This window comes from Aquarana catesbeiana, linkage group LG01, assembly GCF_042186555.1.
Source record: "Aquarana catesbeiana isolate 2022-GZ linkage group LG01, ASM4218655v1, whole genome shotgun sequence".
Lineage (NCBI taxonomy): Eukaryota > Metazoa > Chordata > Amphibia > Anura > Ranidae > Aquarana > Aquarana catesbeiana.
The window spans coordinates 775,726,865-775,798,953 of NC_133324.1; the positions used below are offsets into that span (position 1 = coordinate 775,726,865).

Below are 72,089 nucleotides of genomic sequence, written 5' to 3' on the forward strand. Positions count from 1 at the left end.
GCAACCAAAAATCCAGAAAAAACACATAATACAAATGTTATAAATTGAATTGCAGTTCCGTGAGTAAAATAAGTATTTGATCCCCAATCAAGTGAAGGGTTAATGTGTGGGTATGGCGCTGTCCTAATTCATAGAAATACTTGGTAAATCGTGTGTAGCCAAATCCCATATGTAAAGTCGCATATAAAGTGTAAACCAAAATTGCAAATAAAAAATTCAACGAAAATAAAACAGCAAAGTGACCCCCTTTGGAGTGTGTAGGTGTAACGTTGTCCTAGTGGAGAAAATGGAAACAATGGAAGAAATCGCATAAAGGACTGCTGCCTCCACAGATGTGATTTCCACCAAGGTGGAAAAAACAGAAGGTAAGTGAAGGGTCAGTGTGTGGGTGTGGTGCTGTCCTAATTCATAGAAATACTTGGTAAATCGTGTGTAGCAAAATCCCATATGTAAAGTCGCATATAAAGTATAGACCAAAATTGCAAATAAAAAAAAAAAAAAAAAAAAAACAAACAAAAAAAAAATTCAACGAAAATAAAACCAAACATAAAACAGCAAAGTGACCCCCTTTGGAGTGTGTAGGTGTAATGTTGTCCTAGTTTAAAAAATACTTTGTAAGTCGTGTGTAGCCAAATCCCACGTGTAGAGTCGCATATAAATTATAAACAAAATATGAACAAAATCGCATATAGCAAATTTAAAGGCTAGGTTGGCCCCCTTTGAATTGGGGGAGGGGGGAAAGGGGGACAGGGGATGAAATCAAAAATGACTTTAGCCAAAACTATTCCATCCGCATAAAAACCCCATATAGTGATTGATTTAAAAGTCTTTGACAAACATAACATTGCTGAATAATTACATAGGTTAAATCGTGACTAGTGCCCAGTGCAACTTAAGTGAAAAACTTGACATCTTTGTAAAACAAGGCAGGTATTTGTATTAATCTTGGTGACCAGGTGCTCGTGTCTTGTGATCATGCGGACACTCACCAGCTTCTTTAACCCCTGCGGGGGTAATGCGCAGTCACAGTGTATGCCACTGTGCGGCAATCCACAGGCTGTTTCTGGGTCACGGTGATGTTTTAGGCAGCTTCTTTAACCCCTGCGGGGGTAATGCGCAGTCAGTGTATGCCACTGTGCGGCAATCCACAGGCTGTTTCTGGGTCACGGTGACGTTTTAGGCATAAGAGAAAAAAGAGGAGATTCCATAGCGTAAAACCATAAAACACTCTTTATTGAACGCAGATGACAGAATGGTACTCACATTTAAGCAGTTTATAATAGGCAACCATGTGTCATCAAAACAGAAGAGCGTCAGATATAAGTTGGTGATCCTCTGGGAGATGATGCAAAAGCGTCAAAATAGGCCACGCCCTACGCGTTTCGTCATAGGGACGTCAACTGGAGCGTGCCCCCTTTGCGTCGCCTCCCCTCCTTTTATACTGTGCGATGTGCTGCATGCTTGCACACCGGAAACCTCCGGCGGCCATTTTCCCTTAGGTTTTTGCGCGGCCATCTTGCATGTGGCTATTGCAGACCGGAGCCATGTGTATAAACCTTTAGTGGAATATCCCTAGTGTTGTAAAAACAGGAAATAGAACAAAGGGAAATCCGTGGCCATTTTGTGAGAGATTTTGCAGACCGAAGCCCAATACCCCATACGAAGAAACTTCTCCGTTCGAGTGTGTGACACTCTGAGCCACAGATTTACTCTATCAAGATGGAAAATAAACCCGTAAAGAATCATCATAGGCAGAGGCAGTATTAATTATTCGCACAGTATAATTAAGTATACCTGACGAATTATACATAGAAATATAAAATTTAAAATACATATACATAGAAATGTTTAATATTTATTGCTCCAAAGTACTAAAAATAAATTGCATGTCACTATGTACATGCAATATTGTAAAATAAAAAAATAACTAAATATGAAAAAAATTAATAAAAAAATTAATACAATTTTTTAATAAAATAAAAATGATAAAAAGGGGATAAAATAAGAGGGGTGGCAAGGAGACCGAGGGAAGATGGTGTTTGTGTCATCATGGAGCCTAAAATTAATGTCATACGTCAGGAACCTTTTTTATTTTTCACGTCAAAAAAGATTAAGCTTACTAATAGTGGTAGTTTACTGGTAGTACTAATAGTTAGTGAGAAAACAATTTAGGTCGACATCTATATATTTATTCCTGCTGGTTGTAGTGTGTCTAGCTGGAAAATCCATCTAGTTTCGTTTTGCGACACTTTAATTTTCTTGTTGTCGCCCCTCCAGTGCCCTTTGATTTTGTCAATACCATAAAAAACAAGGCCTGAGGGGTCCCTTTTGTGGTGGTCTCTAAAGTGTCTGGATACACTGTGCGATTTTGTTCATATTTTGTTTATAATTTATATGCAACTTTACATGTGGGATTTGGCTACACACGACTTACAAAGTATTTTTTAAACTAGGACAACATTACACCTACACACTCCAAAGGGGATCCCCAATCAAAACACAACTTGGTGGAGAAACCCTTGTTGGCAAGCACAGAGGTAAGACGTTTCTTGTAGTTAGTGACCAGGTTTGCACACATCTCAGGAACTGATTTTGGTCCAGTCTTCTTTACAGATCTTCTCTAAATCCTTAAAGTGGAAGTCCATGCTAAAACGAAAATCCCTGAATCTATAGCCACCAACATTCTAACACTAACCTATTTAGCCCTGTAAAGAAAAAAAAATCAGTATACATACCTTTTCTGCAGGCGATCCGACCCGATCTCCAGCGATGGAAGCTCTGCTGAGTACAAGTCTGACAAGGGCTGTGAAATGAATGGGGAGGGACGTCGCCCATAGACTTACTATGGGGCTTCCGTTGTCGGACGTGTCCTCTGCACCCGCCTCCACAGCAAAGCCGTGGCTGATAGCTCAGCATGGGATCAGAGCTTCCAGCGCTGGAGATCAGGTCAGATCGTCTGCAGAAAAGGTATTTATACCCATTTTTTTTTATTATTACAGGGCTAGATAGGTTAGTGTTAGACTGTTGATGGCTATAGATGCAGGGATATTAGTGCGCCGATATTTACCTTGTAGTGCACTGATGATGTCATTGGCGCATGCGCTGTGAAGAAACGGACCTCCATGCTGTTTCTTCACTTGTATGTGCCGTGACTGACGGCTCCCACATGCATGTCCATGTGCATCTCCTGGCCAGTCACAGAGCTGAAGTCCACGGCCCCGGAAGGAAGAGGGCAGAAGATGGATGCTTCCACCAGCAGGGACAGCGCGGGTGTCGATTGCAGGTAAGTGCCACATAATGGGCTAGTATGCGATGCATACTAGTCCATTATGCTTTTACTTTGCAGGAAACGACAGAGGAAATAAAACCCATCAGGGTTTACTTCCTCTTTAAGTCCAAAATTGTGAAAATACTCACCACCTCTTTGCAAATGGAGAACAAATAGGAGCAGAACCACTGGACAAAAGTCCCTGGTTATCCCAACAGAGGTCTGCCAAGGACTGACGAGACTAGGATGCTTAATGCAAAAAAGAAAAACAAAGAAAAAAAGCAGAACTCTAGTAACCAAGAGTGATTACATCCTGCACTCTTGCAGCGATGACACGTGTCCTCCAAACCTCTGAGAACGCTGACTTATGCCCCGTGTTTAAATCCCCAGGTGGATGCAAACCTTCATGCCGAAGGTTTGTCAGTGGGTTTTGTGTGTTTGGCCTGCTAAGGTCTCTTGGATTAAAAGGAAGGATGGGCCTGTCCAGGTGCTTACAATCCTTGTAGATAAAGTTATTGTACAAAAGATGGAGGGGTGTGGAAACGCCTTAACAGACTGCTTAGGGTTAGTGATAACCAAGGCCTTTCCTCTATCTGGTACCTGTAGAAGGAGCAGGTGAATAATCCAAATTAGGTATGTTTGCATGAAGGCCATTTTCTTTAGCCTGTACAAAATGGCAGATCACCCTAGGTATCATCTTCTCTAAAACAGATTGGGGCATTATCAGACTGTTTTGATTATCGGGGCAAATGGGTATGGGGCCACTGCATTTAGGTTGCCCAAAACATTGCTGGAACTAATTGTGAAAGGGAAATTATGTAAAATCGCCCCCACAAGGCACTAAAGTATGTAACACCCAATCCCCCTGTAGAGTAGTTGTAAAACCAGAACTGGTAGAAGGCTAGGCCCCACAGTGTGTGAAGGACTATAAACCATTTTGGCAGCAGATTGCAACCACGAGGGGTGTGCTGTGTCTTTGAGGAGGTTTAGGCCAAGTAGTGTATGCAAAAATGTTAGCTGGATTATGAAAATGTTTAATGCTGGTCCACTGACACCAAGCACTATATACACTTCCTTATCTTAAGAACAAACCGGAAAAGAAAATACTGGTGCAGCTTGCTGTGCATGGAGCACACTCATTCCAAGGGATGAGTCTTCAGAGAATCAGGCAAATGAATGGCCATCGCTAAAGACCTGGGAAAGGGCACTGCAGTGAATTCTCAGCCTAGGACTACTAATATCACCTGAGTCCTGTACATACAAGAAGTTACAACAGAGCATGGGGAACATTTATTCAGAGTTAGGTTCGCTTTGTTTTGGAGGTTTGAGCTATCCCAAGATGCACTGGGAAACCAACAAACGAACCAGAAAGACATCATTGGGAGTCAATTCTGGTTCATGTGTATATATTCTGCACCAGTGTCTGGTGCAGACGTCACATCTGGTGTGGAGCAGCAGGAAGAAAAGCAGGGGCTGGGCAGGAGCGGAACAACTAGCAGACAGCACACATGGAGCGCAATGTGGGAATGCTATAGTGGAAGGTGACTGGGGACAAGCGAGATAGGACTGAGCAGTGGAGGATCAGCAGAGCTGGAGGACCAGAGCAGGGGAAACTAGCAGATGTCACACGAGGTGGGCAGTGACTGGATACAGAAAGGGCTGAGTGGCGGAAAATCAGCAGAGCTGGGGGACCAGGGCGGGAGAAGCTAGCAGATGTCACCCTTAGTGTGCAGCATGGGAGCAATATAGTGGGAGATGATCATGGACTGGAAAGAGAGAAGGATCAGCAGAGCTGTGGGATACTACTGAGTGGGGGATCAGCAGAGTTTGGGGTTACTACTGAGTGAGGGATCAGCAGAGCTGTAAGTAACTACTGTGTGAGGGATCGGTAGAGCTGGGGGTACTACTGAGTGGGGCATCAGAAGAGCTGGGGGTACTTCTGAGCCAGGGATCTGCTGAACAAGGGTACCAATGAGCTGGGAATCTGCTAAACGAGAGTACTAATGAGCTGGGGGTATTAGTGAATCGGTGTTCTACTAAGCCCCTTTAAAACAAATAGAAAAACAACACTGGGCATTTGCCAAGTTTCATTAAAGCTTCAAAAAAGTTCAATAAACAGATTAAAATAAAAAAAAGCATTACAGAAGCATAAAGAAACCCCATCAAAAAAGTACAGTGGGTATAAAAAGTCCACACACCCCTGTTAAAATGTTAGGTTTCTGTGATTTAAAAAAATGAGACCAAGATAAATCATTTCAGAACTTTTTTCACCTTTAACCACTTCAATACCAGGCACTTAGACACCTTCCCGCCCAGGACAATTGCGCGGTCATGCTACACTGTACCCAAACAAATTTTTTATCATTTTGTTCCCACAAATAGAGCTTTCTTTTGGTGGTATTTGATCACCTCTGCGGTTTTTATTTTTTGCGCAACAAATAAAAAAAGAACAAAAATTTCGAAAAAAAACAAGTTTTTCTTTGTTTCTGTTAACATTTTTTGTAAATAAGTAAGTTTTCTCCTTCAATGATGGGCACTGATGGGCACCGATGAGGTGGCACTGATGATGGGCACTGATAGGTGGCACTGATAGGTGGCACTGGTATGCGGCACTGATGGGCACTCATAGGTGGCACCGATGGGCACTCATAGGCGGCACTGATGGGCACTTGTAGGTGGCATTGATTGGTACATATGGGTGGCACTGATGGGTACTTATGGGTGGCACTGATGTGTGGCACTGATGGGCACTGATAGGTGGGCACTTATGGGCACAGATGGGCACTGACAGGTGGCACCAATGGGCAATGACAGGTGGCACCGATGGGCAATGACAGGTGGCACTGATAAAACATTGCTGGGCAGATCTGGGCATTGCTGGGCAGATCAGTGACATAATGGTGCCAATCAGTGCCCATTTGTGGGCACTGGTTGGCACAGATTGGGCACATGTGGATGGCCATGGGGTACATACCTGGCCATCCATGTTGCCCCTTCCCTGGTGGTCCAGTGTGGTGATCTGAGGGGGGGCTGCGCTGATAAACAATCAGCGCAGACCCCCCCTGCCAGGAGAGCCGCCGATCGGCTCTCCTCTACTCGCGTCTGTCAGACGTGAGTGAGGAAGAGCCGATCAACGGCTCTTCCCATTGACAGCGTGATAAGCCGTGATTGGACACGGCTGATCACGTGGTAAAGAGCCTCCGCCGGAGGCTCTTTACCAAGATCGGTGGAGCGGTGTGTCAGGCTGACACACCGCTCCACCGATCGCCGCGATGCGTGCCCCCGGGGGCGCGCTGCGGCATGTTATCCTGCTGGACGTCATATGACGTCCAGTCAGGATAACAGAACCACTTCCCGGACGTCAATCCGCTATAGGGCGGGCGGGAATTGGTTAACCACTTCAGCCCCGGAGGAATTTACCCCCTTCCTGACCAGAGCGTTTTTTGCGATTCGGCACTGCGTCGCTTTAACTAACGATTGCGCGGTCATGCAACGTTGTACCCAAACAAAATTGACGTCCTTTTTTCCCCACAAATAGAGCTTTCTTTTGGTGGTATTTGATAGCCTCTACGTTTTTTATTTTTTGCACTATAAACAAAAAAAAAAAGAGCAACAATTTTGAAAAAAAACACTATTTTGTACTTTTTGCTATAATAAATATCCCCATTTTTTTTTTTTTTTTTTTTTAAAAAGCTATTTTTTTTTTTTTTTGCAGTTTAGGCCGATATGTATTCTTCTACATATTTTTGGTCAAATAAATTGCAATAAGCGTATATTGATTGGTTTGCGCAAAAGTTATAGCGTCTACAAAATAGGGGATAGATTTATAGCATTTTTATTATTATTATTATTATTTTTTTTTTTTACTAGTAATGGCAGCGATCTGCGATTTTTATCGTGACTGCGACATTATGGCGGACACATCAGACAATTTTGACACATTTTTGGAACCATTGGTATTAATACAGCGATCAGTGCAATTAAAAATGCATTGATTACTGTAAAAATGACACTGGCAGTGAAGGGGTTAACACTAGGGGGCAGTGAAGGGGTTAACTGCATTCCCTGGGAGGTGATTCTAACTGAAGGGGGAGGGGACTAACTAGAGGAAGTGACAGATCGTGGTTCCTAGCTAATAGGAACACACGATCTGTCACTCCTCTCAGAACAGAACAGGGAAGTGTGTGTTTATACACACTCATCCCTGTTCTGTGTCTCCTGCTCACGATCGCTCGCGGCCGGCGGTCATCGCGACCGTTGGCCACGAGCATCGGCACCCCCGCTGTGCGCGCGCCTGCTATCCAGACCCTGTGAGCCAACGTATAGCTACATGGTTTCACGCAGGGCAGCCAACCTGCCACAGTATAACTGCGGCGGCTGGTCCGGACCGGTTAATGTGACCTATAAACTGTACAACAAACTGAAATCTTTTAGGTGGAGAGAAGTAAAAATAAAAAAATAAAAATAATATGGTTGCATAAGTGTATACACTTTGTTGAAGCACCTTTTGATTTTATTACAGCACTCATTTGGGTATGAATCTATCAGCATGGCACATCTTGACTTGGCAATATTTGCCCACTCTTTGCAAAAACCTTCCAAATCTGTCATATTGCGAGGGCATCTCCTGTGCACAGCCCTCTTCAGATCACCCCACAGATTTTAACCCCTTCCCGCCGACCGTACGCACATATGCGTACTCGTTTTTCCGGGGTTATACCGGGATGATGCCCGCAGCTGCAGGCATCATCCCGGTACCGTTGTTTTCAGCGGGCGATCGGCTACCCGAGTATAACAACCGATGCGGCTAAAAGCCGCTCGGCTGTTATACCGGAGGAGCGGGAGGGGACATCCCCCCCTCCCGCCGCTGTTACCGGGCCTCCCGTGCGATCGGGAGGCCCGGTGTCCATTCGGCTGCCTTCGGCGGCTGGGGGTGGGCTGGAACGAAGCTGTGAGCGGCTTCGTTCCAGCCTTCTTGTTGTAAACGCGGAAGCGACGTCATGACGTCACTTCCCGTTTACTCGGCTGCCAATGGCGCCGAATTTAAAAAAGTACACAGTATTCAGAATCGCCGTTTTCGGCGATCTGAATACTTTGAAGTGTAAAGGAGGGATGGGGGGTCTTTTAGACCCCCCATCCCTCCATAAAGAGTACCTGTCACCACCTATTACTGTCACAAGGGATGTTTACATTGCTTGTGACAGCAATAAAAGTAAAAAAAAAAAAAAAAAATTTTTAAACACAATTTATAAAAGTACAAAAATAAATAAAATAAATAAAAAAAAAAAAAAAATTTTTTAAAGTGCCCCTGTCCCCGCGAGCTCGCGCAGCGAAGAAAACGCATATGGAAGTCGCGCCCGCATATGTAAACGGTGTTCAAACCACACATGTGAGGTATCGCCGTGATCGTCAGAGCGAGAGCAATAATTCTAGCCCTAGACCTCCTCTGTAGCTCAAACCTGGTAACCATAAAAAATGTTTAAAGCGTCACCTATGGAAATTCATAGGTACCGTAGTTCGTCGCCATTCCACGAGTGCGTGCAATTATAAAGGGTGACATGTTTGGTATCTATTTACTCGGCGTAACATCATCTTTCACATTATACAAAAAAATTGGGGTAACTTTACTGTTTGGATTTTTTAAAATTCATGAAAGTGTCACTTTTCCAAAAATTTGCGTTTAAAACACTGCTGCACAAATACCGTGTGATAAAAAATATTGCAACAATCGCCATTTTATTCTCTAGATTCTCTTCTAAAAAAATATATATAATGTTTGGGGGTTCTAAGTAATTTTCTAGCAAAAAATACGGATTTTAACTTGTAAACACCAAATTTCAAAAATAGGCTTAGTCATGAAAGGGTTAAATCTGATTCAGGTCTGGACTTTGGCTGGGCCATTCCAAAACTTTAATCTTCTTCTAGTGAAGCCCAATCCTTTATTGATTTGGATGTATGCTTTGGGTCGTTGTCATGCTGAAAGAAGTTCCTCTTCATGTTCAGCTTTCTAGCAGAAGCCTGAATGTTTCGTGCCAGTATTGACTGGAACTGTTCATAATTCCCTCTATCTTGACTAAGGCCCCTGTTCCAACTGAAGAAAAACAGCCCCAAAGCATGATGCTGCCACCACCATGCTTCACAGTGGGTATGATGTTCTTTTGGTGATGTGCAGTGTTGTTTTTGTGTCAAACATATCTTTTGGAATTATGGCCAAAGAGTTCAACTTTGGTTTCATCAGACCATAACACATTTTCCCACATGCTTTTGGGAGACTTCAGATTTAGCCGGGCTTGGATGTTTTTCTTCGTAAGAAAAGGCTTCCATCTTGCCACTCTACCCCATAGCGCAGACATATGAAGAATACGGGAGAATGTTGTCACGTGTACCACACAGCCAGTACTTGCAAGATATTCCCGCAGCTCCTTTAATGTTGCTGTAGGCCTCTTGGCAGCCTTCCTGACCAGTTTTCTTCTCGTCTTTTCATCAATTTTGGAGGGACGTCCAGTTCTTTGTAATGTCACTGTTGTGCCATATTTTCTCCACTTGATGATGACTGTCTTCACTGTGTTCCATGGTATAGCTAATGCCTTGGAAATTATTTTGTACCCTTCTCCTGACTGATACCTTATAACAATGAGATGCCTCTGATGCTTTGGAAGCTCTCCGTGGACCATAGCTTTTTCTGTAGGATGCAACTAAGAAAATGTCAGGAAAGACCTACTAGAACAGCTGAACTTTATTTGGGGTTAATCAGAGTCACTTTAAATGATGGCAGGTGTGTACTGACCCCTATTTAACATGGGTTTGAATGTGACTTCTTAAGGCTCCATTCACACTAGCGCGTTTTTTGATGCATTTTGCATTTTGCAGAAATGCACGGGAATTTTTTAACATGGGTTCCTATGGAACATGTTCACATCAATGCCTTTTTGTTTCTCTGCATTTTTGGAAAGGGTCGGGGACTTTTTTTCATGCAAAAAGCAGCGTTTTGCATGTAATGGATTTCAATGGACAAGCATCAGAAACGCAAGTGCACCGTTTTTGCAGCGTTTTTGATGCGTTTTTGATGCGTTTTTGACGTTTTTTTTTTAAATTTTTTTTTAGACTGTAAAAAAAAACTGTAAAAAAAAAAAAACGCAAAACGCAAATCGCGGCAAAAACGCCGCAAAAACGCTGCTCAAAAACGTGGCAAGCATGAAAAAAAAACCTCCAAAAACGCCCAAAAGCAACATGCATAGGTGTGAATCGAGCCTAATTCTGAACACAGCTACATCCCCAGTTATAAGAGGGTGTGCAGACTTATGCAACCACATGATTTTAGTTTTTTATTTTTACTTCCCCCCTAAAAGATTTCAGTTTTTTTTCAATTGAGTTGTACAGTTTATAGGTCACATTAAAAGTGGAAAAGGTTCTGAAATGATTTATCTTTGTCTCTTTTTTTTTTTTTTTTTACATCACAGAAACCTGACATTTTAACAGGGGTGTGTAGACTTTTTATATCCACTGTATGTTAAGCCTGAAGGCACTTTAATGTGTGTTAAAATCTAAGCAAGTGTAAGCGAGCCCCCAAAAAGCATGTTGAATCGGTAGGAACTTTATTGTGTTAGTCAATCCAACTTCCAAGTGTATACCCTGTAGTCTGGAAAACACCAGTGTCCAATGGTTATTTCAGGCTAGCCCCATACATCCAGTACAGCAGGGTCTGTGTACAGCACTCTGTCAAGCTGAGGAAAGGCAAAACTGAATAACTGCATATTGAGACCAGCTCATGCAGCGAATTAGCAGGGATCTTGATTAACCGCTTGCCAATCGTATATTGTATATATACGGCGCCAAGGTGGCTCTGCTGCGCAGGATCATGTACCTCGCGCACCACTGGCGACCCACTCCTGCTGTGATTAGATGCTTCGGTACACAGACAGAACGTCGGATAGTACAGAAAGCATGGATTCTGTGTCTCTTCTAAACAGGGGCACGGATTCATGTCTTCCCCTAGTACAAGCACCTCCCCAACAGTAGTAAAGCACTGGTCAGGCACACATTTAACCCTCTGATAGCCCTTGATGTTAAACCCTTCCCAGCCAGTGTCATTAGTACAGTGACAGTACATATTTTTAGCACTGATCACTACTAGTTTCACTGGTCCCCAAAAATAAAAAAAAATATCCTATAGTTTGGTTTGCACAAAAGTTATAGTGTCTTCAATCAATATATGTTTATTAGGATTTTTTTTACCAAAAATATGTAGCAGAATACATGGCCTAAATTGATAAAGAAATTGGATTTTTTTTCAATTTTTTTTTTATTGGATATGTTTTATACAGTAGCAGAAAGTAAAAAATAATTTTTTTTTTTGTTTTTTTAAAATTGTTGTTTTTTTTTTTTTGTTTATAGCACAAAAAATAAAAACTGCAGAGGTAATCAAATACTACCAAATGAAAGCTCTCTTTGTGGGGGGAAAAAAAGGACATCAATTTTGTTCAGGTACAGCGCCGCCCGATGCAGCATCCCCCCTTTACATCCAGAGGTGCCCAGCAGAGTTCCCCCTTACATTAATATGTGCTCAGTAGAGTCCCCCCTTAACTTTCAAGTGGCAGAGCTAAAGCCAGGAGGCAGAGTAGGTCTGGACAGAGGAAGTCTGGTATCCATGTAAATGCTGGAGGTGGGGCAATCATGTCATTGGTTGCTAGGACACTGGCAGTCCTAGCAACAACCAGGGCTCAGGGAAGGGTGAAAATCTACATCGGGAACTAAGGGAGGGTCACAGCTATTATGATACACTGACTGGCATGTCCTCTGCCAGCTGAGATATTTTTATGGCCATTTGCAGCAGGCTGGACAAAATCTTGTTGCAGGCCAAGCTTAGAGACCCCTGTTCAAGATCCTCTCACTCCAGGAAACACTTAAGTGACAAACATACAGAGGCTTGCACAAACATAGAAGCAACTAAAATGCATAGGAGGAAGAGACTCAAATAAATGTTCCTCAAATGGAAAGGGATAAAGCAGCTGCCCTGGCAAAAGTTGAAAGCCTTTGAAAAAGCGATGGGCGAAAGTAACAATCAAGGTTTTTTCATCCCAGCAGAATTATCAGGTCTGGCAGAACACACCAGTGAGTATGTAGGGCGCAATGGGGTTGATTTACTAAACCTGGAAAGTGCTAAATCTGGTGCAGCTGTGCATGGTAGCCAATCAGCTTCTAACTTTAGCTTGTTCAATTAAGCTTTGACAATAAAACCTAGAAGCTGATTGGTTTCTATGCAGAGCTGCACCAGATTTTGTACTCTGTTTAGTAAATCAACCCCATTGTCTGCAATGCTGCAGAGCCTTTTTTTTATATTCTTCCTATTAGTAACACTGTTCTGAATCTCTAAGTTGCAAATGTCTGCACCACTTCAAATTCTCAGTGCAGAAACGAATCTACAAGGTAATAGATGTCACCTTCTACCATTAACAAGGTGACTTCCAGCAACGAGCTGTGGCCAGCAGAGGCCTTAGAGACTAAACAGAGTATTGGTAACTGTAAGAGCAAACACACAAGTCCATATATAACAGGAGATATAAAGGGCTGAGCAACTTAGTCCATAGGGGACAGGCTGGAAGTTCAAGGGTTAAGTGGTAACCGGTAATGTAATGGTTAAAGTAGGCTGGTAGGCTAGGCGCCTGCTGTCCTCAGAGAGCTGGCTCTGTGATGGATGAGAGAGGGGTAGAGAAGGAAGCGCCACCTGAGTGTAGTATTAACGAATGATGTTTAATAACACCAGGTAAAAACACACTTACAGGATAAAAACATATAAAAGGCTCATCTGTATAGGTATGTGGTCCTCGGTGTTCCCTCTGATCCTGTGGTGGTGACTCTGCAGGGATGCTGGGCTGCAGAAGGTGGAAGCTCCCCGACATGTTTCATCATAAAGATTTAACCCCATGATTAAATCTTTATGATGAAACATGTCGGGGTGTAGCTACACGGCGATCTCACACGAGTGCTAGAGGAGGGAGTGAAGGGGGACAGAGCGGAGCTCCAGTGAAGGAACGAGTGCTGCGGACGGAAGTATCTTGTGGCTGCTCTACTTTGTGTGGGATTCATTCTTGCTGTGTGTGATGCAGCCTGCCTTGTGCAAGCTCCTCCAGAGCTAGAACCTGGTCAGGAACCCTTAAGGGGATGTGATTTTGAAGGCAAGCTACATAAGTTTGGAAGTAAATGGATAACAGAGGATTGTATGGATTGTTCGTGTGATTCTCATGGCTACGTGGGTTGCTGTACTAATACTGAGAAACCACTTTGCTTTTTTGGAATCCATTTTGGTTTCGGTGGACACAGAGGGGACGTCCCGGCCCGGTAGAGGCTCTACCCTTGCCTCCAACACTTCATCACTTTGCCCAGGGTGGCATCAAGCTCCATTGATTCTATGCTTATGGCAGTAGAATCCAACCCCTCTGGTAAGCGTATTCCATCTATTCGCTAAAGTTGATGATATACAAGTTGACGGTTGGGAAGCAGACAGGATTGATACACAGATTATTTAATCTCACTGCGGACTGTTGTCCTACTTGGAGTATATATTTCCTCTTTTTTGGGACATTACATCTACATGCACTTTGAACTTTATTCACTATTAATACAAGTGTGTTTTAGCACTACAATTTATCTTATATTTGTTACCTTTTTGTCATATGGTTTGTAGCAGCTGGTTTTTGTTTTTTTTGGGTAGCGCATTAATCATTTCTTTTTTCACTAGAAAACTAGAGGACCTGATCTCCACTGCCAATCAGCAGTGGTGGGACAAGTTCTTCTTACAGTCATACATACGACATAAAATCTCCCCCAGAGTCCTGAAACAATGTGCCTTCCTCGACCCAGAGCTCCACACCGAATGGGCTCACGTATCCGAATTTTGTACAGCAAAATGGCTGGGCATCATCATCCAACAGAGAGACAGGAAATATATGATTCTCAAAGATAAAATCATCACACTTTGTAAAACCATTTGTGATACCATTCCCCATTTACCATTTACGTGGTTCAGCATGCTTAAGAGAAACACAATTAGAAATGAAGATAACACCATTGCTAGCTGACTTGGCAAATTTAGAAGGGACCTGTTTGATTATAACACTAATCAAGTATTCAGCTGGAAACACACCAAAAACCCCAATCAGGGCACACCTCCTGGGCCCCGCCCACTCATGTCCATCCGGCTACATGAGAACACCCCTGGACCTAGTTTGAAACCCCAACCCAGGCCCCCACCCCACCACATACCCAGACCCTGGTCAATGTCATGGAACCCTCCCCAGCCTCCTACCATCCCCAAATTATTTTCCCCCAAGCCGAAACGGTCCAGGAACAGAAAAAAATAAAAACCCCCATCACTCAGACAACAGCATCTTGCCCCAATGACAGTTCTATATCACCATCCTATCCCACCCAAGGAGTAGTTTCCACAGATGTTCCCGTGTCTACCCAGTTGCCCAATCCAGAACAGGACTCAGATCATGATTCACTTAGCAATCACCCTAACCACATCCAAGAGCAGCAACCCCCAGCTTGGTTGGATAACCTACCCCTTACCCAGTTGCACAAGGCCAAATCCCCTAAGACCGCAACCACTAGTAACACATTGGCCTCCACCTTGGATAATGATTTTTTATTATGTACCCCCCTCAGGTCCTCACCAAAAGAAAACACGAAAGAGAGGACGGAGGGGGGGACAAGGAAGGAAGGTCAGGAAAAATGCGGAAACTGTAAAAATCTACAACCTGTCACGCTCTGTACTCACCTCATATGACATATCCCTCCTTGGTAAGGGGCTCACCTTTGCCCCCACTATGCAACCCAATACCTTTACGCTATTCAAGGATCTCAACAAATTTATCAGAGACCTGACTGTTCAGAGATATTTCAACATCCAATCCTCCAAACAGGTGTCTGATTATACTTACCAGACACCTCACCCAACGGGCCATGACATACTTGATGAGACTGATCAACCTGCATATGCTCAACTCGAGGAACTATATGCCGAAAACTTTAACACCGACCTGGAATGGCTCACCCAACACTGCCCCACCTCTCCTCCAGTCAGGCATACCACACTATGCCCCAAATCCATTTTTAACCCCACCAACAACAAAGGCCCTTAATGACAAACCTTTTACCAGGTAGTATACTCGGACTTCATCAAAATGTGTAACACCAACCGTGAACACATCTACATCAAATCCAATCTCTCTCCTTTAGAACGCCAGGCTCTAGAACAGCTCACTCTCAACCAGTCGATTGTCATCAAACCCGCGGACAAAGGGGATAGTATAGTGATCCAAGAAAAGGATGATTATGTCCGTGAATCATGTAGACTGCTCTCTGACACCAACACTTGCTCCATCCTCTCCAGTGACCCCACATCCCAGTTCACCTTTGAAGTTGCAACACTGGTCAACCGAGCCCTGACAGAAAAAAATCATTTTCAAATCCGAAGCCTCTTTTATTACAAAAAATTTCTATAAAGTCCCCTACTTCTACCATCTACCCAAGATCCATAAAGATCTAACCAATCCCCCTGGCTGTCCAACAGTAGCCACTATGGACAGCGTCACTAGTGGCTTCTCCATCTACATTGACCAATTCCTTCAACCTCTAGCACAGAACCTCCCCTCCTACATACGTGATGGACCCCACCTACTTGATATGCTGAAGCCTTACACTTGGGAACAGAACTACTGGTGGCTCTCTCTTGATGTCTCATCACCAGAAGTGGGAGTCCGTGCTGTTGAACACTTCCTGGCCAATGATCCCCTCACCAAGCCCCGGCAAGCCAATTTCATTCTTGAGGCCTTAACCTTTTGCCTCAAACACAACTACTTCGAATCAGAAGGCACACACTACCTCCAGATCAATGGAACAGCCATGGGGGCTAACTTTGCCCCCAGCTATGCCAATCTCACCATGGGATATTGGGAACATATGTACCTCGCAGCTGACCATCCCCACACCGCCCAAGTGATATATTACAGTCAATACATCGACGATATAGTGATCATCTGGGATGGCACGTTTGATGACATCATGACCTTTGTACTATACTGCAACCATAACAGCTTGGGCCTATCCTTCACTCACGTTGCTGACCCTGACACTTTGGCCTTTCTAGACCTCGAGCTTTGCCATGACAACGAAACTATATATGCAAGAAACTTTACCAAACCTACTTCTGGTAATACATTTATACACTATGATAGCTGCCACGATCCGATATGGGTCAACAACATCCCCCACAGCCAATTCTGCCGCCTTCGAAGGAATTGTACCAGAGACTCAGACTATAACACCCATGGACAACTTCTGTCAAAAAAATTCCTAGACAAAGGATACCCCACCCCACTTATAGACGCGGCCTTCCATCATTACCGTAAGTCTATCCCCAGGCCCCAAACTACCACTGGTAAACAACCTACCCGCTTCATCACACAATTTCATGACAAATACAGGAAAATGGAGAAGATCCTGGCTTCACACTGGCCTATTCTGTTGGAAGACCCTCATCTCAGAACCACAGTCGATACCAAACCTAAAGTGGCATAAAGAAAATCAAATCCAGAAACATTAAGAGTAAAATTGCACCCAGTAGAATTAAGCCTACCCAACCCACCTCATCACCAGTCACCCTGATACCCCTCAGAGGGATGTATCAATGCAAAAAACCCCTCTGCTTAACCTGCCAGTTCATACAACACGGTCAGAAAACCTTCACTGTCAAAGGAAAAAACTATACCCTAAAAGAATTCTACAACTGTTCAACTGACTTTGTTATATACTGCCTCACCTGCCCCTGTGGCTTACTATATGTCGGCAGAACCATCAGAGCCCTAAGGGCATGTTTTGGGGAGCACTGGCGCTTTATCGAAAAAGGCTGTGACCACCGCAACGTCACTAAACACTTCCTGATTCACCACGACCGATCTACAGCTGGCCTCAGTGTGTGGGTCATTGAATCAATCCCGGCCGCTGAGCGGTAGAAACATCTTTGCCAGCAAGAAACTTACTGGATCTACTCTTTGGGCACTTTAGCACCTGGGGGGTTGAACGAGGATATCAAGGTGCACACACTACTTTAAGCCACCCCGTTTCCTCATGAGACCACCCCTACAGATGTAGCCTTGCTACAATATATATATCTTTAAGAACACTGCACAGATACGTGCTTCCCTGTTCCTTGTGTTTTCCCAATACGCATGCTTTATCCATGTCCACTTCTTATAACATAATTTTTTCACCATTTTTTTTCCTTTCTCTACCTATTTATTTTTATTTTGTATTTATTGTATATATTTCTATATCTATTATTATTTTTCTTCTTAATTCTATACATTTTTTTTATAATTAATTTTTTTTTAATTAATATTTTTATTCTCACTTTCATATTTATTTATTTTTATTTATTTATTTATTTTTATACTTATTATTTTTATTTTTACCGTTGCATTTTCTGGTCCTTTTGTATCATCACCATGGGAAATATTATTATGTTTCGCTTTTATACTTATATATATATATTTTTATACTTACCTCCATTTTTTGCCCCCATTGTTACTCCCATTTTTACTATTGTTAATATTATTGTCTCCATGTTTACTACCATGCACTTCTCCCCATTCATATATATGTTTCCATGCCACTCACTATTATATAACCTCTTTTTTTTCTCTGTGTATATTATGTTACCTTGTAGTTCCCCTCCCGCCCACAGTTGGCGCTGTGCTTTCTTTGACAGACGCTGGGACCTGTTGTCCCACAGCACTGCCATATAAAAGCACATTGCAGACACCTCCCTATTAGGCCTATTGAAGGAGCAGTGGCTGCGAGCGCGTAGCCTTCTCTCAACCTCCCTGCAAGCCCTCCTCCCTGGACGATCCCTCCTGGATACCGAACCCGGAAGCGGACGGACGACCTGTGACGTCACGCACACTCCACGTGCGCTCCACGTCAGCCCCTAGTCTCTTCCTGATGGCCACAGAAGGAGCTCCCGGCTGGTAATCCACCTTCTGCATCGCAGCATACCTGCTCGCCCTAGATGTTAAACCCTTCCTGCTCAGTGTCATTAGTACAGTGACAGTGCATATTATGACACTGATCACTGTAATAATGGCACTGGTGATGTCAGTGGCAGTTAGTTCCCCCCAGCATCAGTTAGTGTCAGATTTCCCGCTGCAATATCGCAGTCCTGTTTATAAGTCGCTGATCGCCGCCATGACTAGTATTAAAAAAAAATATACAATTCCAGTATATATCCCATAGTTTGTAGACACTGCAATTTTCATGCAAACCAATCAGAATATACTTATTGGGATACAATTTACTAAAGACATGTAGCAGAATACATTTTGGCCAAAATTTAATAAGAGATTTGATCTTTAAATTTTTTTTATGGGATATGTTTTATAGCAGAAAGTAAAAAATATATATATTTTTTTTTTCAAAATTGTCTTTTTTTTTTCTTTTATATGTTAAAAAATAAAACCCAGTGATGATCAAATACCACCAAAAGAAAGCTCTATTTGTGTGAAAAAAAAAGATATACATTTTGTTTGGCTACAGTATGTCATGACCGTGTAATTCTCAGTTGGTCATGAAGGGGGTAAAAATTCTGGAGCTGAAGTGGCTAAAGCTCTTGCAGCATCATTTCATCCCGGTGTACCTTACCTTTATATACCAGAGAAAGTACACTCCCAAGAGATTCCACAAGTTACTTGAGCACCAAAGAGTGAGAAATTTGATCTATCAGACCTCATCAGATTTACAGTACTGTGCAGAAGTCTTAAACTGGATACACACTATACAATTTTCTTTAGAATTTTTCCTTTAGATTTACCAAAACCATATAATATGAGGTCAAACCTAAACACTTTCATTTTGTATGCAATCAGGCAGGCCCTTTCACTACATGGTTGAAGGTAAAACTAAAGGAAATCGAACAAAAGTTGTATAGTGTGTATCCGGCTTTAGGCAGGTGTGAAAAGGTGCTAAAAATTAAGAATGCTTTGAGAAATAGGAGTGTTAATAGTTTATTTTTATCAATTAACAAAATGGAAAGTATATGAACAGGAGAGAAATCCAAATCAAATCAGTATTTGTTGTAATCACCCTTTGCTTTCAAAACAGCATCAAGTCGTCAAGCCTTCTAGGTACGCTTGCACACATTTTGAAGGAACTCAGCAGGTAGATTGTTCCAAACATCTTGAACTAACCACAGATCTTCTGTGGATGTCAGCTACCTCAAATTCTTCTCTCTTCAAGTACAGTGGCTTGCAAAAGTATTCACCCCCCTTGGCATTTTTACCTATTCTGTTACATTACAGCCTTTAGTTCAATGTTTTTTTAAACTGCATTATATGTGATGGATCAGAACACAATAGTCTAAGTTGGTGAAGTAGAAAAATATATACATAAAACTATTTTTCAGAAATAAAAAACTGATAATTAACATATGCGTATGTATTCACCCCCTTTGTTATGAAGCCCATAAAAAGCTCTGGTGCAACCAATTACCTTTAGAAGTCACATAATTAGTGAAATGATGTCCACCTGTGTGCAATCTAAGGCTTGGTTCACATGGGGGCGACTTGTCAGGCGACCTAGCCGCCTGACAAGTCGCCTCCCGTTCTGTACAATGGAACTGTTCTAATCGGAGCGACGCAAGTCGCTCCGACTTAGAAGAAAGGTTCCTGTACTACTTTGGGGGCGACTTGCATAGACTTCTATACAGAAGTCGTCTTGCAAGTCGCCCCGGCAGTCGTGTGCAGGTCGCCTCGGTGAGGCGACCTGCGAGTCGTGCCGCGTCTAGTGTGAACCGGCACTAAGTGTCACATAATCTGTCATTACATATACACACCTTTTTGAAAGGCCCCAAAGGCTGCAACACCTAAGCAAGAGGCACCACTAACCAAACACTGCCATGAGGACCAAGGAACTCTCCAAACAAGTAAGGGACAATGTTGTTGAGAAGTACAAGTCAGGGTTAGGTTATAAAAAAATATCCAATTTTTTGATGATCCCTAGGAGCACCATCAAATCTATCATAACCAAATGGAAAGAACATGGCACAACAGCAAACCTGCCAAGAGACGGCCGCACACCAAAACTCACGGACTGGGTAAGGAGGGTATTAATCAGAGAGGCAGCACAGAGACCTAAGGTAACTCTGGAGGAGCTGCAGAGTTCCACAGCAGAGACTAGAGTACCTGTACATAGGAAGACAATAAGCAGTACACTCCATAGAGTTGCGCTTTATGGCAGAGTGGCCAGAAGAAAGCCATTACTTTCAGCAAAAAACAAAATGGCACATTTTGAGTTTGTGAAAAGGCATGTGGGAGACTCCCAAAATGTTTGGAGGAAGGGGCTCTGAACTTTTTTTGTACTTTTTGGCCATCAAAGAAAACACTATGTCTGGCGCAAACCCAACGCATCACATCACCCAAAGAACACCATCCCCACAGTGAAACATGGTGGTGGCAGCATCATGCTGTGGGGATGTTTTTCAGCAGTCGGGACTGGGAAGCTGGTCTGAGTTGAGGGAAAGATGGATGATGCTAAATATAGGAATATTCTTGACAAAACTTGTACCACTCTGTGTGTGATTTGAGGCTAGGACAGAGGTTCACCTTCCAGCAGGACAATGACCCCAAACACACTGCTAAAGCAACACTTGAGTGGTTTAAGGGGAAACATGTAAATGTGTTGGAACGGCTTAATCAAAGCCCGGACCTCAATCCAATAGAAAATCTGTGGTCAGACTTAAAGATTGCTGTTCACAAGTTCACAACCATCCAACTCGAAGGTGCTGGAGCAGTTTTGCAAGGAGGAATGGGCAAAAATCCCAATGTTCAGATGTGGCAAGCTAATAGAGACTTATCCAAAGAGACTTGGAGCTGTGATATCCGCAAAGGGTGGCTCTACAAAGTATTGACATTAGGGGGGTGAATAGTTATGCACATTGACTTTTTCTGTTATTTTGTCCTATTTGTTGTTTGCTTCACAATAAAAAAAAAGAAACATCTTCAAAGTTGTGGGCATGTTCTGTAATTTAAATGATGCAAATCCTCAAACAATCCATGTTAATTCCAGGTTGTGGGGCAACAAAACAAGAAAAATGCCAAGGGGGGTGAATACTTTTGCAAGGCACTGTAAGTCTCTATGATGTTAAAAATAATAGCTCTGTGGCCAAACAATCACTTCCATGAATCCTTGTTCTTCTTTACATTGAAGATAGTTCTTACTGACATTGGCTATATGTTTGAGGGTTGTCCTGCTGCACAATAAATGTAGAACCAATCACACGCTTCCCTAATGGTACCTCATGATGGAAAAATATCTGTCTGTATTTCTCAGCATTGAGGACACCATTGATCCTGACTAAATCTCCAACTCCATTTGTAAAAATGCAGCTCCACACTTGCAAGGAACCTCTACCATGCTTCACTGTTCCCTGCAGACACTCATTATTGTACCGCTCTCCAGTCCTTCATAAACAAACTCCCTCCTGCTACAGCCAAATGTTTCACATTTTGACTCATCGATCCAGAGCACCTGCTGCCATTTTTCTGCACTCCATTTCCTATATTTTCAAGCACAGGACATAGAAACATGGCTAAGTGACTCAACTATGCATGAAAATGTAGCAACTTTTAACACTTCAATTTCTGAAAGCAACCACTTCAGCCCCAGAACAATTTGTTCCTTTTCTGACCAGGCCATTTTTTGCGATACACACTACGTCGCTTTAAATGACAATTGCAAGGTCGTGCGACGTTATACCCAAACAAAATTGATGTCCTTTTTCCCCCACAAATAGAGCTTTCTTTTGGTGGTATTTGATCACCTCTGCGGTTTTTATTTTTTGCTCTATAAACAAAAAAAGAGCGACAATTTAAAAAAAAAACACAATATTTTGTACTTTTTGCTTATATAAATATCCTCAAAAAAAATTAAAAAAAATAATTTCCTCATCAGTTTAGTCCGATATGTATTCTTCTACATATGTTTGGTAAAAAAATTGCAATAAGTGTATATTGATTGGTTTGCGCAAAAGTTATAGCATCTACAAAATAGGGGATAGATTTATGTCATTTCATTTTTTTTTTTTTTTAATCGATCTGCGATTTTTTTATTGGGACTGCGACATTGCGGCGGACAGATCAGACACTTTTTTGGGACCACTGATATTTATACAGCGATCAGAGCTAAAAATAGCCACTGATTACTGTATAAATGTCACTGGCAGGGAAGGGGTTTACACTAGGGAGCGATCAAGGGGATAACTGTGTTCCCTAGGTGTGTTTCTAACTGGGGGGATGGGACTGACTGGGGGAGGAGACATATCGTTCCTACTTAGTAGGAGCACACAATCTGTCTCTACTCCCCTGACAGAACCGGGATTTGCACACACACATCCTCGTTCTTGTTCTGTCAGGAGCGATCGCGGGTGCCCAGCATACATTGCGCCCACCGAGCAAGAGCCAATCGACAAGAAAATATTCTAGCCACTGGTATCACCCTTGCAGCAAAGGCGAAAAGACCGAGAAGGAATTGGATTTCCTTTAACAAAGCTTTACGCCTGGACAGGGAGGAAGTGATTATAAACTTCATACGGACCAATTTATTCATGGGTAGCCTGAACTCCATATTATAGGAATCAATAGTAATTCCAAGGAATTTAATAACTGTGGTTTGGAACACTGTCTTTTCCAGTGCTAGCGGGACCCCAATTGATTTGCAAATATCGAAGAAACAGGCTAATGTATCATAACATACTTGAATCCGGGGGGCCAACAAAAAGAAAATCATCTAAATAGTGTAGGAACCCACCCGATGATGTATTTTCAGAAAGAACCCATTGCTAAAAGGTGGAGAAAGCTTCAAAGTAGAAGCATGACAATGAAAAACCCATAGGCATACACCTCTCAAAGTAAAATGAATCATTTAACCGAAACCCCAAAGAATTGAAACCCATAGGGTGTACAGGAAGAAGGCGAAAAGCTGATTTTATGTCTGCTTTGGCTAAGAGAGCTGATTTACCAAAGCGTCTCAATAAAACCAAAGCCTCATCAAAAAATGTATAGGATACAGGTGCCTCAACATGTCTGACCTCGTCATTAAGGGACCTATCCGGGTGATAGGACAGATGATGAATTAGATGAAAAGCCCCCGGCTCCTTTTTTGGAACTAGACCTGAAGGGGGGGGGGGGGGGGGAAGGACCGGCTATCCTACCCTCCTCAATTTCTTTTTTAATCTTATCTTCCACAACACTAGGGTGAAGCAAAACTGAAAGAAAATTTTTAACAGGTGAGCAACCCTTACCGTTAAAGGAAGGAACCAGAAATCCCTCACTGAAACCTCTCCGCAACAGATCCGCCATCCTGGTGTTTGGATAGCGATCGAGCCATTGTAGTATTTTTGCTAGCATCACCAGCGTTCTAGCTTTTGATACCTGATTCCCGGTTTTGCAAGTGAAGTGATGAAGCAGAGGCTTTCTTAAAGCATTTAACAGCTGGGTGTATCCTGCTACAGTACGAACACTGGTGTTTGTATCTGCAGTTTGATAAGAACCGACACTGGCCTTCATTGAATGCAAAGCAAAAACCTTTGCGAAATTAATTTTGAATAAGGCTTGGCTTTTGTGGAATAAAGAGTCTTTGTGGTAACATCAGGTTCAACCACAGTCCCACATCTTTAACTCCCCAACGTAAAGAAGGGTGTACCGACAGCTTTTGCCTGAAATTTTCATCATATGTGTACCAAGCAGTACCACCACCACCAAAATGACGAAACGCCTCTGCTACGATATCCAAATGCTGGAACAAGCCTGAGCATTTTTCCAGAAACCGTTCACCCAAAACCACAGCATAAATACAGAAGGCTTGAAGCCAATTCTGAAAAGTTTTTGTTATGGCCCTTCTCCTATCTTCCTCAGTTCTTTCTTCCCCCTTTTTATCAGTTTTAACCAGAAATTCTTTAGATGCCGGCAATAAAGACAGCAAATTCATGAAACTATCCTTCCAAATGTTTTCTTTTACTTCGGGGGGGGGGGGGGGGGGGGGGGGGAGTGAAAACCGAGGGGGGGTAACTCACATGGGAGAGCCTCCTTAAGGCATGTTTCAGCCACCAAAGTGTCAGGAGCAATACCATTTGCAATAGGCAAGGGAACAGTTAATGGAATTGGAGAAGAGCTGACAGGCAAATAGGATGGCTTACAATCAGGTAAATTAATACCAACAGATGAAGGGTTAACTTCCCCTTGCCAAATTGACCCGACAATTAACATTTTTTGATTCATAACCCCTTGCTGGGGCAAAAAAGGACCTGTAAATTTCTGAGAGTCAAAATGTTTAAAAGAATTATCACAAGCACCAGAAAACTGTGCCCTTGAACTTTATTATGCAATACCTCAGAACTTTGAACATTTTTAACACCAGCTAAAATATTAGAAAGAGCGTTAACCACTAAACTTAATTCATTAATATTAGACATAGATCAATTCTCACCAGTATTCATACCATTAGAATGCCCACTAGAGGCTACTGCTAAAGCCTGCAGAGTGGCAGCCTGAGCCAGAGGGAGCACAGACATTGTTGCGCAAAGGAGAAATAGCATCCTTTCCTCTGCCTTTTTCTACCAGGCTGCCTGCCTGTACCAAGTAGGCTCGAAGCTCCTTCTGCCACATTTTCAGAGACGACTTGAATCTGTGCAGGAGGTATAGGGGGGCAGGACTCTTCTTCTAGGAACTGCCTCAGCCATTCTTCCCCACCTGAGCTCTTGGCTTTTTCTATGAGGCGACGCAGGAGGTCCTCCATGCTGCAAGTGTCTGTCTTCCGTAAACTGCAGTCCAGTCCTTCTGAGGAGGCAGCAGCGCGGGAGCAGCTGGCTTTTATGAGAGCAGGAAGCGCGGGCTGCAGGTGCTCGCCAAATTAGACCAATCCACCTCCTGTTGCCACACAGATTCTCTGCTGTATTTGCCAATAGCAACCTGCAAGAGAGGTGGAAAAGGGGGAAAGAAGTACCCAGCCCTTTGTGCCATCCCATGGGGGTCCCGCTGAAGGCTAGGGACTCTGTCATACAATTCTAGGCTCAAGATTTGTGGGACTGCGCTAGCTGTAGAAATTGCAGATTTTATACTACATGAGCTAGACATTCAGAGACATGGCACCAAATGCTACACAAACAACAAAGTTATTCCTGAGCTACATATACAGTAAGACAAAATGCTTCTACTACAGCTATGTCAGCAATTGAGTAAAACAGATTAGGAAATCCTCTAACCATGAGCATTAGCATTGTATTCCATCTAAAACTAATCCTGTACATCGTGCCACCAGGCAAGTGTCCACAGGTGTTTGGGTAAATTTCTGCCTCCTGTCTCCTAGAGACCCAGACCCTGACAGAAAACCAGATGAATCCTGAAGTCACTCCAAATCTACAAGTTGGATGCTTTATTCTGCTCAAAGAATGGACTGGCCCATAGTACTCATCATAAGAAGCATTCCTAGTGATGATGGCTAAGTACACAAAGTAGAGGAGAAGGTTGCAAGACAAGGTACTTTCATCAGACCATATCACTGAACTTGTTTTGCTCTTGCCCTTTAGCGACCAAACTTTGCTTTACCTACACTGGAAGAGATTTTTCTGACATCCCAAGACATAAACATGTCAAGGACATTCAGTCGAACTTATGAGTTGGACTATATACCACCCCCTATGCCAGGGGTGCCCAACACATGTGGCCCGCAGCTCCATCTGATGTGGCCTGCTACCTCCTGCTCTGGAATGGAAGGTCGGCAAGCACAGATCACGGTTTTCCGACCTGCCCTCCCCGAGCATCACTGTGAAGAACGGAGCCGGCGCTAGAGGAAGCAGAGCCGATGCTTCCTGTATAGCATCGGCTCCTGTCACAGGTGGAGTGATACCAAATGTACTCTGCCTGTGACAGGAGCGATACAGGAAGCATCGGCTCTGCTCTCTACTGCAGCCACATGCTTTCTCTAGTTCCGGCTCCTGTCACACTGATGCTCAGGGATGGTGGGTCGTAAACCAGCCAACAATACCCACCACCAGCAGTAGCAGCCCTGGAGGACAGCCAGCAGCAGCCACCATCCATACCCTCCTGGGGGACAGCAGCAGCCATCGATACCTGCAGAAATCCTGAGGAAGAAGTGAAAATTGAGGTCAGTTGAGGTGCAAGTAAACCGCAGTGCATCAGTGTGAAAGCAGCCCTAGGCCCCTTTCACAAGATCGGGGCCTCCTGTCTGTTTTTTGTTTTTTTTCAGATGGACCCAATCCAAGCCTCCATTCACCTCTATAGAGCAGCAGATGTAAACGGACTTGTGTGCATTTACACCCATCTATCTCCAATCCGATTCACTTAAAAAAACAGAAGAGGATCTGTCCCCTTTTGTCTGGGCGGATCGGCGGGCCCATAGGGTAGAGTGGGCTGTGTCCGTGTTTGCTGTTTGAGTGGACATGGACCTGTCATCCACCTGCTCCGCTCTTTAGGGCCCACGACCGGTTACCAAGTCGCTAAAGCGGCCCTCACTCCTCAAAAAGGTTGGGCAACCCTGCCCTATGCCTTTAACACACTGTCCTAAAGCGATTGTAAAGGTTTTTTTTTTAAATAAGGAACATGTCATACTTACCTCTGCTTTGCACCCAGCAGCCCCAATCTGCCTCCAGGGGTCCCCTGCCAGCGTTCCAGGAAGTGGGGACGGGTACCTGTCAACAAGCGGAACTTCCCCTTTTGGGTGGAGCTCTGCTTTAATGCAGAGAATGCGTTAAGGTAAAAAATTGTCATCTTTTACAACCACTTTAAGGTTAATTTTGCATTATTTGCCTGCTTTCTTTTTGCTTTCACATAATCTATAATTATTATAGTGGTATCTAATACCAGGCGTGCAGCATGCAGGAGTTATCTAGACAATGCAATTGGATTTATGTGTTTGTTATATTGTTTCCCCTAGCTTGTTTACGGTTTTGCTGCCACCCTTTGGTCACCGCTTATCTACACTCGGCTTTCTGTAATCCTTCCCCTTTTGTATAATGTAACCGCCTCCTAAGGCCTCTTGCACACAGTAATGATGTTTGAGCATCAGCATTTCTGAAGGTAATTTCAGGTGCTGTTTTGCACATACAATACATTCCTTGGCAAAATTAATCAACACTTATGCATATATGCACGTATTTGCACGCATTGGTGCAAAATACTGACCGGGAACGCAGATTCTTCTATTTTTACTCAAGAATGTGCAGCACTTGTTTACGCGCTTGTGTGTACCGATACATTGTAAACAATGGGCTGCATTTTAGATTAGTAAATAAAACCCGGTACTGAGCTTTTTCAAGCTGCAGTGTGCAAGAGGCCTTATTGTGAGCTCCTGAAAGATGCACATTGAGGCTCAGAAAAAATATTCATTTTAACCTTTAACCACTTGTCCTCCAAAAGATTTACCCCCCCCCCGAAAAGGCCATTTTTTTGCTTTTTGGTACTGCGTTACTTTAACTGACAATTATGTGGTCATGCAACGCTGTACACAAAACAAAATTTGTATAATTTTTTTCCCCACAGAGTTTTCTTTTGGTGGTATTTGATCACCACTGTTTTTTTTTTTTATTCTTGTGCTAAAAAAAACTGAAAACTTTAAAAAAAAACAATTTTTTTACTTTCTGCTATAAAACATATCCAATAAAAAGATTTAGAAAATCAAATTTCTTCATAGATTTAGGCAAAAATGTATTCTGCTACATGTTTTTGGTACAAAAAAATCCCAATAAGCGTATATTGGCTGGTTTATGCAAACATTATAGTGTCTACAAACTATGGTCTATATACTGGAATTTGTATTTTATTTATACCAGTAATGGTAGCTATCCGCAACTTATAGCAGGACTGCAATATTGTGACAGACAATCTGACACTTTGTGGGAACCAGTGACACTAATGCACTGATCAGTGCTAAAAATATGCATGGTCACTGTATTGACACTGACACGCAGAGCCCTCTGTGGGCACGCAGAAGCTCCAGGCACACAAAGGCTCCTCGCACTTCACTAGGACAAAGCGCCCAGTGTCCCCGCACTGCCTACCTCCTCCAGATCACACACAGCACTTTGACTCAGCGAACAACTCTTTGGAGAAATAGCTGCGGGATCGACTCACAGACTGGCAGGAAGGGTGCCCAATCACCTCCCTCAGCCTGGGAGTGAACAACCAATTGACTGGCACGGGAGAAGTAGGCGTTTGTTTGGCTGGGGGTCGCCTGTGTGCAGCCGCTTCGTTCCATTGGTGAAAAAGCTCAGGGATGAGGCTGGAGTGGCCGGTGATGAGCCGTAGCGCGTGACCATGTTCTGTGCTATGGTGATAGCAGGAGAGGTGTGTATGGGCAGAGGGGGACCAGCTACATGAGTGTCACTGCACCACTGCCGTACCACAGCAGAGGGGGGGGAAGGGGTTGTGAGCTGCAGAGGGGGGAACAGATGTGTGATGGAGAGGAAAGGGTGCCATGAGCTGCATGGAGGGGTGTGATGCAGGGTGAGGTGTGCTATGAGTTACATAGCGATGTATAATGTGCTGTAGCTCACTGATGTGATGTGGCCAGATGACAGAGGTGTGAGCCGAAGGCCAATACATATGTACTAAAAGTTTACAGTGTGATGGAGATGTGCGATGTGCTGCATGGTGATGAATGTTGGCACTTTTAAATAAATAAGTTTGTTTTATGTTGCAGTTTGGGCACTCGGGCTCAAAAAGGTTTGCCGTCACTGATCTAGGGCAATCAAAGTGTTAAATGTGAGCCTAAGACCCCATTCACACAGGGGCGAGGCGACCTGCAAACGACTGCCCGGGCGACTTGCAAAACGACTTCTGTATAGAAGTCTATGCAAGTCGCCCCAAGTCGCCCCCGAAGTCGTACAGGAACCTTTTTCTAAGTCGGAGCGAATTGCGTCGCTCCCCTTAGAACGGTTCCATAGCACAGAACGGGAGGCGACTTGTCAGGCGACTAGGTCGCCTGACAAGTCGTCCCTGTGTGAATGGGCTCTTAGGGTCGGTTCACACTAGGATGACTTGGGATCCGACTTGTAAGCCCTCAAGTCGCCCCAAGAAGAGATTTGCATTACAGTGAATGAGAGCGTCTTAATTGACACTACTGAAGTCGCTCCGACTTCAGAAAAGGTTCAGAAAAGGTTCCTGTACTACTTCGATCCGACTTCTAGGCGACCTGTAGCCATAGAAATCAATGGAAGTCGCCTCCAAGTCGGATCTCTATCTATAGTAAAGCGACTTCACAGGAAGTAGTAACAAAAAAGTCACCACTACACATGCTTCCCCCTCCCTCCCTCCTGAGCTCTGATTGGCCACAGGCAAATTCTGGGGGCCTGGGGGCGACTTGAAGTCGTGTTATAAGTCGCTCAAACTCGCGTTGCAAAGTTGTGTGGTAGTCGCGTTGCCCCTGTGTGAATCGAGGCTAACAGCCCTGATCCGACTTGGAGGCGACTTCCATTGATTTCTATGGGTACAGGTCGCCTAGAAGTCGGATCGAAGTAGTACAGGAACCTTTTCTGAAGTTGGAGCGACTTCAGTAGTGTCAATTAAGACGCTCTCATTCACTGTAATGCAAATCTCTTCTTGGGGCGACTTGAGGGCTTACAAGTCGGATCCCAAGTCATCCTAGTGTGAACCGACCCTTAGACCCCTTTCACACTGGGGCGGTTTGCAGGCGGTATTGCACTAAAAATACTGCCTGCAAACCGCCCCTAAACAGCCTCCGCTGTTTGTTCAGTGTGAAAGCCCGAGGGCTTTCACACTGAAGCGGTGCGCAGGCAGGGCGGTGAAAAAAGTCCTGCAAACCGCTTTTTTGGAGCGATGTATTCACCGCTCCTGCCCATTGAAATCAATGGGACAGCGCGGCTATACCGCGGCTATAGCCACGCTGTACGAGGGATTTTAACCCTTTTTCGGCCGCCGGCGGGGGTTAAAACCGCACCGCTAGCGGCCAAATACAACTACAACAACGACGGCACAGCAGCGCTAAAAATAGCGCTGTTGTACCGCCGACGCCCCCACCGCCCCAGTGTGAAAGGGGCCTTAGTGTGTTTACTGTGAAGTGCTTTTTACTAAGGGATGTAGCAGTTTTTATTCCCTGCTTTACAGAGAAACAAAAACTGCCACACCTCCACTGACAAGACAGAGCTACGCACTGTTTAGATAGGGCAGAGCTTTGTCCTGTCTTCCTCCTCGCCAATCAGCAGGTGCCGGCTGACATCCATTGGCTTGCACCCGCTGATTGGCTTGTGCTGTCTAATCTGCACAGACCATCCCCTACCTGGAAATGCAGACTCACGTGTATGTATATACATATGTATACACATACATACACACACACACACGTGATTCTGCACACAGCGGCCGCCCTGTAGCAGTAAATCTACAGGAGGCAGTCACTAAGTGGTTATGAAGCCTTTTACCTTAAGTAGAAGTCCACCATAACACTAAAATGCCTGCATCTACAGATATCCACAATCTAACACTAACCTATCTAGCCTTATAAAGAAGAAATTAGTATACATACCCTTTCTGCAGGCGATCCGACCCCATCCCACACTGAGCTGTCAGCTGCAGAAGACACATTTGACAATGGAAGCCCTGTAGTAAGTCTATGGGTGACATCACTTCCCATGAATTTCACAGCCGTTGTCCCGCTGTGTCCTCTGCTGGAAACCGGATGAATTTCAGAAAAGGTATGTATACTGATTTCTTCTTTACAGGGCTAGATAGGTTAGTGTTAGATCATGGGTGGCTGTAGATGAAGGGATTTTAGAGTTAGGCTGGACTTACACTTTAATGCATTTGTTGAATTTAAGGTAAAAAAAAATGGCATCCAAGGCACTGGAGCCAGAATAGCATAGGGTACATGCTCATCTAGTTGAAGGTCCAGAAATAATACCTTATTCCTGGCTCAGGAAAGCTCCCACCATTAAAGGATATCTAAAGCTTTGGTTTTTAAAAAAAAAAAAACAGTGGCCCCGATCCTCCTCTTCTGGGGGTCCCTCAGCGGCGCTCCTGGCTCTTCTACTTGAGTGCCTCATTGGAGAAGCACTCTTCCTCGGGGCACTCATGCGGGAGCGCACCCGTGTCCTGATGTTGCATCTATTGACAGACAGCAGGACTCAGCCCCGCCTCCTGCATCATTGGATTATATTGACAGCAGCGGGAGCCAATGGCTGCGCTGCTATCAATCTATCCAATCAGGACCCGAGACACCAGCTTGAGACACCCGTCGCTGGAAAGACCAGGTTCAGGCAAGTAAAAAGGGGGGCTCTAGGGCGCAGCTGCAGTTAGAGGAGGTTTTTCACCTTAATCCATATTAAGGTGAAAAACCGCAAGGGTTTACAACCCCTTTAAATGCAACTGGTCCAGTGCTACCATTGGACCCAGTTGCAGGCTCACCTTCTCGTGGCACCAAAGAATTATCCACAGGGTAGAAGAGAAAAGTCCCACTGTAAAATGAATGGGCACCGCTGCTGAAGTGCTTCACAGATGCATCTAACCCTTTCCTCAGCTGCTAGCGGAGGTAAAAAGCGCCTGAATAGCACCGATTTAATGCCAACACTGCCTGCAGCTCGGTGTGAGAGGGGTCTTACAGAAGTGTTGATATCCTGGGACCCTTCCTGCTGACCTCATTACAGTATACATTAGTGAGAGGTCAGCAGGAGCCAAGTTACCTATGGAGTTGGTTTACATACATGTAGGGGATGATATCTTGGGATCAGTGTGGTGGCCCCTGGCACTAGAGGCAAGTAGTCACAATCTTTTACAGGGATATCTTGCCTGAGCAATCTTCCTGGCTACTTGGTTGATTAAAAATGACATTGCAAAATGCTGTTCACATTTCAAAGCCTCTCTAGGCCATCATTTCTGCGATTTGCCAGCATTTAGGTTTGTGGCACCACTTAAAGTGGAATTCCACCCAAAAATGGAACTTCCACTTTTTGGATTCCTCCCCCCCTCCCGGTGTCACATTTGGCACCTTTCGGGGGGGGGGGGGGGGGGGGGGGAGCAGATACCTGTCTAATACAGGTATTTGCTCCCACTTCCTGGCATAGATCACCATGGCGATTGCAGTGACCTACACTCTCCTCCACCGTTGTATTTTGTGAGACACAGAACACAGCAGGGACCAGAGAGCATGCGCAGTAGGGAACCAGGAAGTGAAGCCGCACGGCTTCACTTCCTTATTCCCTTACCGAGGATGGCGGCGGTAGGCGCCGAGAGCCGACGGATGGATCGGCTGCAGACATCGCAGGCTCCCTGGACAGGTAAGTGTCCATGTATTAAAAGTCAGCATCTGCAGTATTTGTAGAAGCTGGCTTTTAATTTTTTTTTTTTTTCCAGCAAACCTCTGCTTTAACCACTTCTCTCCTACATGTAAAAATAATTTTTTTACTAGAAAATTACTCAGAACCCCCAAACATATGTTTTTTTAGCAGACACCCTGGGGAATAAAATGGCAGTCATTGCAACTTTTTATCTTGCACGGTATTTGCACAATAATTTTTCAAACTTTTTTTTTTTTTCAAAAAAAAAAAAAAAAAAAAAAAAAAAAAAACCAGCAACACACCCACACAAAACGGTTTCATGAATTAAAAGACAAAACAGAAAAGTTAGCCCAATTTTTTTTGTATAATGTGAAAGATGTTACGCCGAGTAAATAGTTAGCTCATGTCACGCTTTAAAATTGCACACACTCATGGAATGGCGCCAAACTTCGGTACTTAAAAATCTCCATAGGCGACGCTTTGAAAATGTTTACAGGTTACCAGTTTAGTTAGAGGAGGTCTAGTGCTAGAATTGTTGCACACACTCTAATGCACACGGCGATACCTCACGTGTGGCTTGAACTGCGTTTACATATGTGGGCGGGACTTACATGTGTCTTCGCTTCTGAACGCGAGCTACCGGGGACAGGGGCGTTTTACATTTTTTTAATCACTTTTATTCCTATTACAAGGAATGTAAGACATCCCTTGTAATAGGAATCTATCGCGAGATCCTCTTTATGGAGAGATGTGGGGTCAATAAGATCCCACATCTCTCCTCCAGGCTGGAGAGCATGAGATCGACAAAAAATAAATAAATAATTTTTCACCGATCTCATGTTGACAGTCGCTATCGCGGATTTGTTTACTTCCGGGAAACCGGGCATGACGTTATTCACGCCCGGGCCTCCGATGGTCATAGAGATGACTGGTGACCACTGGAAATCTATCGTCGTCATCAGACACCAGACGATTCTCTCTCTGTGCTCCCGATGGCACGGGAGAGCCTGGAGCAGCACCGGATGGTGGCGGGATGCCCCCCCCCCTCCACCTAAAAGAACGATCAATCGGCAGAACTGCCACTATGATCATTATCGTGCAAAGAATCACCGGCTGGAAAGAATGATATCTGAATGATGCCTGTAGCTGCAGGCATCATTCAGATATCCCCTCACAAAGTCAAGGAAATCATAAGGTATTGAAGCGGTTAAGCAGAAGCACCATACTATACGAGAATACTGGTTTACTGTTGAACTACAGCACTACCCCAAAACCTATTCCTGATAGGTGCCAGCTGTACCATGTACCTGTAGAAGATATCCTGTTCTTTGTATTGCTTCCTTAATGTGAAATCCCTGGTTTTCCTGCTAGTCCATCTTTCCCGTGGGGGGGAAACCACACACACACACACTGACCACAGCATGGTCTGTGCTGCAAACTCTGCTCTTCTCCAATGAAGAGACTTGTCCTAACACCACCGCTGCACAGCCATTCACCAGGAGGCTCAGTGTACTGCCACTTGTGCCCCCTCTAATGTAGCTGAGAACAGAGGAAAGAGGATCACAACTATTTAAAAAGGTTTTTGTTAGATTGCATACATTTTTGCCTCTCATTTCTACCTTAAACTGAATAGGTTTTACAAAGTGATCATTTACAATCACTTTAATAATTAAAGGAAACATACACCCACCCCAGAAGTAAGCAGCCATTCTTACACAGGTTTACATACCAGCTTCCAGGCAGCCAATTCACTAGCAGCATAATTGGATAAGTTCATCTGTGCCCTGCAAGCCAGCAATAGCTAACCCATCAATATTTTGTGAAAGATTCTTTTTAAATAACATGCTTGCCGAATTAAAAATCTGCTCATTCATGTCAAATTACATAAAACCAAACTCTTTAGAATGTTTATATATAATTTTATTACAAAAGAAAAAAAAAAGTTGCTAAAAAAGTTAGAAAAAAAAAAAAAAAAGTACAATGCACCAGGTCTACAGAACTCTAAAGTATACTGGGTCTTTGTTGCTAACATTGGGCTACCCTTAGAAACCATTAAATATGCAGAATCATCCCACATCAAAAGCTTTAACTCTAACAGCCCCCTCCAACTACTCCTTATATTAAAATATAGGTTCTCCCTAAAGAATCACATTACCTATACACAATTCTGTACAGTTTTTATAACCAAGCTAACAAAATGAGCTGCACTTGAGTTCACATTCTTAGCAAATAAAACAAACAATGGGCTTCAACACAATTTATACAGCAGACAAAGCATTCACTCATCATCGTCATCATCTTCCTCATCCTCGTCTTCCTCATCTTCTTCATCCTCCTCATCATCGTCATCTTCTGGTTCAACCTTCTTCTTTGAGCTTGCTGGCCTGCCAGGAATCTTCTTGCCAACATCACTGCTGCCCTTTGCCCGATATGCTGCAACATCCTGAAAAATAAACACACGCATAAGTTTCCACATGTAAAATTAACACTGCTCAGCACCTAGACACCAATTCCAAAAACAAGACTGAGTTATGGTACATTTATTTAACTGGCATCCCATAGCGTTGCAAGTTTTGCAACACCTTGGAACCCTTTACAGCCCAATATGATCCATGGCTACCTTAAAGAGTAGATTTTGTTTTGTATTAAAACAAAACACTTTTAAACCTAGCTACCCTGAGCAGCCCCGATAAACCTTGTGTCCCCCATCGGCTCTCCAGCACTATAGCAAGCATCCCCATAGAAAAAGCTGCTTTCTATGGGGACGCTCACCCAGGCTCATTTGCGAGCTGCCCTGTCTGCGTCCATTGACAGCCAGAGCAGCTTGTCCCTGCACAGAATTCAATTGTTAGCTGCTATCTGCACAATGCACATGCTAAATCAAGCTCAGGTAAGGTGTGTATTTAAAAGGTTAAAGTGGTGTTCCAACCACAAAAAAAAAAAGCCAACAGCTACACATACTGCAACTGCTGGCTTTTAATAGGACACTCACCTGTCCTGGAGTCCAGCGATGTCGGTGCTGCCACCATTGCGGTTAAGGGTACTCAATGTAGCATTACAGCTTCACACCGGGAACCTACTGCTCATGTGCATGGTCCTGCTCCTCTCCTACTGGCCCGACGACAGGGAGAGGAGGAGGGAGCCCCGTGGTGATGTCACAGGCCGTGGACAAGAATACCAAAAGTGGGTACAGGATGGCTGTCAAAGACAGGAATCTCAGCGCCCCCTCCCAAAAGGTGCCAATTGTTGGGGTTGTTAGAGTAAGTTTGCCTTACAGATTCTATAAAAGGTGAACTTAAGTGCAATGTGAATGCAATCTGTTTAAGGTCCCATACGTTATAAGTTTAAGCAGTAACTAGAACGTCTACAACCACTGGATTCAAACCTGCCTTAAAAAGCTCAAATCTGACAGCATCTGGAAAAGAATGCTAGCTCTTACACAGACCCCTTCATAAAGCAGGCACCAATTTGAATGCTTGCTTATACCACTATGCAGGTGAATCTGAAAACTGAAATACCTTCTCATATTTCTCCTTGAGTTTTGCTGCTTTCTGTTCAAATGGCTGCTTGTCTTTAGGCGTCTGTTCAGACCACAGCTCTCCTAGTTTCTTAGCGGTATCACCAATGGACAGACCAGGAGTGTCGTTCTTTATCTGGGGCCGATTTTCAGAACAGAACAGGAAGAAGGCAGATCTATAAAGAAAAAGAAAAATATGCATCAGAAAATAAAAAGGGGGAAAAAAAGGCAGCCGTCAATCAGATCTAAACATTTTCTTTATGTGCAAACTGAAAAGTTGTTAACACCTTTGTAAAGCAAAGTTTACATACACCTCAAACAACTTGCCCATCTTCAGGTGTTTACAATAACAGTGCTCAACTCTAAAGATTTTTTTTTTTGGCAAAAAAATAAAACAAAAATACTCACGGTGGTCGTTTTGGGGCATTTGGGTCCTTCTTTCTCTTTCCCCCCTTCTCCCCCTTGGGTGGGATGTAGGTTTTCATTTCCCTTTCATAGCGGACCTTGTCACCTTTGGCCAAGTCTTCAAACTTTCCTTTCTCCTTGGCAGACATGGTCTAAAAACCCACAAAAGTAAAAAAGTAAGAACCTTCCCAAATTTAAAAACACAAGAAAATCACATTCTGAATGTACATATATCTCCATACCCCAGAGAAATCTCACACTGGATACACGCTATACAATTTTCTTTGGATCCCTCCCACCCTTAGATGTACCAAAACCATAGAATATGAAGTCAAACCTAAACACAACAAGCCAGGCAGGCCCTTCAATACAATGATGTTGGGTAGTAGTATATAGTAAGTAGCACAGTGTTAGGTGTGTGATCAGATCCCCCCCGGTGTCCTCAGCTCACCTCCCCCCTCCCATACATTATACAATCCTGTGTAATACTCCGATGATGAATAAAGCGTCCCATCCCCCGGCTTACCTTCCACCTCTCGGAGCACTTCTTGGAGAACTCAGCGAAGTTGACGGAGGAGTCCGGGTGTTTCTTCTTGTGCTCCTCCCGGCATGTCTGCACGAAGTAGGCGTAGGAGGACATCTTGCCCCTGGGCTTGTTAGGATCTCCTTTCCCCATTGCTGATACCTGTGACGGGCGGAGGACAGACAATGACCATAAATAACACGAGCTAAAAACCCGGGAAGGCGGTGGGGCGGGGCCCGAGTTGGGGGAGGGATCGATGGGCGGGGCCCGCACAAGGAAGTTCTTGGCCTACAACGCTGCTTGGCTTCCCGCCCGAATCGCAAAATATCCTTCCGCCGCCCACACGACAGAAAGAGAGGGGAGGGGCGCGGTGCATGGCGGGTGATCTCCCCTGTATGAGGGGCTTTCCGGGCGGGAAAGGGTTACGGGAGTACGGCACAGAGCACGTGACCGGACTAATAACGGCCTATAGCTGTACACGCGCCAATCACCCCCCCGAGAGAGCAGGTCACCCCTAGGGAGCCCCCTACCCGCCAACTGCGTACCTCGCCGCCACAAGGCCCGGACGCTTCCACTAGAAAGCCGGACAAGATGAATTAGTGAGTAAAAAGTCCCAGCCATAGTCCGCCCACATAATACTAATAAAGGGGAAGAAAGTTCTGGAAGGGTAAAGTCCTGTGAGAGAGAATGAGGTAGAAAAGCGCGCCAACTAACCTGAGCTGTTCGAGTGATAAGAGGTGACCGATCCGCCTGTGTGTCCCGCACTAGAATGGTTTAACTAGCACGTAATACTGCCTCTTGTTTTCCACACTTCTCCCTCTCACAGCACCTTGATGAGCACTAGCGGAATACATGCCCCCAAACGCTCATTGGCTAGCACTCTCGTATCGGAAGCACGGGGGATACGCCCATCTCTCACTATTGGCCAGTTTTGTTTATTGCGTCGTGTGGAAGGCGGGGTCGAGAGGGCCAGCATGTTTGTATGATAGGACCGCCCACATCCCCTGTGCTGAGTGGGAGGGGGTAGAAACGGCCGAGAACTCCTCTAGTTAGAACCGGTTAAAGGGAGTCGGGGCGGTTCCCTCGCGTGGATTGGCTGGGCTTGGAGGTTTAAAAATTCGCGGGGGAGGCTGTGATTGGGCTGCGCTGAATTTGGCAGCGTTGATTAGCTGCAGTGCAGCCGAACCGCGCGATTTGAAAAATTCCGAGTGAGAGGAAACAAAGGCGAAGGAGCCGCCGCCTCGTGAGCGCACCGATCTTATCATTGTTGTGTCTGCGGGGAGCACACGCCGGGCCGGTCCGCCGCCTCCAACACCCGATATAGTCCTCTCATAGACACCGGTGATCGGCCAGTCCTCTATGGCGCCAATACGGAGCATCACATGGCCGCCTGTAACGTCTATGTGTGGGGCTATGGAACCTCTACTACAGCATTAGAAACACCTCTACTCTCTATATACTGCAGCATTAGAAGAACCGCTACTATACTACAGCATTAGAAGAACCTCTACTATACTACAGCATCAGACCCCCTGCTCTCTGTATACTACAGCATCAGACCCCCTGCTCTCTGTATACTACAGCATCAGACCCCCTGCTCTCTGTATACTACAGCATCAGACCCCCTGCTCTCTGTATACTACAGCATCAGACCCCCTGCTCTGTCTATATATTACAGCATCTGAACCTCTACTATGTCTATATATATATTACAGCATCAGAACCTCTACTCTCTGTATACTACACGATTAGAACCTGCAGTGCTCCTCTAATATTCTCATCTAATGTCATTACTGATCAGAGACACTCTCTGACATTCCCTCAGATATAGATCTACCCAGCCTGGCTCCACAACAGGGGATTCAAGGACAAATAATGATAAAAGCTCCCTATAGTCCTGTACACACCATCAAAACTTAGCGCTTTCAAAATGCTTGCACGATAATCTGATCATTAGTACCAAGCTTTCAAAGAGCCGATCACAACACTATCCGATTGGACGAGCACAGACTTTTTTTTTATGATACCAGATTGTACGATTTTCATTTAACCGGTACAGTTGTCATCAGAAAATGCAATACAACACATTACATCACTTCCCAAACTTCATTTTCAATATGAGACTAGCATGCAAATAAAAAAAACAGACAATCGTTCGTCTTAAAATTCTTAATGTGTGTAAGAGGTTTAAAGTGATTGTAAGGGTTCGTTTGTAATTAAAAAAAAACAACAACCATATACTTACCTCCACTGTGCAACTTGTGTTGCACAGTGGCCCGAACCTCGTCTTCTGGGGTCCCCCGGTGGCTTCTCCCCACATCAGATAACACTCCTAGGAGAAACGCTCTCCTGAGGGGGTTAACTTGCGGGTGCGCTCCCGAGTCCAGCATTTGCATCCAAAGACACAAATACCGGACTCGGCGCCTGCGTCATTGGATTTGATTGACAGCAGCGAGAGCCAATGGCTGCACTGCCATCAATCTATCCAATCAGGACACGAGACACCGGTCAGAGCTGGTGTGCTTGTTCCCGTCGCGTAACTTTCGGGGCTCAGTCAAGTATGAGGGGGGCTCGGGGGCGCTGCTGCATTAAAAAATGTTTTTCACCTTAATGCATTAAGATGAAAAACGGCGAGGGTTTACAACCCCTTTAAGGTTTCCTAAACGTCCAAAGAACACAGAACCAACTTTCATGATAAAAATAGTAGTGCGAACAAAGACACAGCCTGCTGGCCTCTATGGGCGGGTCGGATGTAAACGGACTGCCTGTCTATTTAAACCGGACACCTATCTGATCCACTAGACCAGTGATGGCGAACCTTGGCACCCCAGATGTTTTGGAACTACATTTCCCATGATGCTCAACTACATTGCAAAGTGCAATGTGAGCATCATGGGAAACGTAGTTCCAAAACATCTGGGGTGCCAAGGTTCGCCATCACTGCACTAGACGGATGGGGAAAAGATCCCCACTTTTCTGTTTTTATCAGATCAGATGTTGGCAGGTGTCAAAGGACACATGCCCATTTACACCCGCCACTCCATAGAGGGCAATGGATGATCAGATCGGGTCCACCTAAAAAACTGACAGGCAGACCTGATTGGTCAGCTCATGTGAAGAGGGCCTTTAAAAAGTGTAGTTGACAACTTTGATCATGATGTGATGTTTCGGGGTATTATTACTCTGCACAACACATTAGGCATCATACCGCAGGATGAATGTAATTTATTTGTATGCTTGGCAATGTACTGTTATGTAGTGTATTTATGCGCTGCGTCGCAGTACTGAATGTACCCTGTTTAAGTATTTGTTTTTTGTATATTTTCTTGCAAAATAAAGTATACATTTTCAATCAAAAAAAAGTTGACAACTTTGATGCACCTGAAGACGGATACAATACAATAGTGGACAAAAACGTTTAATTGAGATGCAGTTTAGAAAAAGTTATGCACATCATTTGAAGTGCATTTTGAATAAAGCATGCATATCATAGAAATGAATGATAGTGCATCTAAAATATGTATAACCAGAACACCATACCGAATTCCAAATTTGATAGCTTACTCCAGGCCCAGACCGGCCATAGAGCACACTGGGCAGTTGCCTTGTGGGCAAGGGCCGCTATGCCACATGTCCTAACGGGTTGGCAAGCTGTTGATCGCAGGGAGCCAACAAGTGGATCGTGCCCACGACCCTGCCTCCCACAGCTCATGGCACCTGCAGAGCGGGGGACAGCACAGTGCTGGATGGAGGGCGGGGGTGGAAACACGAGCTGCCTCAGTGATTGGTTGCTAGGCGGTCCTGGCAACCAATCACCAGCTTGTTATTATGACCTCAGGCTGCTCCCGTTCCCACCTTCCACACAGCACTTTGCTGTCTCCTGATCTCCGCTCTGCTGTACACGCTGACAGGTAGGAAGCGCTACCTACACAGTGGGCTGCTCAATCTAAAATGCCCAGGCCCATTTTTTGTCCCAATCTGGCTCTGGCTTACTACATGAGTCATCAGTCACAGCACAATGTTTTCAAACCATGCAGACCTCTATTCTCATGCTAAAAAGTAACACCTCTTTGTCACATTTTGGCTGAAAGCGGTTCTTCACAATAAATAAATGAATTGTCAACAGCTACAAGTACTGTAGCTGTTGACTTAAAAAAAAAGTGTCCAAGGATCCAGCACTGTCCCACCCAAGACAGTTATTCACCTGTCTTTGGGCCCCCCCGCACCAGCATGTTTACTAAGGGAAGCCGGCTATAACTCCCTGCGACTTCACAGCCAGCTTCCCACTGCGCATGCGTGAGTCACACTGTGCTTTGTGAATGGACAATTTGTCAAAGGTTGCGGGCAGGAGGGGATTCCGCTTCAATCACCTAGGTGTTTGAAGGGAAAGTGGGAGCAGGTACCTGCTAAAAACAAGGTACTCGCCCCCCCCCAAAAAAAATAAAACATTTTAGGCTAGGTTCACACTACTGTGAATTGGCTGCGGATTTCTCTGCATCCAATTCGCATGTCAGGAGATTGTGACAATTTGTCAAAGGTTGCGGGCAGGATGGGGGGGGGGGGTGTATTCCGCTCCAATTACCTAGGTGGTTGAAGGAGAAGTGGGAGCAGGTACCTGCTAAAAACAAGGTACTCGCTCCCCCCCAAAAAAAAATTTAGGCTGGGTTCACACTACTGTGAATTGGATGCGAGTTTCATTGCATCCAATTCACATGTCAGGAGATTGTGACCGGCTCTCAATGGAGCCAGTTCACACATCTCTGGAGCGGCTCCGGAGCGAATTGCATAGGAGTCCTGCATCTTCTGGTCTGAATTCAGCCAAAAATTCGGACTGATACCGGACCTGAAATGGTGAACACGGACCCACCGGACTCCTGCTGTGAGCCGCTCCGTGCTGCAGTGTGAACGCAGCCTTAAAAGTGGGAGAGGAGGGGGGAAGGAGGTAATAAAGCGGAACTTCTCTTTTAGGGTGAAGTTCTGCTTTAAGAAAGGAACCCTGCTTGGTTACAGAATACATTATCAATGGAGCGTATGTAAAATGCACTTAAAATACACATAAAACACATAACAAGCACACCACAGCACATTAAAAAAAGTAGCTTGCAAAGGAATTAAAAAGACATATTTTTAAACATAAAGGTGTCATTGCTCTCTTAAAGTAATATGTAAACCGTAGCAATGAACTTCTCTTATTTTTGGTCTGTTAAATAGACAATTGGAAGTGTTTTATTACATTTGTTCAGTGAGTGCAAAGCTGTTGACTTACAAGCTGATGCCTTCCTGTGCTGTTTGCCTATGCTGTATTCTTTATCAGTTACATTGTTCTCCATTTCTCTGGATCTACAAAACCACATCCCTTTATATTATGGAGAAAAGGAGAAGGGGATTTTTGTAGTTTTTGTAGTATATGTTGACTGAGCCTCGTCCCCCTAGGGCAGGAAGTGTTTCTGGCAGAATCACCAGGTAAAAATAAAAAAAAAAAAAGAAAACTAATACAGCCACCACTTCTAATGTTTAGTAAGCTGCGGTATATTACATGTTTGGTTTTAGGTTTACATACATTTTAAGCAATTTGAAGCAGATGTCACAATAAGAGCACTCGTGGCACCAACTACACATCAAACAGGAAAGAAGAGAATTAATGTATCTAAAGCAAAAACTTTGGATAAAGCAGCAAGGGGTCTGTCTTTTGGGGGTTTTTTTGCGCTGTCTCACCAATAGGGAGATAGACTGTCTTAACCTGTCTTGGTGACCCCCCATAAATGGCAGTGTGAGTAACCAACATTTTGAATTGTCACCAGAACAAGATTAGGGGAAGAAAGGAAGAGTGGAAATCTTCCAATGAGGTCCAGAGTCCAGTGACAACTTAAAATAAACTTGAGGGGTTTACTTCACATTGGTAGGATGTCCCCACACTTAAAGAGGAGGTCCAGCCCCGAAAAATGTAAAGTCAGCAGCTACAAATACTGCAGTTGCTGATTTTTAATTTATGGACACTTACCTGTCCAGGCAGCCCACAATTTCGGCACCCCAGCCAATCTTTGGATTGGCTGTCGGATGCAGTCGCCACAATTCCTGGTAAGGGAAACTGGCAGTAAAGCGCATGCGGAAAGCGCGCTGCGCTTTCTAATTGGTCAGGCGGCGGAGGAAGGAGGAGGGGGCTCTGTCTCCCGGAAGTGGGGAACGGTACCTGTCAAAAACAAGTACCCGTACGGATAAGCGAAAGTTTCACTTTTGAGTGGAACTTCGCTTTAACCACTTGCTGACCAAGCCTTTTCTGCCACTCTTGGTTTACAAGTTTAAATCAGTGTTTTTTGCTGGAAAATTATTTAGAACCCCAAAACATATCTTTTTTCTTAGCAGAGAGTCAGAGACCCTAGAGAATAAAATCGTGATTGTTGCAATATTTTATATCACACGATATTTGTGCAGCGTTTTTTCAAATGCAATTTTTTGGGAAAAAATACACTATAATGAATTAAAAAAATATAAAACATAATATATACCCCAATGTTTTTTTAAAATATGAAAGGTAATGTTAGGCCAAGTAAATAGATACCTAAAATTGCGAACGCTCGTGGAATGGTGACAAACTACGATACGTAAGAATCTCCATAGGCGACACTTTAAAAATGTTCACAGGTTACCTGTTCAGAGTTACAGAGGAGATCTAGCACTAAAATTATTGCTCTCACTTTAACGTTCGAGGCGATACCTCACATGTCTGGTGCGAACACCATTTCCATATGTGTGCAGGACTTGCGTATGTGTTCACTTCTACGCACAAGCATGGAGGGGTGGGGGGCGCTTTAAAGATTTTTTTATTTATTTTATTTTTTTACACTGTCCCATTTTTTTAATCACTTTTATTCCTATTACAAGGAATGTAAACATCCCTTGTCATAGAAATAATGGATGACAGGTCCACTTTATGGAGAGATCTGGGGGTCAATAAGACCCGGAATCTCTTCTCTATCTTTAAAAGCAAAAAATCAAGAAAAAAAAATTGATATTTTGCTTTAAAAAAATTGTTTACTTCCGCCCTAGACCAGACTTAACTTGGGTCCTCCAAGATCATAGAGGCGATCAGTTCTCTGGGAACCTCTTTGGCCAGCCGTACGACCCGTTGGATCGTTTCTCTGGCGCGCTGGTAAAAACAGTAAGCCCGAGTAACACCTGCCAGAAGCAGGAGGGGGGGGCATACATCCCCTCCCGCTGCTTCTGAAAGCGATCCAGCTGCTAATTAGCCACTCGGACCACTTTCATGAGAAAGCCAGTTGCCAGCTGAAAAAAAAATACCAGGGTTATGGTTGACAGCTTCAGCCATAACCCCGGTGAAGCACTTGCAAACCACAACAACATATAAATGTATTACAGTCGGCAAGTGGTTAAAAAAGTAATAAACGCTCAGTGTTTACCTTAACAGTTATACATACCCCAAACTATATTTTTCTTCATGTTTGTACCCAATGCCTACATACTTTAATGTTTACCACTGGCTCCAGGTTGCACAGCGCTGCTGCTCCAAACCTCCAGTTGGGCAGTGTGGACTACAAATCCAAAGACTCCATGCCCACCCATCACACAACACATGCGCACCCTAAGCACAATAAGGACCTCGGCCATACCACATGCCCTATGCCCGGTATTGAAGTGGGTACAATGATTAAGGACTCTCTGCCACACTGCGTATGTTCACCCGTTTAAGAACACTCATGTCGGTGGCTTCAAAGAAACCTTGTAAGGCAGCGGTGCCATCCTAAAAACAGAAGTTATGCACACCAAACTCTACAAAGCCATGTTTGCTGCAAAGAATGGCTGCACGTAAAAAGGAATCAAGAAGATAAAGTTTGTTAGCATATTTGTTGTGGTGGAAATAACAATAGAAATAAGTACTAAGCACTGAATGGTAGGCACATTCAAGGAGGTTTATCAACAGTCAAGCACATTTCTAGTGCAAATCATGTTAGGGATTTGTCATAGGCTAAACAAAGGACTTGAGATGTTTTGTGTGTACTTGCATACCTCCCAACTTTTTGAGATGGGAACGAGGGACACTTATTAGCAAAAGTAGGTAAGCATAGGACACACCCCCTGCCATGCCCCCTTAAAGGAGGATTGTACAAAAAAAAAAAATGATTAGTTAAACCCACAAGTGCTTTTTTTTTACCACTACTATTCCTTTAATACTGGCTTTTGAAACTTGCAAATGCAGCAATTTAGAAATTGGATGAAAGGTTTAGCACTGGGAAACGCTTTTTGAAAGATATAAACTGATAAAAGTTGCACTTTATATAATGCTGTATAGATCAGACCAAAATAAGGGAAAAATGAGGGGGAAAGAGGGACAGAGGGACTTTGTTCCAAATCAGGGACAGTCCCTTGAAATCAGGGACAGTTGGGATCTATGGTACTTGCAATCCTAGACAGCGAACTGTGCAAAGCACTGAAGACACTGAAATATGGTCAGGAGTACAGTTCTTTTTGGTGCAGTGCTACTTTTGAGCAGTAGAGGGGAATTTAGGAACCGAGCTGCAATCTTATAGTAAATCTGCCATGCTGCTGTTTTTTTTTTTTTTTTTTGTTTTGTAAAATATTGGGGAGTGTGCAGCCGCACTAGAAGGCTGCTTTATATTATAAAACAAGTATAAAGTACATAAGGCAATGGGGTTGATTTACTAAAGGCAAATATACTGTGCACTGCAAGTGCAGTTGCTCCAGAGCTTGGTAAATGAGGTAAAGCATCACTTTGCAAAGAATACCCAATCACATGCAAGGAAAAAAAAAAAAAAAACAGCATTTTTGCTTGCACATGATTAGATGATAGAAATCAGCAGAGCTTCTCCTCCTTACTAAGATCTAGAGCAGTGGTCTTCAAACTGCGGCCGGTGGGCAATATGTGGCTCTTTGCATGCCTTTATCTGGCTCTAGGGAATTCCTCCCACAGATATGAAGCACTATTCCTCCAACTGATACGGATGATGGGGCACTATTCCTCCCACTGATACCAATGATGGGGCATTATTCCTTCCCCTGATGCCAACGATAAGGCATTATTCCTATCACTAATACCCATTATGGGGAACAATTCTTCCCCTACTGACCACAACCCCTATGTTACTTGCACTGACCACAGTCCGTCTCCCCTAAATTTAAGGACAGTAAACTGGCCTTTTGTTTAAAAAGTGTGGAGACCCCTGATTTAGACTGCATTCGCAGTGCACAGTATATTTGTCTTTAGAAAATCAACCCCTGTGTTTCTGTTTCTACTGAAAACGTAAAAGTAGTATACACTATATTGTCAAAAGTATTGGGATGCCTGCCTTTACATGAACATGAACTTTATTGGCAACCCAGTCTTAGTCCGTAGGGTTCAATATTGAGTTGGCCCACCCTTTTCAGCTATAACAGCTTCAACTCTTCTGGAAAAGGCTGTCCACAAGGTTTAGGCGTGTGTCAATGGGAATGTTTGACCATTCATTCAGAAGCCCATTTATGAGGTCAGGCACTGATGTTGGACGAGAAAACCTGGCTCACAGTCTTTGCTCGAATTCATCCCAAAAGGTGTTCTATCCGGTAGAGGTCAGGACTCTGTGCAGGTCAGTCAAGTTCCTCTACCCTAAACTCATGCATCCGTGTCTTTATGGACCTTTACAATATAGTGTATGTATTCTTTACTTGATCGCTAGATCAATCACCGTGGATTGGACTTCCTTGTTACTTATGTCCTAATGACAGAGCTTTGTGTAGTCCTGCAATGTTGTACTGCATTTTTGTTGGTGTCTTATTTTTTATCAATAAAGTCTCATAAATGAATAAGGAGGCTGTGTTGGTGATGCAGTTTTAGTGGTGGGAGTAGTAGTGTTTCTTTCTTTTACCAGTTTTACCGAATCTTTTGCTACATATGAACCATCCAGCATATAAACAACCTACCTGTGCATATTCAGTGAAGTAAATCTAGGTTTTTTCCCATCCCACATGACCCAATTATTTCTCTGTTGGGCACCATTTTGCTTCTTACGCAGCAGACAGAAGGGGAAGCCAAGCTTTGAATTATGGCCTGCATATCAGACAATCCTGTGACGATCATATGTCTGCAGAGGTCAGTGATTGAGGGGAACGGTTAAGATGGAGAAGATGGCTTTTGACAAAAAAATTCCTTGCATATTGGGGACAGTGCTGCTTAGGCTGGTTGTTTTGGAGAAAGGGGGAGTCTGTTTAAATCAGAAGTAAATGATGGCACCACAGTGTTTGCCTGTTTGGGGAAAGGAACGGTTCACTTTAATTACAAAACCCAACAAAAAATGCTGGTCATCTGTCATATTCATCCTTTTGTTCAATACTTTGAGTCTCTGCCCTGGAACATGTATGTTTGTTAGCTGAAATGACTCCATTGGCTATTTACTTTAATTTTTCTCTTGAACACTCATATCCTCTGAATGTTGGTTACAGAAAAGGGAAGGGGAAAAGCAAAAAAAAATATTCTCACTACTGGAGCTAAACTGAAGTGTATTCTGCACTTGCAGGGTGAAGAAATAGGTTCACTTAAATGCTGATTTGCCAGCTTCATTTTCTCACCCCTTAGTTCAACCATTGGGAGCAAAGAAACACACTTTCAGGTCCCCTTTAGTGTCAGTTCTGCCCCATAGTTGTTAGGAGCTGGCAATGCCCTATGGCTACTCAATGGCCGCTGGTGTTGCAATAGGACCTTAAGGTAATAGAGTGGAGCTGCCAGGAAAAAGAGGCATTTGAGGTAAATGTTTCCCTGTGACTGCACTGAAGCTCTTATGTGATGAGCCTTGTGTTATGTTTTTTTTTTTTTTTTTTAGTGGCTGAACCCCTATAACTGTATCATATGAAGGGTACCCTGTGATTTCTAAAGTTCCTAGACTAACCAAGGGATGGTAACATACAGGCCATTTAGGTATGGGGATCATTTGACTCATTCCTAGGGTTGCTACCTTTTCTTCAAGCCAAACCCGAACACTTTAGCGGCCTGGGACACCTTTGGGTGCCCCAAGGAGAGTAGTAATGCGGTGCGCATAGAATGCCACAGCAAAATTTGGATAAGGCTAAATTGCTCTTGCTAACATCATCACCCTGCCCCCCAGTGATGCCAAACTTGCCTCCAGACAGCCACCCGCAGCTCCCAGATGGCAAAAGATTTGTGTGTGACTATCTTGGTCACTTGGGGAGCCACAGCCCATCTGAATAATCTGTCCAGGTTTCAGTCTGCCTGAATCCCGGACACATGATTCAAAACCCAGACTGTCTGTGTGAATCCCGGACAGGTGGCAACCCTACTCATTCCCTTTCCTCCCATGTGGCAGTACTGGTGCTTGCCCGCTCAGGCACTCTACAGGGTGTAGGGGAGTTTCCTCAGCCCTACATAACATCTAGATCACAACTTATACAGTGGTTCATCTCTTTGCTCTCAGCACATGAACAGAGAAGCAGGGGGAACTATGGGACGCTTAAAGTCAGAAAATTAAGTCCTGCTAGATGACTTCAGGCTGGGCCCTTTTGCAGGTATAGCTATGTAAAACATTAAAAATAAGTGTCTATACAGTTGAAAATCCAGTAATACACTGTCTCATTCTGCCCAATTTTTAGGCACTGATGTATTGGTAGAGGCCAATCTGCTGACTGCCTTAAAGTGGAATTAAACCCTCCTGTCCTTCTGCAGCCAACGAAGCTGCTTTTGTTTGATTTGCAATTGTCATGGTGTTGCACATATGATCAGTTATGACACCAGGCATTTGTTGGTTTGACAGTTTGGTTGAGGAAACAAGCAAATGTGACAGTTAGCAATCCCGGCATTCCAAGATTGTAAACTGTTTTTTTTTTTTATTCCGTTAAGTCGATGGGTTTGGTTCTGCTTTATGATTTACTGCTGTTTGTGTTATTGAAGGGAATTCCACCATGCTCCAACTTCTCTCCAATCATTGGAGTTTTAACATAAAAAAAAATCTCTGCCACTGATAACCAATTATTTCCTTTTCTATGAAGAATAGGGAACAAAACTTTCTGTATGGGTTATCTGCTGTTTCTTTTTCCACTTACAAGCCTACAGTGCGGTGCGCAAAAACAAAATACCAAAGTTTCCAAAAAAGTATGTAGCACCCTCTACTTAGGTAAGTGCTAGAGGTGAGATTTTTGTCAGAGCAGGTAAATTTAGGCAGGCTTATCTGGAAGCTAGGCCTGTTTGTTTTGATTTGTGTGGACTGGGAGTGGCTCAGAGTATGCTGGTGACTCACAGATAGCATCACTTCTCGGTTACCTCCTTCTGGCTTCTAGAGGATTCTAGAAGACAGAAGGGAAAAAGAGGAGGAGCTGTCTGAGGTGTCTCAGGGAGCCCTGACCAATCTTCATATAGGATTGGCAGGGGCCAGGCCTCCTTGATATACCCAGGGTCAGCCCAGCTGGGGACGAATTGTCGGGTGGAAGAACTGAGGATGGAGTGCTAGGCTGTCTGGGCCTTTGAGGGCGCTCCCGATTCTGGGGGGGTGACCTTGAGCCTGGGACTCTGGTGCAGGAAGGATCCCTTCAAGAACGCATGAAGGATCTGGACAGGAGACATAGAGAGGAGTCAGAGAGGACAGCGGGAGCTAGTACTGCCGAGCAAGTCTTCAGGAGGGAACCACTGGTGTGTGAGCAGCCAGGGGGGCTGGTGAGTGACGTGCTATTGGGAGTACTGGAGAGACATGCCAGAGTGGACTGAGAGGAAACAGTCAGAGCTGGGTGTGGAGCCAGTGAGGATTGCAATGTCACAGTCAGTGGAGTCGGGCAGCTGCAGCCAAGAGGGTTGGCAGGGCCTGAAGAGGGATTGCTGGGAGCAGTAGTCCACCATTGGATAGCTAGCCTAAAGACTTCCTATTCTACTTTTGCTACATAAAAAGCGGTCTGCGGTCCCTGCCTGCAAATGGCAAATTCTTAAGGCCTGACTGAGTCAGAGTTGGGCCTAACCAGGTGTTAGCTGTGCCTGGAGTAAAGTGTTGTGCAGGAGATAGAGAGTGATAATCTGCAAGCAAAAGATGTGCTGGAGGAGACTGGAGAAGTGTCATATACAAAGAGTGTACATAGTTCTGTCCCAAATTGACTGTTCTACTGGGCATCCCATATATTCCGATCCCTATCCAAGTTTAAATTCCTCAATAAAAATACAAAAACAAGCATTTGGACTGTTCATTGTCTCCAAGGTGATTGGGAAGTGAATGCCAGGCTGGGCAGGGTGACGGGGGGACCACAACTTTCAGCAGCCCCTACGGGGATACCGCTACAAGTACATGAGAACATACACCAAACGTGTACTATGGTGTGTCCTATGGTCCCCATCTGAAGAGGAAAGACCCTTCCCTGACTCCCCGTTGGAGCAAGACTCCTAATGGGGACAAGGCACACTCAGGTCCACTTAACAAAAAAAAACCTTTGCCCTCTCCTGATGACCAGCTGACCAATGAGTAATAGGTAAGGGGCACTCACAAAGAGAGACCCCCCCAGGGCAAGGGATGAAGGATTCTAAAGTCACACATACTCCCCTTAGACTTCAGGGTAGGCCCAAAGATCCACACGCTACAATCTGTGAGCAAAAAAGACACAAAAAAATAGATGTAGTGACATATAGTAAAGAAAATAAATAAAAGTGCCAATGGGCAAGACGGTGGCTGGGTCTCACAGCCAATGGAAACATTGTAAGAAAATCTCATTGAGCCACATCAACATAGAACTCGTGGCAGCTGTTTCACCACTTGTCATTCTCAATGAGACATCTTCCTGTGTAATGCCAGTCTTGACACAGTGTACACATAATTTTATGGTTGCATTTTTAATGTGCACGCACACATTTGATCAGCCCCATGTAATCTTATCAGTTTTGTTTTAAAGTTTTAAAAATTCTATTTTTAGTATGTGATTATGTGTACGCTTGGGTGCTTATTAGTTATGCAGGGTGTGATGTGTTTTAAACTGCCTGATATATAAATAACCATTAGTGGAAGAACTACAAATCTGTATACATATACAAAGATAATTAGAATTGAAGCATTAAGGCTGTACAATTTTAACGTGAAGTAATAAGTAAGTGTTACAAACCTCCTCATACTAAAGAACACTATAGTTTTATCTTAAAAAAAAAGTTTCTGTGTCCAAATATCACCCAAACCGTCCTCTCTGCTCCTCTCAAGACCTCCTGTTCTCAGGCTCCAGGACTTCTCCAGAGCCTCTCCCATCTCGGGTGCTGCCGCTGATGCCATTCCATGTAGGGCAAACCGGCAGTAAAGCCTTGTGGCTTCACAGCTGGTTCCCTATTGCGCATGCGCGAAGCGCGCTGCCCTTTCTGAATGGCCCGGCGGCAGTGGAAGGAGGAAAGAGCCTGAACTTCTGGGGGACCTCGCCGCAGTGAGATCTTCCAGAAGTGGGGGCAGGTACCTATCAAAAACAGGTATCTGCCCCCCCCCCTTCCCACCGAAAGGTGCCAAATATGGCAGCGCGGGGGGGTGCAAACAAGCAGAGCTTCTCCTTTTGGGTGGAGCTCCCCTTTAACAAGCTGATAACGTGTAAAGCATCAGAGGGAAGGTGTTACGGGGACACCTGGGCCGAATACAGGTTCTGGTGTAGTTTCCTTAAAGCTCGGTTAACACTCCTGCAATGTGATTTTCAGTGCAATTATGTAGTGCGACTTTGGATGTGCTTATCGCACTGAAATCACACCAAAGTAGTCCAAGAACCTTTTCCAAAACAGCACTGGATAGAGTTGCACTGATATGAACGGGCACCATTGAAAATAATGTGAGTTCCCTTCTCACGCAATTCTGTACAACTCAAGTTTATCAGAAATCACTCCAGTGTAAACCAGCTAAAGAGAAGTGTGGCCAAAGCTTTTTTTTTTTCTCTTCTGGGTCATAGGAGGGCACTTATTTCTGCTCTCCTCTGACCCAGATTCAGTCAACAGAGAGTTAAAGCCTTTTGTCGGCTGACATCGCAGAGCCGGTCCAGTCTCTGGAAAGATCCTGATTTTAAGGTTGGGATCTACCTAGGTACCTAATCTGCAGCTGGCTCAGCCTCTCAGCAGGCCACTGGGAGCCTGAGGCAGTCACTCCTACCTTCTCCACAGTCTGGCTCTCCAGTAAGTGCTGGAGGAGCAGAGCAGTGAGCCGGTGGCAGACAATCACCACTCTCTGCTCATTGGAGACTGAGAACTGATCGATCAGCAGCTTATAGCCGGTGGGGGGCAGCTGTATCATTGGACCGATGTTGCAGCCATATCGCTAAATATGTTTGTTTTTGTTTTTTTTGTTTTTATTTCCCACACATCTCCTTTAAGCTGGCCATATACATTAAGCTTTCTCTGGATGGAGAAATCTGCAGTGCTGCCTATTGTATTCTCAGACCTGACACCCGTGACTATCACAGTACCTGAAGAGTGACTGCATCTGATTGGATGCAGGCACTGTTCAGCTGAGAATTTTCTCCTTTCAAAAAAGTTACCGGTAATTGCAAAAAAGATTTTTGTTGAGTCGGGTGGTACCAATAGCAGGAATCGGCTGAAATTCGATCTGTAAATGGCCAGCTTTAAAATGATGCTGAACAGATGGCTATCTGCATGTGGTATGCAGCCTGGGTGCTAGACAGTGGCATTCCAACAAAGGTTTCTTAGGCAGATATTTAGCTCGACGGTAGCCTGCCTCAAAGCTGCCATTTATAACCAGTGTTGTCTATCCTTAGGCCAGTACTTTATGTATGTACACATTATAAACATTATTAATATGACAACCTAAAAAGCTATTATGTGCGGAAGATTATAATCTTGTAAAGGCAGAGCCCTCTTCTCGAGTGTCATGTCCTTGTCTGAAGTCTGTGATAGACATTTTACTTTTGTAGAGTGCTACGTAACATGTATCCTTTCCACATATAGTACAGGACAGGGGTAGGCAACCCTCGAAAGCCTCTTTTGTCGGCACTTGTCTCACTCCCCATCAGCAGAGCAGCACAGGGAAGTGTCAGTGAGACACGAATGCATTCCAATTTCAGAATTCCCCACCCCGCACCTGCACTGTGCCCCCACACATTGTAAAAGATGGAAAACATTGTTTGGTTCTCTAACTTTGCTGTAGCTGCGATCATCAGCTTTTGTGATGGGGAAGGGATTGGGTGCAGTTCTGCTGAGGGGGGGGGGGGGCGTTCCCTGTTTCCAGGAGGAGGATGACTATCTTGGCCACTGCTAAAGCCAATCACAGTCCTGCTAGCCCCTTCCACCATCTGGAGGAAGAGGACTCGCTTGCTTGCCACTACCAATCTCAGAAAGAAGGGATTTCACTGTGAAAACCACAATCAGGTGACAGTTTGTGGAATTACTGTATTACTGTTGAGCTTCTGGGAACTTTGTGGAAATTATTCCTGAACCTTTGCGTCACCACTGAACCCCTACACTCTGTATCCCTTTAAGCCAGAGCCAGTATTCAGCGCAATGAAAATCACATCCAGCTTTTCCTGTGGCGCAGAGCGCCACACTTTTTCTCAGCTGCAGGGGCCCAACTTTTGATCCTGCACACAGGCCCACTGCTTTCAGAAAATGCCCCTGACCTGAGCTCATCATTGTGCATCCATTCCAGATGCTTGTATGTGACATCACAAACATCACGTACATCACATACAAGCACGTGGGCTGGATGCGAGAGTTGGATCAGCAGGATGAGTGTGCCAGGACAGGTAAATGTGTCTCATCTCTGCTTCCTTTCACCACTCTGCATATCACGCATATCATAGATGAGAAGAGGGTACAGCGATGGGGAAAACGTGCAGGAGGGGTTCAGAGGTGGGACAGATGAGCAGGAGGGTACAGCGGTGGGGCAGATGAGAAGGGGGTTCAGCAGTGGGACAGAAGAGCAGGTGGTACAGTGTTGGGGCCGGTGAGCAGGGGGGTTCAGTGTTGAGCCAGATGAGCAGGGGGGTTCATTGTTGGGCCAGATGAGCAGGGGGGTTCATTGTTGGGCCAGATGAGCAGGGGTGTTTAGTGTTGGGCCAGATGAGCAGGGGGGTTCAGTTTTGGGCCAGATGAGCAGGGGGGTTCAGTTTTGGGCCAGATGAGCAGGGGGTTCAGTGTTGGGCCAGATGAGCAGGGGGTTCAGTGTTTTGGCCAGATGAGCAGGGGGTTCAATGTTGGGCCAGATGAGCAGGGGGGTTCAGTGTTGGGCCAGATGAGCAGGGAGGTTTAGTGTTGGGCCAGATGAGCAGGGGGGTTTAGTGTTGGGCCAGATGAGCAGGGGGTTTAGTGGTGGGACAGAAAAGCAGGGGGGGTAGAGCAGTGGGGCAGATGTGAATAGAGGTGTATTGGTGGGACAGATGAGCAGGGGGTTACAGTGGTGGGGCAGGAGAGCAGGGGGAACAGAGGTGGAGCAGAAAAGCAGGGGGTACAGTGTTGGGGCAGATGAGCAGGGGGATTCATTGTTGGGCCAGATGACCAGGGGGGTTCATTGTTGGGCCAGATGACCAGGGGTGCTTAGTGTTGGGCCAGTTGAGCAGGGGGGTTCAGTGTTGGACCAGTTGAGCAGGGGGGTTTAGTGTTGGGGCAGATGAGAAGGGGGTTCAGTGGTGGGACAGAAAAGCAAGGGGGTAGAGCAGTGGGGTTGATGCGAAAGGAGGTGTATTGGTGGGACAGAAGAGCAGGGTGGTACAGTGGTCAGACAGAAGAGCAGGGTGGTACAGTGGTCGGACAGAAGAGCAGGGTGGTACAATGGTCGGACAGAAGAGCAGGGTAGTACAGTAGTCGGACAGAAGAGCAGGGTAGTACAGTGGTCGGACACAAGAGCAATGTAGTACAGTGGTTGGACACAAGAGCAGGGTGGTACAGTGGTCGGACAGAAGAGCAGGGTAGTACAGTGGTCGGACAGAAGAGCAGGGTGGTACAGTGGTCGGACAGAAGAGCAGGGTGGTACAATGGTCGGACAGAAGAGCAGGGTAGTACAGTAGTCGGACAGAAGAGCAGGGTAGTACAGTGGTCGGACACAAGAGCAATGTAGTACAGTGGTTGGACACAAGAGCAGGGTGGTACAGTGGTCGGACAGAAGAGCAGGGTAGTACAGTGGTCAGACAGAAGAGCAGGGTGGTACAATGGTCGGACAGAAGAGCAGGGTAGTACAGTAGTCGGACAGAAGAGCAGGGTAGTACAGTGGTCGGACACAAGAGCAATGTAGTACAGTGGTTGGACACAAGAGCAGGGTGGTACAGTGGTCGGACAGAAGAGCAGGGTAGTACAGTGGTCGGACAGAAGAGCAGGGTGGTACAGTGGTGGGACAGAAGAGCAAGGGGTACAGAGGTGGGGCATATGTGCAGGGGGTTACAGTGGTGGGGCAGATGGGCTCCATCGGACTTTTTCCGTCGGAATTTCCGACACTCAAAGTTTGAGAGCAGGATATAAAATTTTCCGACAACAAAATCCGATCCTTTAAATTCCGATCGTGTGTACACAAATCCGACGCACAAAGTGCCACACATGCTCAGAATAAATTAAGAGATGAAAGCTATTGGCTATTGCCCCATTTATAGTCCCGACATACGTGTTTTACGTCACCGCGTTCAGAACGATCGTATTTTCCGACAACTTTGTTCAACTGTGTGTATGCAAGACAAGTTTGAGCTAACATCCGTTGGAAAAAATCCATGGATTTTGTTGTCGGAATGTCTGTTCAATGTCAGATTGTGTGTACAGGGCATTAGATTTTCTGCAAATTTTTGTCTTCAGATTTACCAAAACCATGTAGTGCAAGGGCCTGCCTGATTGCATACAAATTGAATCTCTTATGCTGGGTTCACACCTCCATTGCAGGAGATTGTGACCGGCTCTCTATGGAGCCGGTTCACACATCTCCGCAGCAGGTCCGGTGCGTTTTGCAGGAAAAACATGTGCCTTTTTTGGTCCTTTTCAGGTCCGAATTCAGCCCAAAATTCGGGCTGAAATCTGACCTGAAATGGTGAACCAGGACGCACTGGACCCCTGCTGTGCGACGGATGTGGCTCATATGTGAACCGAGCCTTAAGGTTTGACCTCATATTATCTTGGTAAATCTGAAGACAAAAATCTGCAGAAAATCTAATAGTGTGTATGGGGCTTTAGTGTAAATGTGGTTTTTGTTTAGGAAAACAATTGAACATACTGTAATGCGCATGTTCTAAGCACAAAAGAAACCTGCATAATATGGGATTCTAATCGAGCAGAAGGTCTGGATGAAGTTTTAAGGGCTCTTGAACAATTCATTGACTCAGTGATAACAAGATCGAATACTCTGATTAATGATTTTTCTGAATTTCCATACAAAGGAAATTCCTCTGGTGTATGTATGGCCAGCTTTATACTGCTACTTTACTGACATCACCCTGTTGGAAGTTGAAATGCAGCTTCTGTCTGACCTGCAAAAAATCTGCTGCTGATAGATGAGAAATTCTCATCTGAGTGATCATTAGACCCCATACACACTATTCGATTTTCTGCAGACTTTTGTCTTCAGATTTACCAAAACCATATAACATGAGGTCAAACCTTAAAGGCCCGTACACACGATACGAAAATCGGATGGAAAAATTTGTACGAAGAGCTGTCTGAAGATTTTCGGATCATTAGTACGGTGCTTTCGACAGCCGATTTCGCTTTTTCATCAGACAAAAGCTGGATGTACAGACTGTAAAATTTTTGTTGGATGTGAACTCAACGTCCGATTTTTATTTCATTAGTACGGTTTTCGTACAAAAAAAATCGTAAGAGCAAGACTACGCATGCTCAGAAACGAAAGAATACATACAAAACTATTTAACACGTTACGTCACTTCTGACATTGTATTCTGTCGTATGAAAATGTTCGTATTCTGAGTAACCTCTTCACTTTTGACATGAGACTAGCATGCCACAAAAAATGGACGTTCAGTCGTCCGAAAATCCAAGCGTGTGTATGAGGCTTTAGAGTTTCAATTTGTATGCAATCAGGCAGGCCCTTTACACTACATGGTATTGGTAAATCTGAAGACAAAAATCTGCAGAAAATCTAATAGTGTGTATGGGGCTTTACACGTATTTTTATACTTTGCAGCTTCATCCGACCGTGTGGTTTATTCGAATTACACTACAAAGTTAAAAATATGTTTGAAGTGTCTATTTTATTCATATTTAGAATCTATAAAGAATTGTGCACTTTGTTCTATTCAGTGTGTGTTAACATAGATATAGAGATACGTTAAATATTCTAGCCCTGAACTCGATGAAGATGTTTGCAAACTCTGGGAATGTCTCCAACGTAAGGCTAACAGCTGCTTTTCCTGTTTCTTTGTTCCTCGCTCCTCCTCTCAGGCCTATGTTACTCTTTTCATTGACTTACAATTGTGTAAACTGAAACCCAGTACATTTCCTGCTCACTCATGTTCACAGACATCAGCAAGGCTTGTTTTTTTTTTTTTTTTTTTTTTGCAAATCATTTCTGTTAGTAGGCTGAAAAATAATCCCAACTGCAATGTGATGCAAGCAGCAAACGTGTTGTAGTACTTTGATTCTTAAACTCCACTTGGTTGAATAAAAAAAGTTTTAGATTTAGCAATATAACTTTTTTTATTCAGTTGATTAAAAAAATACGGTTTACTAGTTATAACATTAAGAAGATTTAAAAAAGGTTAAATGTTGCTCCTCCATGCATAAAACAATGTGGTTTATTAAGATTTGCTCCCCGTCATGACCAGGCCATCTTTTGCGATACAGCACTGCATTATTTTTAACTGATAATTGTGCAGTCATAAAAAAACAAATAAAATCCAATAAAATAAAAAAAAAAATAAAAACCAAAAAAAGGGCCTTTTTTCCCCCCACAAGTAGAGCTTTCTTTTGGTGGTATTTGATCACCTCTGCATTTTTTTTTGGTTTTTTTTGCGCTATAAACAAAAAAAAGACCGACAATTTTATTAAAAAAAAAAAAAAAATTGATATTTTCTGCTATAAAACATATACAAAATGTTCTTCATAAATTTAGACCTATATGTATTCTGCTACATATTTTTGGTAAAAAAAGCTAAATAAGCGTATATTGATTGGTTTGCGCAAAAAGGCATGGCGTCTAGAAACTATGGGATATTTTTATTTATTTATTTATTTTACTAGTAATGTCGGCGATCAGCGACTTATAACGGGACAGCGACTTTGCGGGGGGACATTCTGACATTTTGACACTTTTTGGGGACCTGTGACACCAATACAGTGATCAGTGCTAAAAATATGCACCATCACTATACTAATGACACTGGCTGGGAAGAGGTTAACATCAGGGGCAATCAAAGGGTTAAATGTGTGCCTAGCCAGTGTTTATGTGAACTGTGGGAGTTGTTTTTACTAGGGGAAGAGATGGAATTTATTTATTCCCTTCCCCCCTGCCTCTCTGCTGAATGATCAGCAGGTGGTGGCGGACATCGGGTACCCTGCACCCACTGATTGGCTTCCGCTATGTGCAATCAAAGCGGAAGCTTGCCGCCCGCAGAGCACATGCGCACCCCTTACCCGGAAGTGTCAGATCACATATAGATATACACGTGATCTGGCGTACATGAGCCGCCCTGTAGCAGTAAAACTGCTATAGGGTGGACCTGAAGTGGTTAATAATTATTACTGTGCTCCTTTAACCACCATGCCTTCTCATTTGGCTCAAAGTTTATTCAGCACAAAAGTGAAGTTGTTACCAACAATCAGATGTTGCTTTCCATTTTATTAAAAAAATGATACAAGAATGAGAATTGATCACTAATGTTGGCCATTACAGTTTTTGTTGAAACTTTTGTTTGAAAATCTGAACTATCACCCCTCAGAGCATTCCATTTTGCCATTATTGAGTCATCTAATTTCATGTAGAAGCGGTAGTAAACTGCGTTGAGAAAATTAACAAAATCTCACTCCCCGCACAGGGTAATGCCATAATCCGCAGATTATGACAGAATTACCAAACACTTCTTGAATGCAAAGAGATTTTATTTCTCTTGATCAGAACTGTGGGAGAGAGGGTAAGGGACAGGACACCCTTAGGTAGTTGCAATGTTAATTGGCAGACTCCGAGACTTCAACAGGAGGACAGCCATGCAGGGAAAGGCCTCCAGCAAGACACCACATCTGCATGTGTAGGAATGCTGTCTCCTATGGCAACAGTCTTTCACAGTTTCTAACACAAAGTGTAACAGTTCCTTCACTTCCACTACATTCACTTCTTGTAGTTCTTCAGCCCATTGAGCTCCCAGTCTCTCTCACTAGACTAGATGATTCACTGCCACTGAATCCCTTGAGCTCCTCCTCCAATCTTCACAGTAGTATCTTCCTCAAGGGTCACCCTCGCTTCTCTGCTGGGTTCCTAGCTTAGCACTCCAGATACTTCTCAAGCTTCACCCCTCTGGCCTGCTCGGTCCCTGGCTTGACACACAAGGCTGCTCTACAAGTGTTACCTCCACTGGCTGGGTCCCTGACTTGATACCTGCTGAAGTTTCCCAATTCTTCACTGTCCCTGGTTGGGGAGAATTCTGCTCCAATACTTGCTTCAGCTACTCACTGTGGTCCCTGGTAATAAGGTGGTTGGTCCCTTAGTGGCGACAGCTTCCCCCCTACCTCCGACCATGACAGGTTCTCCGGCTGGCAGAACCGTCAATTCTGGTTGGACTGCAAGCCGCAATCCCAACCCTGCGCTACTCTCTTGCTTCTGGATAGTCCCTCAGACAGCCTAGCAGCCAGATGTGCCCGGGATAGGCCCAAACTCCGGCCTAGCAGCCCGGGCAATACAACACACGTCCACCTAGACAGCCATCCAGGTGGCACAGAACACTCAATTTTTAGGACCCCAGATTAAATCCGCTTGGTACCAGAATGTCACAAATTAGCTGCTTCTTACAAAAATTTTGCTGTTAATGACAAGAATTTGGACTGGTTTATGAAAACTGAAACTGCTCTATGTAGCAACCAACCCAAGATCATATTTCATTTTCTCATAGTATCAAAGATTAAATATAATTGGCTGTCACTGGAAACTAATTTGGCATACCAATATACTAAAACTATTACAATAACCTTGGCAGTTTTTTTTTTTTAATTGGGACATTTTTCATCTTACTGTCTCTGTATCTTTGCAAGATCACAGAGGACATTATCAAAGCTGCTTGCCTTTTTTCACTGCACTGCAGCCTGGGGTGGAAAATCCATTAAAACCACTTCTCACTGTAGGAGATTGGAGTTTAGCCCTAGTAACATGCAGATGAGGTATATTTTGAAGGTTTTCTGCCAAACATAACCTGTATGTTCTTTTGTTTTTTTTTTTAAGGTTCTCATTCATGTGTGATGAGGCAAGTTAAGTAAAAACCTCACCTTTTCCTATTAGGACTTTTCAGGTTTTTTTTTTCCCTGCAATTTTCATTCATTGGCACAGCCTGAGCTTGCAGCCTCCACACCTAACAAACACACCCTTTCTTCTAAGTGTTCATCAGGCTCCCACTGTGCATTGTCTATGGAACAAGCCTACTTTTCACTCCTGAGACTCATTGTAATCCAGGAGAGCCAGCCTATCCATATGCACACAAACGTGTTTATTTATACTTTTGTAACAAAGTAAGAGGATGCTGAATAACTTTGTTCAGGTTTTTTATATGTTAATCTTTATGTTCATTGCAATAATTTGCAGTTCAACTGATTCCGTCTAAAATATAAAAGGAAGGAATGTTTTTGCTGTATTTTTTTAATTGATAAACAAATGCAATTGTATTACAACACAAGTGTAGGCTTTTCCGTATTCTGATTTTCCTCATCATTACTGCAAAGTATATGAGAAAATGTTATAGAAATGGGGAAATAAAAGGGCAAAGTCTGACAATACATGGGGGGAAGGTCCTCTGGATAAATTTCAGGTCTGCCTGTTCCATCAGATTAGGCGACCCATCAGATTTCGTAATGGAAGTGATTTTACGTCCCGGCCATCTTGGTATACCCGGCACTCGGCCACACTAAGACTACAGTCTAAAGTTGCCAAGCGGGCATCTTTTTACAGCCACCGAAAGCTTGCATTTCAAACTTCTTTTTTACCACTAAACTGAGCTTATATCGTGAAATACAGTATTTAGAAGTCTGTGACACTGTTTTGATGTTGAATTTTAAAAGCAGCGGCAAGCCTGCTGCTCTCACACATTTTCTAATCTGACAGAAGACTGCTTCTTTTAAAAGTCAACATCAAAACAGTGTCACTGACTTCCAAATACTGTATTTCACGATATAAGCTTAGTTTAGTGGTAAAAAATAAGTTTGAAATGCAAGATTTCGGTGGGTGTAAAAAGATGCCTGTTTGGCAACTTCAGACTATAGTCTTACTGTGGCTGAATGCGGGGTGTACCAAGATGGCCGTGACGGAACGTCACTTCCATTACAAGTTTTGACAGGTCGCCTTATCTGACGGAACACCTGTCCTTAATGTAGATCCAGACCATTTCCATTTTTTTCATGAAATACTGACTAATTTTTCATCTTTTACAACTCTTGTACTGTATTCTGCCCATCATTGCTCTGGATTGGCTGTCAGCCCATAACAGAAAGGACCTCTATGCCATGATCACTGAAGCTGGCCATACAGTGTAAGTCTGAGTGAGTGAGTTCGCTGAGTGAATTGGGAAGTTGCCAAAAATGTGATCAATTTAATTTAATTGAACTTCCGCAGGTTGGATTCACCCCCCCCCCCTCCGGTGCCACATTTGGAACTTTCAGGGGGAAGTGGGGAGAAGATACCTGTCAAATCCAGGTATCTGCTCCCACTTCCAGGGAAAGATCGCCGCAGTCTATGCAATGTTCGTCCGTCCGTCCGTCCGTCCGCCCCCCCCCCCCCGGCACGCTGCCTTGGGAGACACAAAGGTCCCAGAAGACAGCAGGGACCATTCAGAAAGCACAGTGCGACTCGCGCATGCACAGTAGGAAACAGGCTGTGAAGCTTAGTAAGGATGCCGGCGTCTGCACTCGGAGCTGAGGGACGGGTCGGCTTCGGGTGCCGACATCGTGGGCTCCCTGGACAGGTAAGTGTCCATATATTAAAAGTCAGCAGCTGCAATATTTGTAGCTGCTGACTGTTCATTTTTTTCTACCCAGGCGGAACTCCGCTTTAATCTCTGTATAAATACAGCTGTTCTGTGAAGCCCTCGGAAGTTTGTTAGAGAACCTTAGTGAACAAACAGTGTCATGAAGGCCAAGGAACACACCAGACAGGTCAGGGATAAAGTTGTGGAGAAGTTTAAAGCAGGCTTAGCTGATAAAAAGAAAAAAAAAGACCACCTGTGTGTAAGACTTGAAAATTGCTGTTTACAGACACTCTCCATCCAATCTGACAGAATGGGCAAAAATGTCACTCTAGATGTGCAAAGCTGGTAGAGACATCCCCAAAAAGACTTGCAGCTGTAATTGCAGTGAAAGGTGGTTCTGCAAAGTATTGACTCGGGGGGCTGGATACAAATGCACGCCACACTTTTCAGATATTTAATGGGAAAAATTTGAAAACCATTTATCATTTTCCTTCCACAAGTTTGCATGTTCTTCCTGTGCCTGCATGGGTTTCCTCTGGGTACTCGGGTTTCCTCCCATACACCAAATACATGCTGGAAGGTTACTTGGCTCCTGTCTAAATTGGCCCTAGTATGTGTATGTATGAATGTGAGTTAGGGACCTTAGATTGTCAGCTCCTTGAGGACAGTGACTGATGTGAATGTACAATATATATACTGTCCTCAAGGAGCTGACAATCTAAGGTCCCTAACTCACATTCATACATACACACACTAGGGCCAATTTAGACAGGCCCTATATAAAGCGCTGCGTAAATTGACAGCGCTATATAAGTACCTGTAATAAATAAATAGTGTCCAGTGCATATGACATATATAGAAAGATACATATTTACATCAAACTAACATACAGTGAATCAAAAATTACAAAATGCAAATCAAAGTCCCAGTAAAACTTGTGTGTTCCCATTTGTAACCACAATCCTCCCAGTGAATGCACACCACCACAGTGTCACCACAGAGCTCTTACTAGAGGAAAATGACCCCACAAAATATTGAGTGATCATAAGCAGCTTAGTAACAAGCATTCCCTCCTCCAGGCTGGGTCACAGACTCCTCTACTAACTAACTAAAAAGTACTCCAATAGTGTATACAAATTAAAACTATTTCATTAAAAAGAAGTATTAAAAACACTCACATGTGCCAATGTACTATCGCGCTAATAAGTATAAACATTCCTAATCCCAATCAGTAGTAAGTGCAATACGTGGTGACCTTGGCCCTTCTGTCTCCGCCTCAATGCGTGTTTCTGGCGATGTCCTCAGGGGTTCTGGACTGTGCCCTTCACCATGCATTATATAAATATTATGCAGGGCCACTGCTCTCTTCTTTCTGGATATATGTGCTAAATTGCTAACCAGGAAATTATATATACATATATATACACACATACATACATAATTACACAGTATCTCACAAAAGTGAGTGAGTACACCCCTCACATTTTTGTTAATATTATATTATATCTTTTCATGTGACAACACTGAAGAAATGACACATTGCTACAATGTAAAGTAGTGAGTGTACAGCTTGTATAACAGTGTAAATTTGCTGTCCCTTCAAAATAACTTAACTCCCCGGTGTCACGTGACTCTTTAATGTTACAAGGTCTCAGGTGTGAATGGGGAGCAGGTGTATAAAATTTGGTGTTAATCGCTTTCACTCTCTCATATTGGTCACTGGAAGTTCATCATGGCACCTCATGGCAACAAACGCTCTAAGGATCTGAAAAAAATAATTGTTGCTCTACATAAAGATAGCCTAGGCTATAAGAAGATTGCCAAGACCCTGAAACTGAGCTGCAGCACGGTGGCCAAGACCATACAGCGGTTTAACAGGACATGCTCCACTCACAACAGGCCTCGCCATGGTTGACCAAAGAAGTTGGGTACACGTGCTCAGCGTCATATCCAGAGGTTGTCTTTGGGAAATAGATGTATGAGTGCTGCCAGCATTGCTGCAGAGGTTGAAGGGGTGGGGGGGTCAGCTTGTCAGTGCTTAGACCATACACCGCACACTGCATCAAATTGGTCTGCATGGCTGTCGTCCCAAAAGGAAGCCTCTTCTAAAGATGCTGTACAAGAAAGCCTGCAAATAGTTTGATGAAGACAAGCAGACCATGGACATGGATTACTGGAACCATGTTCTGTGGTCTGATGGGACCAAGATAAACTTATTTGGTTCAGCTGGTGTCAAGCAGGTGTGGTGGCAATCAGATGAGGAGTACAAAGACAAGTGTGTCTTCCCTACAGTCAAGCATGGTGGTGGGAGTGTCATGGTCTGGGGCTACATGAGTGCTACCGACACTAGGGAGCTACAGTTCATTGAGGGAACCATGAATGCAAACATGTACTGTGACATACTGAAGCAGGGCATGATCCCCTCCATTCGGAGACTGGGCCGCAGGGCAGTATTCCAACATGATAATGACCCCAAACACACCTCCAAGATGACCACTGCCTTGCTAAAGAAGCCGAGGGTAAGGTTGATAGACTGGCCAAGCAGGTCTCCAGACCTAAACCCAATTGAGCATCTGTGAGGCATCCTCAAAACGGAAGGTGGAGGAGCGCAAGGTCTCCAACATCCACTAGCTCAGTGATGTCGTCATGGAAGAGTGGAAGAGGACTTCAGTGGCAACCTGTAAAACTCTGGTGAACTCCATGCCCAAGAGGGCAGTGCTGGAAAGTAATGGTGGCCACAGAAAATATTGACACTTTGGGCCCAATTTAGACATTTTCACTTAGGGGTGTAGTCACTTTTCTTGCCAGCCATTTAGACATTAATGGCTGTGTGTTTAGTTATTTTGAGGGGACAGCAAATTTACACTGTTATACAAGCTATACACTCACTAATTTACAAAGTAAAGTGTCATTTCTTCAGTGTTGTCACATGAAAAGATATAATAAAATATTTACAAACATGTGAGGGGTGTACTCACTTTTGTGAGATACTGTATCCGGCCACTTTAAGTATACCTGTTCAATTGCTTGATAAACACAAATTGCTAATCCACCAATTACATGGCACAACTCAATGCATTTAGGCATCTAGACGTGGTGAAGATGACTGTTCTGAGTATTTCAAAAACTGCTGATCTACTGGGATTTTCAGGCACAACCATCAACCAGGCCGTGGCGTTTAAACAATGCTCATTTGGTACTAAGGGGCCCAAAGTGTGTCACAAGGTTTAGGAGTGTGTCTATGGGAATGTTTGAGCATTCTTCCAAAAGTGCATTTGTGAGGGCAGGCACTGATGTTCGACGAGAAGGCCTGACTCGCAGTTTCCGCTCTAATTCATCCCAAAGGTGTTTGTATCAGGTTGTGGTCAGGACTCTGTGCAGGCCAGTCAAGTTCCTCTACCCCAAACTTGCTCATCCATGTCTTTATGGACCTTGCTTTGTGCACTGGTGCGCAGTCATGTTGGAACAGGAAGGGTCCATCCCCAAACTGTTCCTGCAAAGTTGGGAGCATGAAATTGTCCAAAATGTCTTGGTATGCTGATGCCTTAAGAGCATAGGCGTGCGCACAGGGTGTGCCAGGTGTGCCTGGGCACACCCTAATCACCTTGTGTGGTGCAAATTCCCCCCTGTTTAGACCACTGATATTTCATCCAAAAAAAAAATGTTACAAAATAAAATAATTTAAAAAGAATAAAAATAAAACTACTGACACCATCAATACATATACACATGCATATGTATTTGAGCTTTGGGGTGCACACCCTAATGCAATAGACTGCGCACACCTATGCTTAAGAGTTCCCTTCACTGGAACTAAGGGGCCAAGCCCAACCCCTGAAATAAACAACCCCAGACCATAATCCCTTCCTCCACCAAATGATTTGGACCAATGCACAAAGCAAGGTCCATAAAAACATGGATGAGCGAGTTTGGGGTGGAGGAACTTGACTGGCCTGCACAAAGTCCTAACGTCAACCCAAGAGAACCTTTGGGATGAATTAGAGTGGAGACTGCAAGCCAGGTCTTCTCATCCAACATCAGTGCCTGACCTCACAGATGCACTTTTGGAAGAATGGTCAAACATTCCCTTAGACACACTCCTAAACCTTGTGGATAGCCTTCCTAGAAAAGTTGAAGCTGTAGGCGTCCCAATACTTTCGACAATAACACACACACACCTCCTTCTGTTCAACCCAAATGTCAGAATGAATCTGTTACAGACCAGGTTATCTTTCACTCCAAATGAACAGTTTGAAAACACATCAGATCTCAAAGGAGAAAATATCATGGTGGATATCTATCCTAATATGGACTGGGTAATGTGTTAGGAATGAAAGGATGCCACGTTGTTTGATGGAAATGAAAATGATCAACCTACAGAGGGCTGAATTCAAAGACCCCCCGAAAATCAAAGTAAAAAAAAAATTATGCAGCAGGCTGGTCCATTTTGCTGAAATTTGATTGCAGAAACTCAAAATGGTATTCAGTAGTTTGTATGGCCCCCGCGTGCTTGCATGCATGCCTGGCTACATTGGGGCATGCTCCTAATGAGACGACGGATGGTGTCCTGGGGAATTCCCTCCCTGATCTGGACCAGGGCATCACTGAGCTCCTGAACAGACTGAGGTGCAACGGGGCGGCGTCGGATGGACCAAAACATAATGTCCCAGAGGTGTTTTATTGGATTTAGGTCAGGCGAGCATGGGGGCCATTCTATGGTATTAATTCCTTCATCCTCCAGGAACTGTCTGCATCCTTTTGCCACATGAGGCTGGGCATTGTCGTGCACCAGGAGGAACCCAGGACCCACTGTACCAGCATAAGGTCTGAGAATGGGTCCAAGGATTTCATCCCCATACCTAATGGCAGTCAGAGTGCCTTTGTCTAGCCTGTAGAGGTCTGTATGTCGATCCATGGATATGCCTCCTCAGACCACCACTGATCCACCACCAAACCGGTCATGCTGAATGATGTTGCAGAATAATGTTCTCAGACCCTTTCACGTCTGTCACACGTGCTCTGGGTGAACCTGCTCTCATCTGTGAAAGGCACAGGTCACCAGTGGCGGACAATTCTGGTGCTCAGTGGAAAATGCCAATCGAGCTCATGGTACTGGGCAGTGAGCACAGGGCTCACTAGATGACGTCGGGCCCTCAGGCCACCCACATGAAGTCTGTTTCTGATTGTTTGGTCAGAGACATTCACACCACTGGCCTGCTGGAGGTAATTTTGTAGGGCTCTGGCAGTGCTCATTCTGTTCCCCCTTGCACAAAGGAGCAGATACCGGTCCTGCTGATGGGTTAAGGACCTTCTACGGAAATCTCCTCCATGCTCTTGAGACTGTGCTGGGAGACACAGCAAACCTTCTGGCAATGGCAGATCTTGATGTGCCATCCCTGGAGGAGTTGGACTGCCTGTGCAACCTCTATAGGGTCCAGATATCACCTCATGCTACCAGTAGTGACACTGACCCTATCCCAAATGCAAAACTAGTGAAAAACAGTCACAAAAGATGAGTAGGGAAAAAAATGTCAATGGCCCCCACCCAGGCATGTACTGGCCATCGGGACTACAGGGAGTTTCCCGGTGGGCCGATGGCTCAGTGGGCCAGTTTCAGTGACAGCCTGTCAAAGTAATGGCTGCGCAGCTCGCCCTCAATTTCACACAGTGATGTGAGAAGGATGAGAAAAATACAGAGGAGAATACGCGAAATAATAAAAGAGGTTAGGGAGGACTCCTTATGTTGTGCTACTTATGTTTTTTTTGCACAATTGCGTATAGTTTATATACTGTTTTTGTGCTTGTTTGCAAAATTAAAGTGGGCCGGTCTGGATAAAGTCCAGAGCCAAATTTTTGTCCCAGTCCAGCCCTGCCCCCACCTGTAAAACCATTTCTGTTTTGGAGGTCGTCTCATTGTTGCCCATCTAGTGCACCTGTTATTAATTTCATTAACACCAAAGCAGCTGAAACTGATTAACAACCCCCTCTGCTACTTAACTGACCAGATCAATGTCCCAGGAGTTTAATTGTCTTGATGTTCCTTTAATTTTTTTGAGCAGCGTATTAAAAGAGAAGTATGTTTTTTTTTCCCCAGAATTATACTTACCTAGGTGGATGCAGCATCGGCCTGATACTGCATCTGTCCCCCGGCGCCTCTTCACTGAGAACCTGCTGTGGAGCTGTGGAGGGGTGGGGAGCAGCCGTCTCAGGCTCTCGTCGGTTCGCTGAGAGGCTGAGATGGGTATCTGGCATCTGGCGGATCCAGACATTATTGTCGTGATGACGCGGGGCCTGGGCTGATTTGGGCTGATGTCAGTAGAGAGCTGACTTCAGCCCGTTCTCTGCGTGAAAATGGGTGATAGGAGTGCAAAACTAATTGCACTCCTGTGATCTTTAAGGGAAGCCCAGCCAAATGAGCTTTGACTGGACTTCTCCTTTAAGGAATTTACTACTAAAGCCAGACATAGATGGTTTGAATCTCGGATGGTTATGGGCAAGCTGATTGTACCCAAGTTGACTGATTGATCAACTTGGGTACAACCAGAATGTCAGATTTTTCATGCGACAATCACTTTGTGTTCTCCCTAGCCGGGGCGACTCTCCCCGTCGCCCCCACATGGAGAACACAATAGCTTCACGGGAGGGATTCCCCCACCAACACTGACTGTGTTGATGGGGGAATCGAGAAATCTCCTTTCCTGCAACCACAGGTTGTTTAATCTGTATACCTCCTTATTCTCACAACTTCCTGTGGACTACTACCAATGTGGTTACCTGGTCTGTCAGATGAACTGGACATGTTCGAGCTTACAATATAGTTAATTCTGCAGCGTAGAACATGCAGAGTGCATATACCCATAAATATACTGGTGTGGTATAGCCATAGACATATCCTTTGTGTGTCCAAATGCTAATCTTGTAACCATATCATACACACCATTGCCCAAGGAAGGAAGTCGGCAATCTTACCATTGCTAGTAATTAGACACAGATGTGGTAATGCTCATCTAGCGAGTGCCTTGGCCATTTGTAGCCCTTTTAGTTTACCCCTGTGACACAAACAAAATTATTCATTGAATTACCTATCTTTTATTATCCTTTGCTTTACTGTAGCCGTCTGGCTCCCCTTTTTTCAACCTTTCCTAGTATCATATCCAATACACAGTTTATGTGGGGTAGCCCTGATGTGTACAGAGGAAATGGTTGCTCAAATCACCCTTGCCTGATTATTACTGCTAGTCATGAATAGCACAGTTCACAGCAGCCTCAGGGACCAAATATTCGTATATGCAAATAAATAAAGTTTTAGGACTTTTTTTTTTTTTAATTCTAAAGAGAACCTGTGAGGATATACATTTTGCAGCACCCATTGATGATTTTCTTTGAAACCCTGCTAGAGCCATTTTTTTCATTTTGTACATACTAAAATGCAATTTTTTTTTTTTTTTTTTATGCAAATGCTAAAAACCCTAATATTTTCTGAAATCAGAGACACTGTAGAATAAAATGGTGGTAATTGAAATATTTTATGTCACCTGATATTTGTACTACTGTTTATCAAATTTATGTTTTAAGTAAAATATACACTCAAATAAATTTTGCCGCATACAAACACAATATGAACCACTTTTTTTGGTAAAATTTGAAAAAAATGATGTTGCGTCAAGCAAATACTTACCAAATATATCAAGCCTCAAAATTGCACAAGCCTGTGAAATTGTGGAAAACTATGTACGCTATCAAAGATTTCCATAGCTGACACTTTAAAATCCTTTACAGGTCATCAGTTTAGGCCTAACCATAATTAATTAACCCAGAATTATTGTTCTCAGTCCAGCGCGTGAGGCAAGACTTATGTATAAATCATTGTTTTCACAGGTGTGCACACTTGACATGAGCATATGCAAAAACACACACAGGAGGATACAAACGCCTTACCATTATAAAACTTTATTAAATACTAAAAGACAATTGCATACTCACAAACATAAGTAGCAACAGGCATATCCCCTATAACACATCAGCCTTTCAACCGTGTGCTACATGGCTAGATGACATCGCCGATGGCTGGAGATTTTTTATATGATATGCCTGTTGCTACTTAAACATAAAAAATCTCCAGCCGTAGACAATTTCATCTAGCCATGTAGCACACGGTTGGAAGGCTGACGCATTATGGGGGATATGCCTGTTGCTACTTATGTTTGTGAGTATGCAATTGTCTTTTCGTATTTAATAAGGTTGTGTGGTTGTAATGCATTAGCCACTTGTGCCCTCCAGAGTGTGTTTTTTGCAGTTGTTTAGAGATTTCCCTATCTGAGGAGGACTGCACCGGATGGAGCATTATGTTTGTACACCATTAGGAGTACCTCTACTTGAGCGCCTGAGTGTTATTGAGACTGGTGACATGGGCATATGCATTTAAATGGGCGTGTACATTCGGGTGGGAGGGCTTTCACTTTTTTTTTTTTTTTTCTTTTTTTAGGTATTTTTATTTATTTATGACAGGAATTTATATTACACCAACAATTTTTACCAAGCACTTTACATATACTGTACATTCACATCAGTCCCTAACTCACATTCATACATACACATACTAGGGCCAATTTAGACAGGAGCCAATTACCAACCAGCATGTCTTTGGAGTTTGGAAGGAAACCAGAGTAAACCCACGCAGGCACAGGGAGAACATGCAAACAACAGGCAGGTAGTGCCGTGGTTGGCTTTCAAACCAACAACCCTAGTGCTGACAGGCACAAGTGCTAACCACTTAGTCACTGTGCTACTTTTTTAAATGTATTTTATTAAACTTAAATTTTATTTTTTTTTTACTTTTTTTCTTTTATTTTACCTTACCTTTATTGCTATCACAAGGAGGCTGAGAAGCCATTTATGTGATAGGATACTACAGGTTACAGGTTTTCTTTAGGGAGATTAACCCCATAATGTAACATTCGCAGTCTGCTGAAACCAATCAATCACAGACTGTGCTTGATCATCTTTTTTCCTGGCCACAGCCTCCAGGGTTTGACAGCTCTGAACCCGGAAGTGCTCAGAGCAGAGTGTTCCAGATTTATACTAACCAGATCAGATCAGCTCTCCACTGTAACACCTACTATAGAGGTCCCAGGCAATCAGGAGGGACAGATACAGTGCATGTTGAGTACATGGGCAAATTTACAGCTGCCAGAATCTCTTCTACTACAAAGCCAGCAGTAAGACTCGGTTCACACAGGGACGACTTGTCAGGCGACCTAGTCGCCTGACAAGTCGCCTCCTGTTCTGTACAATGGAACCATTCTAATCGGAGCGACTTGCGTCGCTCCGACTTAGAAAAAGGTTCCTGTACGACTTTGGGGGCGACTTGGGGCGACTTGCATAGACTTCTATACAGAAGTCGTTTTGCAAGTCGCCGCGGAAGTCGTTTGCAAGTCGCCTCGCTGAGGCGACCTGCAAGTCGTGCCGACCTTGTGTGAACCGGGTCTAAAAGTATAAACAAAGTCCCCACTGCTATAGGGGCTGTATATATAGGCTGCTTATGGTTACGGCGGTGGCAGCGAAAGGATTAATGTGCAGAATTCTGGGATATCATTTGGATACTGACTTCACTATCTAGTAGGTCACTTGCCTGGAATATGCATGCAGCCAATAAAAATCTGAAAAATCTAAATTCTCACCCTGCTTGCAAACTCCCCCTGGGAAGTAAAGGAAGAATGAAGATGAAAGTACTAGAGCAGGAATCCTCAAACTACGGCCCACCAGCTGTTGTGGAACTACACATCCCATGAGGCATTGTAAAACTCTGACATTCACAGACATGACTAGGCATGATGGGAATTGTAGTTCCTGAACAACTGGAAGGCCATAGTTTGAAGACAACATGGCAACTCCCATATACAGTATCTCAAAAAGTGACATATTTCACATTTTTGTAAATATTTTATTATATCTTTTCATGTAACAA

At 44.1% G+C, this 72,089-nt stretch overlaps 2 protein-coding genes across 3 annotated transcripts in view; one reads left to right on the top strand and one right to left on the bottom strand.

Annotated features, from left to right (window-relative positions):
• Nucleotides 1–529, top strand: part of GALNT7 (polypeptide N-acetylgalactosaminyltransferase 7) — a 232,865-nt gene extending 232,336 nt beyond the window's left edge. For both annotated transcript variants that reach the window (XM_073606420.1, XM_073606424.1), the window contains one exon: nucleotides 1–529. This exon is cut by the window's left edge and continues 8,492 nt beyond it. The gene's annotated coding sequence lies outside the window, so the exon portion shown is untranslated.
• Nucleotides 530–34,522: 33,993 nt separating this feature from the next.
• Nucleotides 34,523–37,920, bottom strand: HMGB2 (high mobility group box 2). The gene is made up of 5 exons (XM_073606428.1): nucleotides 37,784–37,920; nucleotides 37,073–37,231; nucleotides 36,550–36,698; nucleotides 36,143–36,317; nucleotides 34,523–35,067 (listed from the first exon to the last, which is right to left on the bottom strand). Exons 2-5 carry the CDS (start codon nucleotides 37,220–37,222, stop codon nucleotides 34,903–34,905), a joined length of 639 nt encoding a protein of 212 aa, XP_073462529.1. The 5' UTR covers nucleotides 37,223–37,231; nucleotides 37,784–37,920; the 3' UTR covers nucleotides 34,523–34,902.
• Between the last annotated feature and the right edge of the window lie 34,169 nt (nucleotides 37,921–72,089).

What these genes read in the sequence shown, in the direction of transcription:
- HMGB2 (XM_073606428.1), bottom strand. Translation starts at nt 37,222, where the DNA reads ATGGGGAAAGGAGATCCTAACAAGCCCAGGGGCAAGATGTCCTCCTAC. An exon ending in AGTGCTCCGAGAGGTGGAAG is followed by an intron (nt 36,699 to 37,072) that starts GTAAGCCGGGGG and finishes GTGGGTTTTTAG; the next exon opens with ACCATGTCTGCCAAGGAGAA. An exon ending in TCAAGGAGAAATATGAGAAG is followed by an intron (nt 35,068 to 36,142) that starts GTATTTCAGTTT and finishes TTTATTTTTCAG; the next exon opens with GATGTTGCAGCATATCGGGC.